Below are 57,003 nucleotides of genomic sequence, written 5' to 3' on the forward strand. Positions count from 1 at the left end.
GAAATGCAGGTGTATGGGACTAGATCTGTGAAAGATCAACAGTTTTACAAAGAACAACTTTAGCATTTGTGAACAACAGTCTACTATATGCTAACATCTGCAGTTCTCTTCAGCAATTGTGTGGACACTGAGATATTACCAATGTCAGTGGGAGTTTGTGCAGGTGTTAGCTGCTATGCTCACTGATAGGAGCAGTGGCTTTGAGGTCTGTGTGCAGCGGGTGGCTTTGAGACTTCTACTGATGTTCTCCAGTTCTTTATGTCACTAAGAGAGTCTACTAAGTGTAATGTAATGTAACATAAATGAAATAAAATAAATGGTATACCCATTAAATAATTCAGAAAACAACATTTTAAATGCGAAATCACATTTTAAATATTGTATCAATCATGCAGTTGTTACAAATGCTATTTCATACATCGGCAGAAATGTTCTGGAAGGGCTTAAAAGACACAACAGTGAATGAGGATTGCCATGACACCTTCCATTGGTCCTCATCTGCTCTTTTCCTTTACTTTCATGTTTCCTTATGACATGTTCATAGGTATCAAACAGTTTGTTTCAGTTAATCTATTGTTGGGCCTATGTCTCTGACTGTTTTTTTATTTCTATTTTTCTGCTTTATAATGACTTTCATTGACACAACTCTGGTCCTCATGTTGACAAAAGACAATAATAGACTACAATAGCTGTCAAAAGCCTAGAACCAGGACTACATACTGAGAGATTAACACCTGGGTTGAGGCCTCCCATCAGGGTATACATGGTGACATGACCACACTCACTACAACCAAGGTATGCACCATGCGGCTACTGAGGAAACTCCAGGAGAACATTGAGTGAGCTCGGATAAAGATCAAGCCAAGTAAATCCAGGACCATCTCCATCATAAAGGGGAGGCCGTCTGACCATCTATACCATACAGATGGAGAGCCCATTGTAATGGTGCCTGAGAAGCTGGTCAAAAGCCTTGGATGTTGGTATGATGCTACTCTCAAGAACACAGAACAACTAGACCAGCTGAGGTGGGATACCATCGCCGGTCTTGAGAGCATTGACAAGACCATGCTCCCTGGCTAATTGAAGCTCTAGTGCCTGTAGTTTGGTCTCCTACCCCGTCTGATGTGGCCGCTATTCATCTATGATTTCATCTTCAACTTTCATCCAAAGTTGAAGAGCTGGAGATGATGATCAGCTCTTTCACAAGAAAAAAGGCTAGGTCTCCCAGGTGCCTCAGCAGCATAGGGCTCTACGGAAAAGGGATCCTAGAACTTTTTGTCTCTTCCTGTCTCTATACAAGTGTGCCAAAGTACGGCTGGAGATGATTCTCACAGAGTCCCTTGATCTAGGCCTAGCCCAGACAGTCCCCACCCTGTCAACCGGAAGTAAATGGACCCCATCCAAGGGAACACAAGGAAACACAAGGACCATGTCGGCCCAATCCAGCAAGGGAAAGGAGGCCTTGGCCTTGGAGAAAGCAGGCCATCATGGCACAAGGCATCCTAGCGCCAAAGGCTTGTGGTGGAAGAGGTGCAACAGCAAGGACAGGTGGCAAGGTGTGCAAAGGGAATCATTCAAGTAAAACAGGGACACTGGATGAGATGGTAGCTAGTGGAGAGGTGGAAGATCTAAATGATAAATGGTTGGAATTGATATAGCACCTTTATCCAAAGCGCTATACAATTGATGCTTCTCATTCACCCATTCATACACACATTCACACACCAACAGCGATTGGCTGCCATGCAAGGCACCAACCAGCTCGTCAGGAGCATTTGGGGATTAGGCATCTTGTTTTGGGACACTTCGACACACAGAGTGGAATCGAACCTGCAACCCTCCAACAGCCAGATGACTGCTCTTACTGCCTGAGCTAATGTCACTCCTAGATTTCTGGGATAGAGCCAGCTTCATGATACGGGCCTTGACCAATGGTATGGTGATGACCCCACATCCAACACATCCTGGATGGCTGCAAGACAAGCCCCACACAAGGCAGATATGCATGGAGGCACAACAAAGTCGTGAGGTGTCTTGCAGCGATTCCAGAAAGCAGGTGGACAGCCATCAATCCCCTGCCTCCTCTGTCATCCTGTCCTCTTATAAGGGCATTTATCCAGGAAGGAGAGCGGGATTCCATGACCAAAGCTTTGACCCAGAGGCTGGTCAGTTAGGCGCTGCACGAGACTGGAAGATGCAGGCTGACTTAGATCAAAGGCTCTGCTTTCCAGTTGAGATTACCACAACTAACCTCTGACCAGGTCCTCCTCACTGCGCATCGTGTGCATAATCCAGCTCACCGTTCCCTCGGAGGATGTTGTAAATGAAGCCTATGAGAGCAAGATACTCTGGTACTCAGAGTCCTTTAAATCAGAACTGAAAGCTTTCTTATACCTGCACTAAGGACGTGACTGAATACATCCGTCTCTTCAGAAACAGCTGAGAAGCCAACTATCCAATTACTTTTGGTCCTCTAATATTTTTACATTACATTCTAACATAACTTCATATGGATGTTACACCATCAAATTAAGTGTTCCAGTCTTTACTTTAACCTCATATTCATTGTTTCATTTCAAATCCAATGTGCTAGAGTACAGAGCCAAAAGAATAGAAGTTGTACCACTGTCCAAATACTTACAGACTATATGTTAGGCACCAACCTGTACTTGTAATTGTGCTTTTGTCATTTGTTAACTTGATTCTTCTATAGGTTCATTTGTTTAGACTGTAGAAAAGGTTGTTGTGACTACAACAAGTTTTGATTAATCTATAGACTATTTGCATTTACAATTCAATTCAAATGCATGTATGCTTTTAACAAAGCCGACTGTCACACTGGTTAATTGAGACTAAAATTTGCCTTTCCCGTTCCCCAGTTATATTCTCTGTAGATCCTGTTTTGAAGTGTTTACAAAAATGAATTTGGAAGTGCATGATCCAAAATGAAAATGTTAGCAATTTTGCCATATTTTCAGACATATGAAAATAACCTGGTTGATTAAAGATAATCCATAAAGAGGAAGGGACACAAGAATAATGCAAAACTTTATTTAAACCCTTGCTTGTGAGATACTTTGTCTAACCACTAGATGGATCCAGAGAACGTGCTAAATATTCAGAGGAGGGACTCAGTCCTGGAGTACCCGTGTGTATGCTGGTTTTTGTTCCAAACCCAATTGCCATTGAATCATTTTAACACGCTGTTAATCTTTCTTTTTAGGTGCTTTTCATCTCAAACCACATTATGCCTGAAAAATTTTTGCAATGGTATGAAGAATAAAATGACCATGTTCATATTGTGCTTATTGCATCTTGCAAACAATTATATAAGAAGAGGTAACAAATAAATGAGTTTAACTAATAGGCTCATAACTGGGTAGTTGAACTTAATTTCATATACAGTGGTGTGAAACAGTGTTTGCCCCCTTCCTGATTTCTTATTTTTTTGCATGTTTGTCACACTTATATGTTTCAGATCATCAAACAAATTTAAATATAAGTCAAAGACAACACAAGTAAACACAAAATGCAGTTTTTAAATGAAGGTTTTTATTATTAAGGGAGAAAAAAATTCCAAACCTACATGGCCCTGTGTGAAAAAGTGATTGCCCCCCCTGTTAAAACATAAGTTAACTGTGGTTTATCAAACCTGAGTTCAATTTCTCTAGCCACACCCAGGCCTGATTACTGCCACACTTGTTCTCAATCAAGAAATTACTGAAATAGGACCTGCCTGACAAAGTGAAGTAGACCAAATGATCCTCAAAAGCTAGACATCATGCCAAGATCTAAAGAAATTCAGGAACAAATGAGAAAGAAAGTAATTGAGATCGATCAGTCTGGAAAAGGTTATAAAGCCATTTCTAAAGGTTTGGGACTCCAGCGAACCACAGTGAGAGCCATTATCCACAAATGGCGAAAACATGGAACAGTGGTGAACCTTCCCAGGAGTAGCCGGCCGACCAAAATTACCCCAAGAGCGCAGCGACGACTCATCCAAGAGGTCACAAAAGACCCCACAACAACATCCAAAGAACTGCAGGCCTCACTTGCCTCAGTTAAGGTCAGTGTTCATGACTCCACCATAAGAAAGAGACCTGGGCAAAAATGGCCTGCATGGCAGAGTTACATTACATTACATTATTGGCATTTGGCAGACGCTCTTATCCAGAGCGACGTACAACAAAGTGCATACCCATAACCAGGGATAAGTGCGCTGAAAGACCCTAGAGGGAAGTACAATTTCAACTGCTACCTGTACAACAAAGATAAGGACGAGAGCCAATATTATTCTTTTTTTTGGAACAAAGAAACAAACAAACAGAGCAAAAGTGACCAAAGTTAATTATCCAAACACTGCTTACCAAGACGAAAACCACTGCTGAGCAAAAAGAACATTACGGCTTGTCTCAATTTTGCCAGAAAACATCTTGATGTTCCCCAAGACTTTTGGGAAAATACTCTGTGGTCTGACAAGACAAAAGTTGAACTTTTTGGAAGGTGTGTGTCCCATTACATCTGGCGTAAAAGTAACACCGCATTTCAGAAAAAGAACATCATACCAACAGTGAAATATGGTGGTGGTAGTGTGATGGTCTGGGGCTGTTTTGCTGCTTCAGGACCTGGAAGACCTGCTGTGATAAATGGAACCATGAATTCTGCTGTCTACCAAAAAATCCTGAAGGAGAATGTCCGGCCATCTGTTCGTGACCTCAAGCTGAAACGAACTTGGGTTCTGCAGCAGGATAATGATCCAAAACACACCAGCAAGTCCACCTCTGAATGGCTGAAGAAAAACAAAATGAAGACTTTGGAGTGGCCTAGTCAGTCCTGACCTGAATCCTATTGAGATGCTGTGGCATGACCTTAAAAAGGCGGTTCATGCTCAAAAACCCTCCAATGTGGCTGAATTACAACAATTCTGCAAAGATGAGTGGGCCAAAATTCCTCCACAGCGCTGTAAGAGACTCATTGCAAGTTATTGCAAACGCTTGATTGCAGTTGTTGCTGCTAAGGGTGGCCCAACCAGTTATTAGGTTTAGGGGGCAATCACTTTTTCACACAGGGCCATGTAGGTTTGGATTTTTTTTCTCCCTTAATAATAACCTTCATTTAAAAACTGCATTTTGTGTTTACTTGTGTTGTCTTTGACTAATATTTAAATTTGTTTGATCTGAAACATTTAAGTGTGACAGACATGCAAAAAAATAAGAAATCAGGAAGGGGGCAAACACTTTTTCACACCACTACTGCCTGTGAGTTATTGCTTAAATATACCCTAAGGCAGTGGAGTACTGTGATGGCAATAGTAACCTACAGGGAAAAATGATGTCACACCAGGAAGTGTAATAGTTTTGCTCATTGCTCATGTTCATGTCTGTCCTTGGTGACGTGCCTTTTCACATGCACAATGAAGAAAGTGCATGGTATTTATATGGCTTGGTGGATTAACCAATGAAGAACACTGCAGTTGCCAAACAAGGTGCAATGATTTTACTTCAGAGCATTTTTTCGTAAACATCCCATACATCCCTATATCTTTGTCTGTGTGCCAAGGGAATAACAACAACAAAAAATCTAGCATAGATCTATGAGTGGAAATATTTAAATTTGCTCTCAAGCATGAATGGAGTCCAAAGTGAATAATATACTTTTTGAGTGAAAATATAGGTATCTCTAGGGGGCGACTTCATATAAAATGGTGAAACTGATGGCTGAAAAGCTGGCCCCTTGGTTCATTCCCCACACAAACCCATCACCCCCTGTGCTGGTGTGCACTCTGCTTGCCAAGCTGTTGCTGTGGAGACTAACTAGGCTGTGCCACAGTAGGGCACCTCCGCTCTCCTAGGGGGCTCACTGCATGTGAATTTCACCACCTTTTAAAATCCTTTCAAATTCAAAACTCCTATCACCGAGTCACATGATACTCTTTTCGAGACTGTAAACACTGCTTTCTGACAGGATGTTTGCAGAGCTCAATTCATGCTTAAAGTGTCAGTGCCGGAAAAATAAATCAGTGCAAAAATCAGTTTTTATTTTATGTTAACTTTATTACATTTATGTTTAAACACAAACGGTACATTATCTTGATCCATGGTAATGGTAGTCTCCATTACTATACACTTCTGTGAAGTTCAGTTAAGGGTAGCAGAGAGCTTGTTTTTGTTTTTACAATAATGTCCCTGAACTTGTTTTTCAAGGTGTATTACCCTTGTGCCCCTTAAGTCATTAGATGTTTAACAAGGGGAATAGTTTTACTGATTTGATGATAACAAACAGATTTTTTTTCATCTGGATATTTTTTTACTTTAAAACTTTCTATTTATATGCCAATGTATAAAGGTAGAACTACTCAGTAATATGTGATAAAAACAATCTTATGAAAAATTAAAACACAAATCATTTATTTTTGCATAATGTGACCTTAAAAAAGGTTGTTCATATGAACCAATGGGCTGATGCCCATAAGCTCATTGGCTGGTCTAAAGAAGATCAAAGTGGAAAATAATAATAAATAAGAGGTACAAAGAGTGTGGAGGTCTTTGTAGTGTTCTTTCAGAGCTGTCTAATACACCCAAGCACAACCATCCAGGTTCAGCATTCTGGGGTAAAATCGGATTTGGTGTGCATTATAACCTTGCTCAAAATTTACCTCAACATGTGAAATATAAATATAATATAAATAAAAAATAAACACGTTCGCTGTTAAATGTAAGCAGGGGTTGTGTCTATTTTAATTCTCCGAAATAGATTCAGATTTAAAATAGAATATTTTACACCTGAATCCAGTAACAGAGGCATTGTCCCAGGTCCTTATCCCATCCTGGTGAGGATTGGTGCCTGCAGGCTTCTGTCTATTCGGCTTCCCTGTGTCTGGCATGCCCGCGATGCCCACAGCACTCCAGCAGTCAGTTTGCCATGCTCAATGGGCCTTTGTCAATTCTACTGCCTCTGTCTGCCAGTCAACCCTGACTGCCCATTCAGAAGAGGACCACATGACCCACCCACTTGCTCTATTCACTCAGTGTCCCCCAGCGGTTGGCACCTCATTAAAATGCATTCACTACATGAGGTTTGAGTAATCACATTCATTTATTTTAAAAAAATAAGCAAGTACTAAGCACCTCACATACAGTAGGGACATGACAGGTTCAGTTGTTCAATTCAAGTTTTGTTTCAATGAAGTATGCAACATGTTTATCAGACATAAGTAATGGCTTTAGCCTTTGAGCCTGATAAATCTGCTACACTAACAGATGGCCCCTTGTTAGGGAGAAAGAAATCCAATAAATTTCAGTTTCAGATTCATACAATACAAGGTATTATACCAAGGAATTATACCAGGGTATTACACAGGGTAGCAACAGGGGATTAGTCACCCACTGCACCTTGTGACAAAACAAAATTAAGAAACCTTCACCTCCCTGTGTTATCAAGAGCCCTTGCTATGTTTCACACACGGAGCACTCCACAAAAGAGAAAGCTGCTCCCTTTTCATCTCTCAAAATGTTGAAATTCAAAAGACAACTTCTGTGAAGAGAATAGTGACACATGACACATTTTATACAAAGGAAAGCAATAAGGATCCATGCCTGTCACAGTTGAGACTGAAGAGGTGGGTGCGGTTGTAAATATGTTTCAATCGTTTGAAAATATTACAGCAAACGTAGGATTCATTCATTCATTCATTCATTTTGCTGGAGAGTGCAGATCAATTCCATGAGATCCATTCTAAAATCCGGCTTGGCATTTTATAGCTCGGGCAAGGTCAAAGAAAGGGTTAATCTTGTGCTTGGATTTAACTGGGATTTGGAGTAAGCAAGGTCTTTGAAATCAAACTGAAGAGAGCCCATGCATCGCTTTACAGAATGGATGTCTTCCAGGGAGAAATACACCACTGTCAGTTTGATCATGTCTGGACAAAGACCAGGCACATGTGGGGCTCTCCGGGTACCCGAGTCCCCGCCCCTGCTGCCCAAGTTCCAAATTTGCCCCTGTGATTTGATTAAAAAAAACATGATATATATATATATATATATATATATATATATATATATATATCATATATTATAATAATAATTATTATTATTGTTGCTCTCATTAATCGTCATTTGATTTATCATATATTTATAGGAACAGATACAAAATGCCAGTTTTGTGAAAGCATTTTAGCACGAGGGAACATTGATGAGGACAAGAGAAGCTCCTTGGCACGTTCAAAAGCAGGGAAGTATTTTATATTGTGTCATTAATTGACTGGCAGTACAATGTTACAATGTTATCTTCAATCATAATGATAATAAGAAAATATTATTGAAAAAAAAAAAAAACATTTCCCAGACAACAAGCGACTCTGGGCTGGAACCAGCACAGGGTTAAGAAAGCAGCCTTCTGAGTACCTTTGCGTCATCATATCACTGCAAAATCAGTGCACAATCCACACGGAAAAGTCTATTTACATTTCAACCAGCCAAACAGCTAACTTCAGTATATTTGCCACCATAATAATGCCCTCTAAAATGAGTATCACAGTTCTCCAAAACCCCATACTGGTCGGGCTCTATTCCAAACAACACTGCCACCACCACCACTACTACTACTGCTATTACTAGCATAATAATAATAATAATAATAATAATAATAATAATAATAATAATAATAATAATAATAATAATAGGTTTTAAGTACTACAGACTGCGCCGTCCTAAATAAATAAATAAATAAATACATAAATAAAAAGCACATGCAATACATTCTGAGGAAGTGTGTTGGGCTACATTAATCGTATTCCTCAGTACCCGTTCATTCCAAGCATAAACGTAGCTCTGCACCCCTCCCTCCCTCATATCGCTCCCGCCCATCCCCATCACTCCCAGTACACCGGACTGTGCCTCTCTGTCTGTGTCGAAACGGATAGGGGAAGGCATCGACTCAAAACTGAAGCCTGCCGTTATTTAGCAAATAATTCGACCACCCACCCTTTGATACAGACCGAAACCCCCAGATGGGAAACTGATGTTGATCGCCCTCGATTATTTTACTCCGTAATTATGTCCAAAATTTTGCTAGCTAGCGAGACTAGCTAGAGATGTTCACGTAATTTGATTCAGAACAACCAACCCTTCTTTCAGTTCAGGATTTAATCTAAGTTTGCCGGCGCGACCGAGATACTCACGCAGTGCTCTCTGTATGGACTGTAGGTAGCGTTCTGACGTTCTTATTCTGTTTTATTATTTTAATTAAACATTGCTGCACAAACACGGCAGACGCATAACCTTGACGGTATTCGGAGAAATAACGTGGAAGCCAAGATACACAGTGGTAAGTTTGATTATGTTAGCTATCGCTGAGCAACCTTTATTGAATAACGACGTTGCAGCCTAGCTAGATTTTTCGGTATTTGGCATTCTGTCACAGTGTCTGTTAGCTGGTCAACGTTAGCTACATTTAATATTTAATCGTATTAGTTGGTTGGCTAATTGAGTGTGATTCGTTGTGTATGATTAAACAGTTAATACTTGGACTGTATGTATATTTGTGGCGAGCTAATATAGCTAGCTAGCTATATTTTAACTAGCCTCACCTTAGATAACAGCTTGCCCGCGCGTTTGTCCGTCCACAGGGTTTAGCTATAGGCTATTCACGCTCGCGCTAGCTAACTTAATGTTAGCGAATTTTAACCAAGCAAGCACTGCAACTAACGTTTGCGAGTGCTAATTATCATCAAACCGCACGATAATCGTAATTGGCTGTATAGTTGCATACCTAGAGTAGATGTTGCACCGTGACAGTTCCTTCTCAATTTAATACAATATTTATACCTACGGTAACGGTAGCTGGCGTCACATACACTAGCTAGGTAAGTTAGTGATGTCCCGATGTCAAATTAGGTAGCTAGTGAGCTATTTAGTTGTGTTAGCTGGCTAACGTTAATGGCAATTGGATTTCAACTAGTCTATCCCCTATTATTAATCGCTGGTATTTGGCTGTGACCTTTTACACCACAACGGCACGGTGTTCAGCGTAGGTGAACATGAACTACTTGTAAAATCAATATGCCCAGAGGTAACGTAGGTCGCTTGAAAACTTTGGGGTATGTTGGCAGATATGGGCTACACCAGATAATATCCAATTCAGACTAATTTATATTAACGTTAATTAGCTGTAGCAAGTGGTTGCTGCAATTTCTTCACTTCATGTGTCTTTCTCTATAATGTTAAGCATTTGTTGTCTAGTAACGTTGTATTATGCAGGGCGTGAAATCAGCAGTAGATTTCCCTCTTTCTTTGGAGGGTCATACATTCTCAGAAGAATCGCTCCCTGGGAACTTAAACGTGTTTTAGCCTGCCAATATTCCTACAGCCTAAACATAAGCGGTTATTGACATGTAGTAAGTTGCAGCAGACAACAAAGAACTCTATCATATTGGCTAGCTCTGAATGACACGAATCTGTGATTCAAAGATATTTGCCGTTTATTTCTGTCTGGTGCCGAATCCGGCGCCGCAGTGACCTCCTGTATGATGGATACAGGACCTCTGGATTCCTCTTATTGAACAGGAGTGTGAAAATGTAGCCAAGACTTCTAAATGGAATTTGAGCTGCCGACCTTGACCCCAGCCCTGGTCAACATTTCTTAACGGCTTACTGGTTCTTGCCCTGTTAGCAATACAATGGATTCAAATCAAGTAGTTGGGATAATCCAAATTATGTAATTCATTGGTTTGTACAAAAACAGTGTTCATGATTATCTGCTTGGGGCCGAGATGATTTCCAGGGATAATCACATCACAGTGAAAGCTTAAAACACAACCTACACCAGTAGGTTGCATAACATTTGTGTAAATTGGCTCATATGCTGTTTAAGCAGTCAGGTGTAAATGGCTTGTTGTCAGAGATGATTGAGGACAAGAGTGAAAAGTGCCTTTGGTAGCACTTTAAATCAAAACATGGTGAAACGTGTATTACACTGACCTTCCTCACAGTAATATATTGTACCTCTGAACATATGGAAAACTTGTAGGTTTCCATCTGAATTCTGCCATAAGCAATGATTAATGTTTGAAGATGTTGGCAAACGGGGAGACAATGTTCAGCTTGCTTCAGTTGATTCATGGTGTGAGGTAACACGCAAGATGATCAGTCCTCCTGGTAAATTTCCATCTCAAACGAAAGCCCTGAATTCCAGCTGCATCAATAAGTGAATTCGCATTTTATTAAAAAAAAATTCTGAGCTCCTATTATGTAAGATGTAGTCCCATAACATAATAATACATTGTTTCAGGAGTTAAGTAGAGTCTGGTAAAATGGTGTAAATTAGGAGAGACATTGCAGGCTAAGTATGATTTGGGTATGGGCTAATCCTCCTGCAGAATATGTCAGTCAGTGTGTGCTGTTCAGAGTTCTCATTGTCTAGAGATGTCACCACAAGCAGTTGGTGGAAAAAAAACAACAACAACAACAAAAAAACTGCTGGTATGCTGATGCGGTCTTAGTAGTGGTAAGTTAGGAAAGTAAAAGTGCAGGCCAGTTTTGGTATTGAGTCTTGACAACTGCAAACAACAATTGACACACATCCACGTTGCTCAACAGGATGTGGCCAGAGTTAGTGGTTTGACTGAGAGTTTGGCCACAGTGGCACTTTGTCATTGGCCAGTTGTGACAGTGACTGCACTGCCTTGTGACACGTCCTGTATTTCCCCTCCGGTGTCAATTCTGATAGGAATGGAATGTTGTAGTTGGCTTCTTGTTCTTGCGTATTTGTTTTGTTACTTTGTGGTCTGGTGAAGTATCACATATCACAGTTCCATCTGCTTATAGGGGGCTTAAGTCAGGGCAATGGATGGAATATAAAATATCTTCTTTACTACTAAGGGGAGGCAACGAGCTAGACTAGTTGGCAAGTTTTGTTTATGCATGAACTACATGAATCTGAATGTGTGCACATGGATGTGTGTGTGTTTGAGAAGGAGAGGGAGAGCATACACATGTCCATATGTGCTTGCTTATATGAATGTGTTTATATATCATTTGGCTGTTTCTTTGTTTTTCACACCTAATTTGGCACATGCACTGCAATCACAACAGGCCATGCAAACAACAGGTAATGCCTCTAGGGCTGCAATTAACAACTATTTTGATATCTATTGTTATCTATATTAAATCTATTGATTATTGAAATGAATCAGAGCCAGTCAGTACAAAAAACACATGCAATGATGTCACCAACTAATCAACAATTACATTTGTTGGTAACTAATTTGGTCATCGATTGTAGTCGACTACATCGATTATTCATTGCACCCCTAAATGCCTCCCAATCAGTGGCTCACACACACAATCACTCTTAGATCACCGACTAAAAGCATGACTCTTATTCTTGCAGTGTCAAAAGCTCAATGTGATGGATGTTGAGCTGCAAGGCTAGATGCTATAAAAAACCCCCAAGGAGGCTAAAAAAGGCCAGCAGTTTTACTGTGAATTCAATCAGAGGTGTTTCAACACCTAAAGTTCCTGCAGGATGTAGTCGACTCGGCCCCTCATTGTTGCTTCAGCCTGCATTCTTGCGATATGAATCATTTCTACCACCACGATGCTGCCAAGATGGGTGGACTTGGCTTTGTGTGACTGTTTGCAGATGTAGGCCCAGGCTACCTCTGGAAGGTGTACAGCGTTTATAATCTGCAAGGTAAAGTTGCTTTATGACTTGTTCTAATGCTCTTTGATGTGTTTACATAATGGATTGCCTATACATAGATGAAAATAGTATTTTTGTATGTTGAACAGTATCTACTAATGCCCTGCAGGTTGTCTCAGATAAGGTTGTTTGCAAAGTTGTTTGTCGAGTTAACAGTCATAGTGTTAAACAGTTGGCAAACAGTTTTAAGATTTTCCTCCTTGTTTATAAAGCACTGAATGGCCTGGCCCTACAGTATATTTCTGACCTGCTTGCAAAGTATGAGCCAGCCAGGTCCTTGAGGTCATTTGGCACCAGTCTTGGTATTTCCTATGGTAAAATCTAGATCTGGTGAATTTTTGGAAACATGCCTTTTTTCCGACTTACCCAGACTTAGACGAGATGTTCGATTTCATTTTCATTTTTGTGCATTCACTGCCTCAATTTCCATGTTAGCATAACGTGTTAGCTTAGCATAAAGACTTGAACCCTGTCGGAGTCCGTAGCCTACCTAAGAAATACACCTTACTGCAACTTTGAAGCAGTCTTATACATTACCCGAAGTGTTGGTGTTTTCCTTGAATTCAATAATTAACATATTTAATAATAAATACTATTGTTTATGTATGCAGTTATAACAGTACAATTAAATCATTGCAGACATTTACTCAAAGGCAGCAAACTGATTGGTGTCGGTGTTAACTCCATCTGTTTTTAATTAGTCGTTGCTTTTTCTGTCATTAATATTCGCCATAGGCTGAGGTCTTGCCGCCCATTCCTATTGCACATATGGGGTTCATTGGATTCAGGTTAGAGAGCTTATGTCCAAGCACTCTGTCATCTGAGTGTGCCCATACCAGGAGCAATAGCTTCATTTGTTTTTATTTTATTATTTTAATCAGGGGAAATTATGACACACATGCTTTCAGCACTCGATTCAGTTGCTAATAAAACCATATTATTTCATCCAGGACGTCTGGATGGCAAACCTAAGGTGCACAGTTGAAGTGTTTTGTTATATCATCTTAAGTGAATACATCTTTAGTTTCTGTCCCATTGGAGTCAATGGAGGCAGTCCTCACTGGTGTCTGCTTGTTAATACTGTAAACTGTGCTACTGTGTGCCCCCATAATGGAGTTAAGTGGCACAATGAATGTAAAAGTAGGGCTGTGTAAAAATAGGGCTGTATTTAGGGCAGTTAAGAGGTTAAATAGTGAACCTTCCTGAATATGTATGTTGGGGAGGGGACGGACTGGGTGACAGCTGCCCATGTCAGTCGCCTGCTTGTTTGTACCAGCTTGTGTTTCTTGGATCAGTGGAGGAGGAGGAGGCCAGTGGAGAATTTTAACGCTGAGGGTGATGGTAGTTCGGGGGGGGGCTAGAGGGGTGCTAGAAGGGTGCTAGGAAAGGTCAAAGGGCACTGGTGAGTGCCCTGGAATGATCTGTGACGTTCCACTGTTTGCCATAGGGCGGTGAATGCGGGCAGACCGCACACAAGACCCCTCTCTTGCTGCAACCGATCATGCACGCTCTTACCATCGGCCTCTGTCTGATCCTACAGCTCCAGATTAGGCCAGAAAAGTGGATTAATTAGCTGCAGGAGCAACACTATTGCCCTGGATTAGAGGGATGTTAATCCTGTTGCTCTCCCACTGAGATAAATATGTTTCCAGGTGGCTTTCGCTCACCTCTATAATGTCCAGCATTCGCCTTGAAAATCTTAATTGTTTTCCACCTTACACTCAGACTCTTCGTGCCCTTTGACCAGCTTTCAATATGTATTGCTTTCAATGTTTTTGTTGGTTGCATATTGAAACTACTGTTGGTGCCTAAATGTGGCCCAATTGTATCTCCTGATGCCATTGGGTTTTTATTTAAAATCTCTTTTTAAAACTCCTTATTGGTTGTACAAGCATGCTCCAATAGGCTGGACCACAGCCAAAACAATAAAAGTCAGTATAAGCACATTAATTAGATTAATGTTGATTAATGTAGATGAATGTTGTGCAGTAATTAGTTACTGTACAACAGGCAACATGTTTCTGGCAGTTCAGGAGAACACAAGATTTTCAAAGGCATAGGCGACACATGTATGTATCATATATCCTCGGCTCATTGAAACGCACTTCCCTATGATTATTGAATCGTAATTTCCTGGCAACACCAGTTCACCAAATAGCTTGAGGTTTCTGCTGTTCTGTGACTTGCTTGTCCAGAGAAATTGCCCAGTTTGTAATGTGTGATAATTTGATACTTGTGTGAATATGCTCTTAATAAGTAGCTGACAGGTCTGTTCTGTTGTAAGAGGCTGGCCCTGAAGCAGGCTGGCTGTAATGCACACTGCAGCATGGCCTTGCGCTTTGGCATGTGGAGTGTGCTGCTCGCAGCGCTGGCTGCTCCGCCAGTGGAAATTTCCACTCTAGAACTTGGCCTTTGTTCTGGTTTGTGCGCGCGGGGGTTTGCCGCAAGTCTCTGTAAATTGGCTTTGGCTGGCGGTGCAAAAGACCGCAACCGTCAGCGATTCGAGAAGGAGGGCAGAAAGATGTAGCACAAAGGGGCATGTTTGAACTCTCGCTCAACAATTAAAATCCCTTTCATATTTTTAGCACCATGTCCGACTGCGCTGATTTGACGTGTGCGAGCAGTGAATGTAGGAAAGGGGGAGGGGCGGGGCATTCTGTTGTTTTTGACTCAAATTACAAGGGGAGTTTTGACTGTTTTTACTGTTTAAGGTTTATTTCTCATACTTCTCATATTTCTCTATGATAATCATGTGCACTTACAGGTATAGTAGACCTAACCTAAACAATAAAGACATTTTTTAATGTGGTGTCAAAGTGTTTTATAAACGGTGAGACACAGATCAGTTGAGTTAGTTCTCCCCTTGCAGTGATCAGTGGTGAGCTTTTGTTTCCTAAGTTGCTTTCCATGGAAACCCCAACAGGTTTCTGGGTTTTATTACGGAAGTCCCGATGAAAAGTCCAGTCTTAGGATTTGTAGTCGTTATGATGCATGTTTGAGTCAACATTTCCTAATATGGCTGTTGCAATTGAATGCGGGGGGTGTTTGTTGTTGGGCTCTTTGTGTGATTCACCATCAGCTGTGATTTAACAATAATTTATGTAGACAAATCATGCAGAGAGTGACAAGGTCAAAGCCAAAGAAGATTGCTCAGGAGGATTGCTTGCCTGGTGCAGGCGCCAGAATCACATTTGCACGTGGGGACGAACGTGATGTCGTTTTAAAGGGGCAGAGGGAGGGCGCAGATCAGGACCCTCTCCCAGGCCCGTGTGGGCCCATGTGAGTGGCTGCAGTAATGGTCACTGGAGCCCTACCACCATGCGATGGAAGATTACTGGAATGATGCAGAGCCCCCTTCCTCTGCCAGACTGTTACAGTTTTTTCTGCTGTGTGGGTGTAACCGTCTATGGGCTGTGCAAATAGATACATGTGTTTTTGAAATGGAGACAGGTGCATTTGAATACCCCCTCCAGCACATTAGTTAAGTCTTATTTGTGTTCAATCCTGTGTTTACATGAAGTTTCTCACATTGACCAGTGGCCATCTATTAGGTAAGAGAATGGCTTGCCTAGTAGGCCACCTGGCCAACTGGACCCAAGCAACGAGTCCCTTGCCGGAGATGACGGACCAGCGGCCGTTGTTGACCTCCTCGGTGCAAACAAGGAGCAAGATGGAGATGGCTAAATTTCATGCCGCATGTTGACATAATCCAGGGCTGCAGGCCAACCCTGTTCCTGGACATCTACCGTCCTGTAGGTTTTCACTCCAATCCTAACAAAGCACACCAATAGATCTTGTTGAGCTGCTAATTGGTAGAATCAGGTGTGGCAAAAGTACAATTGGAATGAAACCTACAGGACGGTGGATATCCAAGAACATGGTTGGGCAGCTCTGGTTTAGCCCCTGACACAGAAGTACTGGAGAGCACGGAGACGAACCACCTCTGTTGTCTGAGGTTCGGTTTTCTGTGGAAATGATGTGGATTTGTCCTTAACCTCCACCCCCCTGCCCACAGAACACCACACTTGTCCTCCTCCACACACCCGGGCCAGAGTAAACCCCGAGAAACAAAGCACGTTTCGCAGCTTTTGTTTCCTTCTAGTTCCTCTTCCCCGTTTTGGTACCTCACAGAATTTGCTGGCTTTCTTCACAGGAGCACCACTAGGTGACAGGTCGAGCGACTGCGGCGATTGTTTCCGCGTTTAACGGTCTGCTCTCGAGGAGCGTTCAGCTCCTGTATCGCGTGGCTGGAAGCCATTTCCTGTGCAGCGAGTTATCGGTCGGCCCTCACACGGGAGACTGCACGCTGTGGCTACAGTGTAAGGAAATGACCGCAGTCCCACAGGCTAACACTACAGAAAAGAAATGAACCCCACATTTATCAACTAGTAAAGGTAGACCTTCTTGCAATTCCGTACAACAACAGTGCTGCTGAGCCTTTCATTTGACTGTTAAATTTCCAGGAACGAATGGCAAATGATAAAACCCAAGAGATATGCGCTGGAAAGAACCTATGCCTTCAGGCTTTATGCCACTGATGGTGTTTTTGCACTGTGTGCAATGTTGTGTTATGTCACTGTCCTTGGCTGGGATCATGTCACACAAAGTTCTTGGCTTGTTTTGTTATTGAAATGGTGTGTGCGTGTGTGTGCATGCATGTGTGGAAGCTGTATTCAAAGTGCTAATTGAGCGTGCGGGTTTGAATGAGCCAGACGGCATGAAGAGAAAACAAGCGTTTGAGATTAATTTTGTGGAGGGGACATCCGCTTCCCCTCCGACGCTGTTTGCACAAGCCTTGGAGTGGCCACCCTTCTGTGTCTGCTGTGCTCGAGTGTGCATGTGTGTATGCACGGTTCTGCCCCACTGCTTCATCAGAGCTGGCTGTATAAACACCAAGGCCACCCTGCTTGTGCGGAGGACACTACAGACAGATTTCCTCAGTTCCAGCTGCTCCAGAAATCCCCCACCCCCACCCCCCCGATCAGCCAGTGTCTGAGGAACATCACTCACAACATCAGCTCTGAAATAAACTGAAACTGAAACTGCCGGCTCAAATTCTCAGTGAATCCTCTGCCAGCTTGCAAATTATTCTACTTACTCTTCTTCTTATTCTACATTGTCCGTGTCCTCTGGTGGGTAAGCTGAAATTGATAATGGTCCCCATCTGCAAGTTCCAAAATGCTGTCTGCCTCCCGCAGGGCCTGTTCCTCTGCATACTTTGTGCTGCCGGGTCTTAGCCATAGTGCCATTAGATCAAGCTCAGGCCTGTTGGTGCCAGTCTTTTATCTTTTTCCTGCCCTCTGCTCCACGCCAATGGAAACATGCCAGACCAGAGCATGAAGAGGCCTTGACTTCCCATGCTTCTTCCCATGGTGGACTTCCTTGCCCGTTTACTTCAGCTCGAACACTGCAGCATTGCAGAGGACACGGCCACAGCCGTTAGCACAATGGCGTCTGTGTGGATGGTCATTCTCAGCGCTGAGGCTGGGGGGGATCTGTGATTGGGCTTTTCATTGGTAGGTTTAGCTGGGGTCTTGGGCACAAATTCCAGACTGATTTCTCCAGTACTTCCTACTCTGTTGGTTTACATTCATTATTAGGCCTTAATGGGAGAGCTGTGATTTTTAGGAAAATTCAATCTGCAAGTGACTGCTCTTAATGGCGTCATTGTTGTTTGTCCTTAACCTTGAGATTCTGTGCTTTCTCTTGATGTATGTAACCAATGAATGGAACTCTCTGTCTTTCATCAACCTTGAAGATCAAAATTCTTCATTTTCTGGCTGTTTTAGGCTTTCACCTTAATTTTGAAGAATATCTTGCCTTTCATGATCTGCATGTCTTAATGGCAAATTCACAGTAAAAATATTGTTTTTGATCTTTTAAATACAAGATGTCAAAGTGAAAGTAACACTGGAGTTGTTTGGAAGCTAGCCAGCTGGTCCCTGTTCACCAGTCACAAACAACCACATCAGCAGCGTTTGTGGCTACAGGTTAATGTATTTGCTTTCATGGTCTGTATGTCTTACTGTCAGGAGTAAATGTTTAAAATATAATTTTAAAGGGTTTATACATAAGATGATAAGTTATAGCCCCAGAGTTTTGTTAGTCTCCCAGCCTCACCTAACCCTTAACTGGTTATTTTGGGGTCAATATGATTGATTTTCATAGAGCAGGTCACATGATGCATGATCCCTCATGAAATACAGGCAAGGACTTCCAACACCTAATAATGTCAGTTTTACACAGTGTTGAGGCCTCAAGTCTAGTCAAGCAAGACCAATGTTTGTTGTGTTAAAGCAGTGGTTCCTAACCCTTTTCCTGGAAATCTACCATCCTGTAGGCTTTCATTTCAATTCTAATCTCACATCTGATTCTACTCTGCAGCTGAGCGAGATCCCTATTTGTTGAATGAGGTGTGCTTTTGTAAGGGTGGCAGTGTAAACCTACAGGATGGAAGATCTCCAGGAACAGGTTTGGGGCCCACTGTGTTACAGGATACTGTTGAGGACACTACCTTGTGGAACTGGTCTGGCACCACTACACTGGTGTCCTCTGTGATTACTGAGGCCATCGACCCCGTGGAGGGGAGCTGTCACTCCTGAAGAGCAGACGGGCTGCCTGACGCCAGCGACGACGTCAGCCCGTCTGAGACCTTTCAACCCTGTCAGGCTTATTGTGGCCGGTTTCTTCAGTTTTGTGGGTTTTTGGTTTCTCCAGAGTCTGTGTCCTTTCAGCGGGTGCTAAAGAAGCGAACGCTCTTCATTCAGCCATCAAATGAATGGATGCGCCGAATAGAAGGGTGCCTGAGAATGTTTGATGTCAGGAACAGGCCATTCAGCCCGTTTAAGCCAAGGAAAAGCAGACATCCTCCGGGCTCTCGGCGTCACTTTCATCCTGTCAAACAGTGCGTTTTTCATTCACAAAGCCCTGAAAGATGTCCACCAGCCTGTGGGTGAGCTGCCAGCGCACGCAAACGCCCGTGGCGCCACGATGGAAGGCTTTTCATCGCGCAGCTGTAAACTTAGCAGTGTCCGGTGCACAATATCCCAGCGAGAGGTAGCCTTCCCTAAGAACCTTCCAGACCAAAGAGCAGGAAACCGCAGCCAGAACCCGAAAGCCCCTCGCTCCTGCTGAATCGCGTCCTGCCACGGCGCTGAATGGACTGCCCTCCTGCCATTGGAGAGCGAGAAAAGCTCGACCTGTCCGTCCATTTGTTTTCTCCCCTCCCCCCGCGGATCTACCCCATCAAAGGCGCCCTGTGGGTTTTTCTCAGAGCGCTGAAAGCGGAGGGGGAGGGCGGGTTTGGCTCTGCTTGGTGGAGACCCTTCCCCTCGTGGTTGTTTACCGTCGCGGGATACAGTTACTGTGACGACCTGGTGTTTCACAGCTGCTCCTGCTCAGCGAATCCTGATACAGAGCATGGGGCGACTCGAGAGGGCACTGCTGCTGCAAAACACAACGACAGGCCGTACCCAGATAGCACCAAACCCCTTTTCACCCCCAACCCGATCTCTCCTCTCCATTGCAGTATCCATTGCGTAATTTGATTTAAAACATTCAATTTCAAAACCGCAATCCAAAGGGTCATTGGATTTAAATGGTATTTACATACATTAAGCAGCAGTTTACATTGTGTTTGGTTAATGGAGTTAATCAAAGCACTTCTCTGATTATGGAAAAGTAAGCCCGTGTTTCTGTCACTCGCCACCTGGTTTTTGTGCCATTTAGGATATGCTATTTCAATAAGTAGCAGCTCTGCCCTCATTTTATCCGGACTGGAGTGAACCAGTTAAGTTTATTGCTGAGACCTCAAAGCTGGCTGGCAGTTTGTGCCTTTTCAAAAGTGCTGAGTAATCTCTACTGCACAGAAGCGTGATACTGGGAACTATAAAAGTGCGACACCGAGAGAAAGTTAATGACATCCCAAGGCATTACAATGCACTGATGTTACGGAACATAGTCCTGGTGTATCACACCTACATGAATTGGAGCAGAGAAAGGCATGATGGGATACTGCAGTGTGCATTAGCTTGTGATATCATTTTACAGATTATAGACCAGGGTCTGTTCACTGCAACTTGGAATTCTTTTTACAAAAAGCCATTTCACTTTTTATATCACACCTTACTTTCAGCACTGTACATTTCTGCAATTTCTCATGGAAATACGCTTTTTCTTGACTTTATTTGTGGAGTGAACAAAAGACCCACATCCTGTCCATCAAGTCTAATGACAGTTCTGTTTTTGGATCTTCTGTTCACATGTTGAAAGTTTGGTGTTAGATTCAGTTTGATTAACATCTCTGGTCTGGGTTTTTATTTTGAGCTGGTGTGCCTTTAAAAGGGCACTGTTGAAAACTGTCCTGCCCTGCTAAGAGGCACTCATCTGTTTTTGACATGTGGTTCCTTTAAAATAAAGAAAATATTTTTGTCCCACACACCTCTCCTGTGTGTTCTGTGTGCACAGAAAGCACTGCTTAATTATGCTGCCAGCCTTGCAGCTTTGCCGTTTGAGCTGACCACAGACCTGAACCTTTCCCAAGCTCGATGGAAAGGCTATTTCCCTGCAATGCAAATTCAATTTCATTTAAAGGGCACCTATACATGTAGGAGAATCAGGAACTGCAAAATGCAGTGACTTGCAAACACTGTTTGGAACCGCAATGTAGTGGCTCCTGTAAGTTGATTTGGGTATGTTTTGTTTTACCATGTTTCTTTGGTTTAACGTAATTGAAACCTTCCTTTAAATTGTCAATAAAAAGTCAAGTAATTTCCAATTAGGAAAGCAGATTGTGGAAAAGTAAGTCTTGAGGTGACTGCACGATAAGGATGGCTTTCACTATTGATTTCCCTGCAAAGTCAGCATAGCTCACTAGAAGACCCCACCAGTAATTTGATTGTGTGCAGAAAACGGATTCAGCTCTCTCTCTCCCTCTCCCTCTCCCTCTCCCTCTCTCTCTCTCTCTCTCTCTCTCTCTCTCTCTCTCTCTCATGAATTCAATGATTCACTCTGATTCAGTCTGAGGTCATGGGCTTTGGTCTGCAAATTCTAAGAAAATATATTCTTCGGAAGAATGTATGAAATTAGAGTTTCTCGGTGGGGAAAGCTATTTAAAGTTTGGACATCCTAAACTTTTGTAACCTGAGTCTTTAAAACTGGTTGGCACTGCCCATTGGATGCTGGCTGAAGGGGTGGAGCTGCAGGCCTGGAGGGCAAAGGTTATTGGCAGCACAACAAGATGACCCGAGACTTGCCCCTGCCAATGTGGCGGACAGCTAGCCGAGCTCTAACCCCTGTCAAGTACCGCCCCCCTGACCTTTGCCCCATGCCACGTGTTCTTCCCCGGAGGTGCGTGGGAGGCAGGGGGCTGCACGTCCAGCCGGGGCTGTGGGAGTCACCGGACACCCGGAAACTGACAGCCGGAGATGCCTGGGAGTGAATAGAGGGGAGAGGCTGGCGCACAGCCACAGTTCTCTGGCTGCTCTGTGTCCAGTAGTCACTATGGAAACCCTCCTAAATGAGCTTTAGCATTAGCGTGAACATTAGCATAAGCGTGGGCGGATGAGACGAGAAGGCCACAGGACGCAGTGCTCTCAGTGGCCGGCTAGGCAGGGCTTTAATGTGAACGGCGCTGCTGTGTGGAATCTGAATGCGGGTTTGGTGTTTCTGTCCTGTGATGAGCTGAAAATGAATGGGTACATCATTTTGAATTCAGCAGTCTCGGTGTAGTAGTAGTAATAGTGATTCATTACTTAATATGTTACTTTATTTTAACGAAATGCAAAGACTTCACTGTGGCATTTAATTTTTTGTTTGTAAATCTCAAATTTGCTCTTTTGTAGTGACACAGTAATGCAGAAAACAAAATAATGAACATACTAAAATCTATTGTCACTTTTGCCCAGTACTGTATGTCAAACAGCTGGCAAGTGGAAAGATTTTACAGAATAACAGTACTTATTTTAATCAATTGGCTAACTCCTGCTAATCTCTCACGCCCCCCTCTCCTTCCCTCCCTCTTTTTCTCCCTCCCTCCTTCCCTCCCTTTCTCTGTCCCTCGCTCTCTCCTTCCCTTCCACAGCATATCCATGAGCTCAGACTTCCAGCACTACAGTTTCAGAATGCCGAATATAGGGTTTCAGAACCTGCCCCTCAATATCTACATCGTGGTGTTTGGAACGGCCATATTCGTCTTCATCTTGAGCCTGCTCTTCTGCTGCTACCTCATTAGGTAAGACCTCCAAAGTCAATCCGAAATGTACACTTTCAAACCAAGACGCATGTTAGGCATTTATTTTACATGTTTTTTATGCCACATGGCCTTTTCTGATATTTTTTACATTTTATTTTATTTCCAATGCCTCCCGCTTCTTAATATGTATACTTAGCCGGTTAGTGTAAATATGTAACATTTGTGAGTCTAAGCACTCCTCCATGATTGACTTCAGAAACTCACTTCAGATGGATGGTTGCCATTTCATTAAATAGGACCGTGTGCCAGTTTGAGGAGCAGATGCACTTTCACTCATCTTAAATGACCACTGTTGGTAAAAATTCAGTCTGTTTATAAAACAGTGTTTCTTTGGAGGGAAATTGGACACTGCCTGTCCACTGTTGGGGTTCAAAGATCAGCACAGTGACTGCTGAAGTAGATGCAGACGTTGCTATTCCCAGAGATGTGGAAGTTGAGTTTCCATGGTTTTGCTGCTGAAATAATATGTGCGTATTCCAAATGTCTTTTTGTCTGGGTGCTTCTGATCACAGTAGACTGATCACCAGTCAATGCCATATGCTTAGATGGTGTGGTTATCCAGGTGGTATAATGTAAAAAATTCCTGCCTCCATGGCATGGCAGAGACGTATTAAAGCTGTGGCTGAGGATGCAGGGATTGGATCATTTTGATTATTGCAATGGATTTGCAAGGAAATATTTTATATGATGACGTTATTTCAGTTTGTGTTAATATGTCCAATTATTGTTGGTCCCCTGAAATTGGGGGGACTATGTATAATGTATATCACCAAATATGGATATAAAACCCTCAAATTAAAGCTGATGGTCTGCGCTTTAACCACATAGTGATTGTTCTATAAAGAATGTATGTAGTAAAACTGACTGGGGAACTTTAGTGGTTTGGTGGAGTCTAGTGCAGTCTAGCGCAGTAAGCCTTAGTTTGGTGCAGTCTGGCACTGTTCAGTACAGTCTGCCAGTCTGGTAAATTTGAGTGCAGTCCACAGTCTTGAAAGGAAGCAGTCCAGCCTTCCTAGAAATACTCATCGGATGAACTGCATTCTGGGAGCTTTCCAGGATGAACAATTAATCTCGCCCCCGTGCAGTCCCACAAATTAAAGTGCAGCCAAAACAATGATGGATCTTCCCTTCACAGCAATTGCTTGTGCTGAAAGGTTTTAGCTGGACAAATCTGACCCAAACCCGACCATCCATCCATCCATCCTATGTGACAGCTGTGTTTTTACTAGAAACAGTATGGACCGGTTTCACAGATAAAGATTTCGCTTAGTCGTCCCGGACTACTGTAAATTCAGTTTTGTATGGTGAATCTCCATTCAAAATAGAATTTCGTCGGATAAGGCTTAATCTGTGTCTGGGAAACTATACGTTTTATATGAACTTGAATAAAAAATAACGTTCAGCAAAGTCGACCAGAGTATGGCGCCGCCACACACTGGCGGTGTAGCATTCCTTGCGATTAGGTAGCAGCACATTAAAATATCTTCTGCTGACCACTGAAAGCTTATGCAATGTGTGTATGTGTCTTTCTATTGCCATTTTAACAGATGCTATCATGAGGTATCGCCATGGTGCTCTTCACTGGCTTTGAAGGTTGCTTGATTTGTTGTGTAGTTCATTAAGCTGATAGTACAGTAATGCTCGTTTTGCAGTTGGGTATTTCAGCTTTGCTGTGCGGTAATGCAACCATTCCATCTGCCACATTATTGTAGAAGGTTTGCAGATGTAGGCCTATATTGTACCAGGTTTATCTGCTTCTTAATGAAAAGGCTTAGCCATCTGAAGTGAGTTTTATTTTTAATGCAATGCATACAGGCCTTTGGTTCTGGGTTAACCACATCAACCGGTTATTTTATTATGTTTTCCTATTCTCACTATTTCAATAAAATAAATTTTATACATGGAAAAAAAGAAAAAAAGATCATTATAGAAAATCTGATTGAATCCTCAGCAACTTAACGCTTTTTACATATGTGGCAATTTTTATGCCTTTTATTTTGCGCTACTGCCGTTTGTTTTTTATTGTGGTGCTGCTGTGTGTTGAACATTAACAAAGGTTTTCCACAGAGGGTTAAAAGGTTTCACAGCACAGTTTGGAGAAGGTAATACCGTTACTGACTTGATAATCTGAGAAATCCACCTTTCAAAAGCATCTTTGCCACACATAAGTTGACAGAAACAGCTGGAAATGAGTAATAAACCAGGTTGTATTTTTATGTTTCGAAATAGTCCTTTTCCCCCTCAGTCAAATTGCTTTACTTGTAACAAGAATCTGACTGTTAGCAACTGCACAACCTTGTTATAGCATAACGCTTGTTAAGGATAAGACTGTGTGGGCAGCTGTGTGTAGTAGCCATTCACGTCCAGATAAAGCACATAGAAGGGGAATGCACTGGCACAATGGCTTTGTGATGACTCTTATGTAAGAGCTTCCACCAGTAACGCTATTGGTCAGCGTCTGTGAGAGAGCATGCAGAGCTTAAACACTGGCAAACCACCATCATGTCCTACTCCCCCCTCTATCTGTCAACAAACTGCATTCTCCTTGTTTTAGAGGCACCTGGGGCTGTTCTCAAGTAAATATAATATGTCATTTAAAAGTAGTCGTGTTAAAATGATTGATGTTAGTCAGCAGATCAATAATGAGCCAGCTTTGCTGCAAAGCAAGTTCAATAATGAAAACATTTTTTTAAATGATTTGAACCCGTTTTTATTCCAAATAATGTGCGTGTGTGACTGACATTTATTTTTAAATAAACACTTCTCCTTCCATATAAAATAGCAAGTTGTTTGAAGTAAATTTGAAGTGATACAGAACCAATTATAAGGAAACGGTTAGCAGATTTGGAAAGTGAAACTTTCCCAAGCAAACAGGCCCAAAGCAGTCTAATAGATAGTAACGGCTCTGTATGACATTAAAAGGGTTCATTCATTGTGGATATGTGAGGAAAATGGCTAATTCTATTCAGAACAAACAAGTGGTTTGTTACATTACACAAGCAACTTCAACCAGACACCATCTGTGTGTACAGTATTTAGGGATTTCACTGAATTGTGGGCGAGGTCAATAGGCTTTTGAAAATCAAACAGAGGTAGATTGCTGATGAAGGGATTTTTGGTTTTTAAGACAACAACCCTAGGTGCTTTTAAAAGTCAGGGCACTATCGTGCGATGCAAGGAATTTTGAGTGTTCTGTTGGCACATTGGCAGCCTCCCTTGATCCAGACTACCTTTTCCTGTGGACAGACAGTCCTTTCCAGTTCCCTGCTCTGCCTAGTGTTGCCAGCCCTGGCACCGGCTCGCTATAGAAATAACGTGCAATTGTAGCATCTCTTACCAAAGACAGTGAGAACCAGCTGCTGTCAATCAAACCCAAGCTACCCAGCGGGGGAGTTGGTAAGTCCATTTCAGATTTATTCAATATCCGACCTGTTTTGGGTTTGCCGCCCAGTCCCACAAATTGTGTGAAAGAAGCGCAGTGTCTTACTATACAAAGGTGGTCAGATTACCAAGTCACTGATGTACAAAAGATCATATTGAGCTGAACTCTGAGAAGCTTTTAAAGATGCAGTCTCTCTCCTGCTACATTGGCCAACTAATGCATTGTTAACCAGCCAGTTCTGCCTCACTAAGTCACAGCCAATGCAGTTTCTTCATTCCCAAAGTCTTGTTCTTCTGCCACATGCAGGCTTCATTTTACCTGGGTCATTTTAGTCATCCAGTAGTCTCTCCATGTGAGGAGTAAGCTTTAGTCTTCTTGGCAATATTACATGGAACGCAGAACCTAATTCTTCAACAAATTCCTCACCAAATGGGACAACCTTGTTATGTGAGCCTCGTCTCTCTTTTATGTGCTGCTGTTAACTTCTGAAATTAAGATAGGCTTTTTGAAAGCAGTTAGCTTGGATTGGCCATGCGTTAGTGCGTTGAAGGGGCGTTGAGGAGTGCGTACAGGGCGAGGGAGTCGCGCTCTGGAGCAGACCCGTGAACAGCCTCCCTGTTTACCTCCAGTAAAGTTTGACGGGAGGAGCTGAAGTGTGGCCCAGCTAGGCGGCTCGCCGCGGCTCCCTCCGCTGTGTTTGCCCTCGGACCCAACACACACTCGCAAAGTACTCCCAGGGCTCGCCCGCACATTCCGAGAGAGGACGCCATTTGTCACAGTCACGATAGAAAGTCCTTGTCCCATTCCAAAAATGTTTTTTCTTTTATTACGCATTTCTTAAAACAAAGGAATGTAAAATGTAAAAATGACCCAGAATTAAACGGGGAGGCTCTCCGCTCCTGACTGTGTGACAGATTGAGCAGAGCTGATTGGCTCATTGCCCCCGACACTGGAATGGCCACCATTTCCCCAACATGCCCTGACAAGGGAGTTTCTGCACCTTTACATGCTGGTCTCTTTCAGAATGTCAGTGTCTCTCCTAGACTGTGCTGCCTGTTTTACAGATCCCACCCTCTCTGCTCCGAGAGGTTAAGATTACTTGTTATGGAGGTAAATCTCAAGCCATGTTTCTCTCTCTATCTCTATCTCTATCTCTATCTCTATCTCTATCTCTATCTCTATCTCTCTCTCTCTCTCTCTCACATTTTGTTTTGTTTGTTGCGTCTTTGCATTGATTTCTGCAAAAGGAACTTGGTCCAAGATATAACAAACCACACTACTGGTGTCATATGTCGGCCATGTTTATCTTTCTCTCATAATAATACCCGCAGATATGCGATATGCATTTGTATTCTATTGTTTGTTTGTTTTGATTTTATTCTTTTTTAGCGGTTTTCTGTTTATCTATTTGAGGTACATGTCTGTCTGGGCCTGATGAACAAAGTTAATGTCTCTTGGCTTAATGTAACATAGCTAACCAGCTAGCTATAACATTTTAACAAAAACATAAGGGTTTATAATGAAGTATTGCAGCCTGCTTAACACTTTCAGCAAAATGCAATGTTAAGCAGGCTGCTTAATACTGCAGCCTGATTCTTGTTGTGCGCATGTCAATTCACAACTCTACATAGCTGATTAACTAGGGATTTGTAATAGCTTTCCACAGTTCCACAGCTTTCCACATGCAAACATGCTCTTCCTCCCTCACACCTACATTGAGACAGTACCCTAGGGGTACTGTCACGAGAATAACAAACTTCCTGTTACCTGGTGATGGTTGGCTGCCTTTAACTGGGATGACCGTTAATCTGTAAAGGGTTTTGTGTGAAGTTTGCCGTGCCCCCCTCCATTTTCCAGGGGAGTGAACCTTTCTCAGCCTGCGATTGGCTGAATCAAGGCTACAGTAGATTGGGCCCATCAGCAGAAATGGTGGCCACAGGCTGCTGCGGCTGTGGTTGCATGCGCAAGGGGAACGGCTGCTAATGAACAGTTATCAAGTGCCATTGCTTACATAGCAAAATGTCTTGTAGTACTGAAGGGGGGGCGGCGGTTATCCTTCAACAATTGCAATTCTGCATCCATTTTTAGCAATGGCATAGGGAATCACTAGACAAGGGCTGCCCAGTCCTGTAGATCTACCATCCTGTAGGTTTTCACTCCAACCCTTACATCTTATATCTTGTTGAGCTGAGTTAGAACAGAATTGGGCAGTCCTGTGCTAGACGCTCTGAATTAAAACGATTTGAAACAAAATGAGTTGAATATACAAAGATTCAATGTCCAGACAGTCTTCGGTCTCAGTCTGTTCAGTTTACCGTATGTCTTCTGTAAGACCATAAGGGTAGATGTTCATAAACGGTGTGCTCAAGTTGAAGGCAGCCAACTCATGGGGTCCCCTGTTGGGCCAGTGAGGTTATTAGTCTTTTATATATTTATATATTTATATATATATATATATATATATATATATATATATATATATATATTTATGATATTATTATATACATAATTAGGATGATGCATATATACAGCATATAGGGTATATACAAAAAAACAAACAAAAAATTGATAGATTCCACATTTCCAACTGGTTTCTGTTTCATCACCCAGGATATCACCCAGTTGAACGGTGCCTCTATCACAGTTTATTGAAAGTAGTTTGTAAGCTAAGACTTAACAAAATAGTCTCTGCAAATAGTCTGTCACAGATTACCTTTAATTGCAAATTGTACTCCAACTGGCTTTTCTTGATATTTAGTAATGTCTGCTTTGTTGGTATTTAATTAATTAGAAATTATTGTTTACAATATATATATATATATATATATATATTTTTTTTTTAATGTATTTAAAACTACAGTCAATTTCTTGTTTCAGGTTTTACATTTTTTGGAAGTGTGTTTTGGTTTGTTGTGTACTAAAAAAACGAGTCTCCTCTTGGTTGCCCTTCAGGTTACGGCATCAGGCCCACAAGGAGCTCTACGCCTACAAGCAGGTACGTTTATTTTAGTATACACATTTATTGTTTATTTCTGAGTCGCGAGAGCACGTTCCCTGTCCCGTATTCAGCTTCGACTGCCTACACCACGCCCAGTTGGCTTTCCTAAAACCGCTCTGTTCCTTGACTTGAGCCCTTGTTTTGCTCCAGGGTTACGTAACCTGCGGTTAGTTTCTTAATTCAGTCCTTTAATGAGGAGGCCTTGGTAGGCTTATCACCTCTGAAATAGCCTGGGGAGCATCTGCTGTTTCCCCCCTCTCCCCCCAGGAGCTAATTAGAGAGCCAGCAAAGGGACGTTTCCAGATGCTGTGAGTGGCTGTATGGTGGCTTAAACCCTGAACGGTCCTCTTGTAATGCCTCCTGCTGGCCCCAAAGCACTGAAGCATTCACTTCAACAGGCTTCTCCGTTTCTCCGTCTGGTGTCTGTCTGTCTCCCAGACATATTCCCAGCATGTGGGTCAGCCCCAGGCGCAGACACAGTTCAGTGGCAAATTGATTTTTAGGAATATCTTTTTGTGAAGCTTTAAAAATGTTTTTTACCTTTTGAATTGTTTATAATTATTCCACATACTACTACCTTAGCTCTGGCCTCTCCAAGTATGAGGTGAATTTTGTAAACATAGATTTCTGTTATGTCTAATCATGCCTTATTGTCTTTGTTTTTGTTTTTTTAGGTTATACAGAAGGAAAAGGTCAAAGAACTAAATCTGCATGAGGTGAGCAAACCTTCATGTCTTGAGTTTAACAGCTTTTTCTTCTATCTGAAAATCACCTTGCGTAACGCAGTATTAGTGCGACACACTGCAGTGGTGTTTTTCCTTTGTCAGTAAGGTTTATTCGTATAGCACCTTTGTATTGACTGTTTGTCCAACCTGGGTTCCTCGAGCCTTCTGCCCACGTTCCCATTGATGGCAAAAGAGTCCCTGCAAACCTTGAAAATGGCGGGGGCGGGGCAGGGTTTGAGAGGGTGTTGCATAATCCCACTCGGGGGGGTCAAGCCTGCAGCCCAGCCCTCAGAGCATGTGTAGTGCTCTAGTTCCCCTTTATAGTTAACATTCAGTCCGTCCCTGTGAGGTGGCTACCCGCTTTAACTTTGGCGTTTGGTGGGGGTGCGCCTCTCATGACAACACGTACGTGCCAGGAAAAGGGGCGTGGGGGCGCCTGGTTCCTGATTACAGGGCCGGTTGGCATTTTGTAATCAGGGAAAGGGATTGTTTCAGCGAGGAGGGAAAACAGAGCCGCAACCAGCGGAGTGCAGAGCCGACCCCGAACACAACTGCTGTATTGTTAGCCAGAGGAATGTCAACCTCTGGAGCCGTCCATCTTTAACCCTTTGTAGAGGTTTTTACAATGTTTGTTTCCCCCCCAAGTCGTCGTTCTAGATCTCCATTGCTTTCAACCATGATTGATTATCAGCATTAGAGTGTTCAGTCAAGAACATTTTAATTGCATCTGTTATCTTGCACCTGAAAGGCGTGGAAGTGAACTTGCCCCTTTAAACGAACCAGACATTTCACATTTAATCAGACGCCCTGGTGCCATTTTACAAACCTCAGACTGACAGTTCTCTCTTACTGGGATCTTCCCCTCTCTGCCCTAATGGGAAGCCATGGTCATGCAGATGAGAGATGAGCAACTCTGTGGAAGTTCTGTAGTTGAGTAACCACAGAAAGGGGTCTGTTTGTCCGGTCTGGATTACAAGAAGCCGCTTCCTGTTTGACAGCGCAGATGAAGATCAAGTCCCTGTGCGTTTTATCTTTCCGCCACGCGTCAACTGGACCTGACCTACTTCAGGGGGCATCAGAAACTGGGCGCATTTTTACGTGTCCCCTCTAATGAAGCGCTCGCAGGGAGTGCCAGGACGCTGGACGTGACCATCAGAACGTCCAGCTGTACAGGCACGTGGCGCCTGGGGAACTGCAACTGTCCACTCTGAGTAAACAAGCACTGTGCACTGTACAGCACAGAGTTAATGCCTACTGTCAATGTTCCTTTAATGATTCAGCCCTCAAAGTCAAATAAGCCCCTTTTAAGGCAAATACGGCCATTTTGAACATCTTTTTTTATTCGTCTTTATTCTGTTTGTCTTTGTAAATTAATGAGGAATGGTGACCTGAACGAGAGAGGTGTGTGTGTGTGTGTGTGGTATGTGTGTGTGTGAGAGAAATCGCGAGAGTTGCAGCAGTGAGCACACATAGCCTTGAGCTCTAGCTGACCGAAGCGCACACACATACACGCGTGCACACACACACACACACACACACACTCACACTCACACTCACTCACATACTCACACTCACACTCACTCACATACTCACTCACATACTCACACTCACACACACACACACACACACAGTGACTTTATCGCATGGCCCGCTGGGCCCCCTCATCCCAGTGCTGTAAAGCGTGGGCCACAGGACGCACTGCCCTTCATGCCTCAGCCTGCTCGTAGCGCCGCCGGTCCAAGGCTGTTAATGGAGAGTCCTTTATTTCATAAAGCTCTGGGCTGCAGGCATAGGCACACATTTCTCCTATCTGGTAGCCTCACCCTTCTGAATTCAGCAGTTTTATTGTTTATTGTTAGATCTTTCCCCTACAACAGAGGACTCATTGAAATGAAACTCTGGAGTGATTGGTAGGTGCAGGAAATTCCATAGACCTGGGGACCCCGTTTCATCTCTCAGTTTCACAGAAGCTTCTCATCCTGGGTACTGTGGTTATAGTCAGGCTTCGAACCCATGCCCTTCTGAGGGTTCCGAACCACTTCCCCTCTCATTCTTTTCAGAAAGTAAAGGATAACTCCTCCTGTTCAGCGCACTCTGCAGCCATCATACACATACTGTAGCTGTCTTGTATTTGTACTGTCACAGTGACCCAGGACAAATTATGGTAGATCCTAAAAGATGTGTTTTGCTAAATTGTTCATTTACTGTAAGATGACATGAAATGAAACTGAAACTTGAAACTGAAACAAAAATTTGTACTGTCATAGTGATCCAGGATAGGCGGAGTAGCCTTGTGACTAAAAACAACAGTGCCCTATGGGCGGATGTGTGTCGCCTGGCGCAGTGACACTAGCATGAACAAGGGACAGGGTCAGTCATATGAGTGTGGCCGGAGGGGCTGCAGTGAGGCTGTTGAGGAAAGCTTTCACTCTCCAGGTTTGCTGAGGGCAGGCCCAGCGTAACGAGCAGGGCCCGGTGCAGTGCAGTACTCCATTGTGGCTCGAGCACTGCGCTGAGAAGACAATGGTGCAGAGGGGCCTCTCTCTCTGGGCCAGGAGCTGGAGCCCCGCCGCCCGGCCCCGTCCCCGTCCCGTGACTTTCGGGGTCAGCACTTTGCCGCTTTGTCCTTTGCTTGGCTTTTTGTGTCAGGAAAACGCTGGCCTGGATAACTGTGACCCGTTTCCCTCCTAACTGTTCCACTTTTCCACAGCCGGTGGCCAGCTGTGCAATGATGATGTCACAGCCGGCTGAAACGGGTCACCTGGCTTCTAATTTATATATGGGAAATTGTATAAATAGCATTTTAGCATAAGGATTGTGCGCTGTATGTTAATTTCCAGGGAATAATAGAGCTGATGATACATGTTATCATCTGGGAAAGATGACTCGAAATGAGACCTGCGGTCACTCAACCAAATTCACTTGAACAATCAAGAGACTGTTGAGCTGTGTGCACAAATGTTGTGTGTGTGTGTTGGTGGTTATGTGGTTTAGGTCAGTTTACCTGAGAGTGTACTAATGCAGTGAGGGCTGTGGGCATTCTGAGGACAGGCCCTCAAACTCCCTCTGGATTTCTTTGTTTGATGTTCTTATGTGCTGAAAACAAAGTGAGGCCTTTAAAGAAAAGAACACAGTCCCTACAGTCAAATATGGTGGAGGTTCCAGGATGTTTTGCTGCCTCTGGCACTGGACTCCTTGACTGTGTGCATGGCATCATGAAATCTGAAGACTACCAAAGAATTTTGGAGCGCAATGTAGGGCCCAGTGTCAGAAAGCTGGGTCTCCGTCACAGGTCATGGGTCTTCCAGCAGGACAATGACCCAAAGCACACTTCAAAGCACTCAGAAATGGTTTGAGGGAAAGCACTGGAGAGTGGCCAGCAATGAGTCCAGATCTGAATCCCATAGAACATCTGTGGAGAGATCTCAAAAAAGCAGTTTGGAGAAGGCACCCTTCAAATCTGAGTGACCTGGAGCAGTTGGAAAATGAAGAGTGGTCCAAAATTCCAGTAGAGAGGTGTAGGAAACTCATTGATGGTTACAGGAAGCGATTGTTTTCAGTTATTTTTTCTAAAGGCTGTGCTACCAAATATTAAGTTGAGGGTGCCATTACTTTTGTCCGGCCCTTTTTTGATTTAGGTGTAAAATTATATCTGATTTGGATTTTTGTCTATTCTTTTTTGTGTTTTTTCATTGCAAGCCAAACAAATAAAGATATTAAAACCAAAACATTTGTAATTGCAACAATTTTCTGGGAGAAACTGAGCATTATCTGACAGAATTGCAATACTGCCAATTGCCAATAATTGCCAATACTTTTGTCCATGACTGTAGTTTACCTGTGGGGGAAATTTAGCCTGTCATTGAGTTTACCTGTACCTATAGGACAGGGTCAGTCACATAGTTTACCTGTGGGGGAATTTTAGCCTGTCATTGAGTTGACCTGTATGACAATGTCCGCCTACCAGAGTTGACCTACCAATGGAAAATTACAGGCTGCCTATTTAGATTACAGTCTGAGTGACGGAGAATCTCATATACACTGGCCTCATTCTGGTCTGTCCTGCTTCACACCACCCCTTTAGACCTGGTGTTCACACTGTGGTGGAGTTAGAGCTGACCAGCCAGGTGCTGATTTCAGAGCCTCTTGCTTTATCATCACTATGGCTGAAAGACTGGCTCCCAGCAGACACCCTGCTGTGGAGACATGCGTGCCCTAACGCATCCAGTGCCACTCCCTAACCCCCGAACTGGCAACCGGTTGCCAACGAGCTGCACTTGCCAACACAGTTTAGAGGCAACAAAAACGGGTGGGTAGCGGCTGAGGCATGCCAGTACACGTCCCGCTGGCACTGCGCCCAGGTACAGACTAACGGTCTGACAATGGGTTTATCATTTTATGGGCTGCCGTGCTGATAGCAGTAGTTGGTGTAGTATTAAGTGCACGCATATCTCTGAATGGGAGGGGAGAACCGATCAGTGGACAGCACCGATAACGGTTCAGATCAGTGCCGCACCAAGAGAAACGGCAACGCCAACATTACAAACATGTAACGGTCACATAGAGAGTACCAGCGTGGGGAGGTACTTCAGTTAGTTAAGTTATACTCATTCAGTCATTTAGGGCCTTCAGTCAGCAGTTGGCAGAAGGGACCGGAATTGTATGGTATAAAGAGATGGGCTGGAGGGAACAAATCATCTAAACCTGGTCAGCCAACACCCCCTGCTCTTTAGCACAACACAAAGCTGCAAGAGCAGCTTTCACTCTGGCACGATTCAAGGACCGCCGCCCATATTCAATGAAACCACATTCAACATGGAAAGTTTTTTGGCTTTCAGAGTGAGCACAGTGTCCAGCTGACAGCGTAGACCAGGACCCTCCCGCCTTTACTCTGGTCTGTATCAGCCAGCCAGGACAAAACTCTCACCGATTCAAGAGCGCAAAGCTGTCGAGCATGTTGCACTGGGCGGTGACGGGGTCATTTGAATCCAGGACAGGGGGGCAGGGGGGAGTCTCTTAGAGGGGGGTTGGGTTGGAGGGGGGTCTGCCTCTGTTATGTAATTCACATTTAGATGACTCCTAACACCCCGCACTCCAGAATGTTCTTGGTGTTACATCACCGTTTAATAACACACAAACGGTGGACTACTTTAGTTCCTCTGTGTTCTGTTACACATGTTAATCTCTCTCCCTGCCTCTCTTTCAACTGTTGCTACACACTGTGCAGGCATGTGTCATGAAAAGGTCCCTTTTCTTGACGTTTTTTTTTTTTTTTTTACTTCAACATAGATCCGAGAAAAACATTTGTGTTTGCATTACCTCAGGGAGGAATGTGGTTGTATCGCTTGCTCTGAATTGGAGCTGTGAAGCTGACACTCTCAAACCACTGTGGAATGCTGGGTAACGGGAAGGGTTTACAGAACACAGCTGTCCCTTCCACATTAAGAGAAAAAGAGAAGTTGGTAACGGATAATGAGAAGGTTTACTGTGCAGTGCGTCTTAGTGTGTGGGAGCCCTGTTTTTTTTGAGAACCTGGTGTTTCAGGGAGGGCTTTGAGGGGCGTCCCTGCGGGCTATGCTAGCTTCTCTCACTCTCAAGTTCCAGTGTGGGCCTACAGTTCCAGCATTTAACACACTACTTGCAGCCAATCAGAAGTCCTGATGCAGGACTCGTGGGAAATGTAAGCAATCAGAAGTACATTCCTGATACACAGACTGGTGGAGCACAGCCACTTGAATCTCATAAGTGGAGGTGTTATTTCTCCTGTTCTGTTTCGCACTAAGGAGAGAATTGATTTCTCTCTCTCTGTGCACGACACTTGGACATTCCGTTCTCATAAATTATTTTTGGAATTATAGCATCTGCGAGAAATAATTACGCTGTGGAATAATTTGTCTGCGCTGTGGAATATCTTTGTGCTGTGTGTATGTCCGTCCATGCAGGCAGAGTAAATGAGGCGTGTCGTTGTCTCTGCAGATATGTGCGGTGTGCCTGGAGGAGTTCAAACAGAAAGATGAGCTGGGGATATGTCCATGCAAACATGCCTTTCACAGGAAGTAAGTATCGCGCCAAGCCACAGTGCATGTATGCGTTTCGTAGTTTCAGGGGAATGTGCAACACACTAATTACATATTATCAATTGCATTAATGTTCTGTGCCAAATGTAGCTGTACAGCGGATTATCATCCGTTGGCGCTTGTTTACAGTGAAAGCCAGCTACCACCACTAATGATAACTTCAGCGATAACAACATGCCTTAATTGTTCTCCAACGCCCACACCTAAGAATGTTTTTGTTGTATGCCAGTCAGTGCACACTTCCTGCAGTGCTTGGTTAGGCTCATTGTCATTGGAGATGCACTCAGAATTCAATCTGCGCTTCAGCCAAATGATGTGTCTTCATCTTTCTGGCCCGTTTTTATTGATATTATTATCATGTAGACACTTCAATTCATTTGAATTGGAACAATTTTATAATGTTATTGCTCTTGTTATGGTTATTGTTCCCAGGGGAAGCAGACATAGTTGTGATATGTCGGAGGGCTATGTTTTTTGCCACTCAAAACCATTACCATCTCATCTGTAGTCCATTTAAGTGTGACATATCACACATGTTGTTTTGCTAATGGATGATAGTGCTTTGGAAATGGCTTCCATTAAGACAGTAATTGCTGTACTTTGTGTGCATTAACACATGATAATCTGTACTAGTAACCAGTCAAGTGCTGCCAACTTGTTTTGGTTTTAAGAGACTGAGCTGGTGGTGGACAAGGGATTTAAAAACATACTGTACTGTATTAGTGAGCTGCGGGATTCTGCGCCGGTCATACAACATCTGCAGGGGGAAGTTCTATACGGAGTGAGAGAAATTTCTAGAACTGCCTCTTTGGGCAGCACCTGTTTGAGAGAGCTTTTATCACAGCAGGGAGTGACATTTAAAAGCAACTGGGGTCATTTTGTGTGATTGTTCTTTGATGTAGGCCCAGAATTGAACACAGGCCTGCATTTCCCGGTGTTTGCAGTAGATTGATTGATGTTTAGAGTTGATAAAAATCACCTGGTCATGTGTGTGGTGCCAGCGTCTGTCAAAATAAGAAGCACAGTGGTTGAGCGACAAGCATAAGTTAGGAGAAGGAGATGAAGCGAGCGCATCACGGTGACATCACTGCGTTTTCCCAGCTTCCCCGCAGGCCCTCTCAGCCAGATATAGCCCCAGCTCGTGAATTATTTAACAGCACATGACACACAGTCCACAGGCCTGAACTCTGAACACCTGCACAGCGCTCGGCCACAAACCCGGAAGTGCGTTCAGGATCACACGGGTCCCCAGTCAGATTCCTCACACTCGGGTTAATTGTGCTGTGACATGTCGCTAACTCTGCTCTGTCACTGCGCTGTCCGCACCTAGCAGGGAATCTATTTCAACTCCTGTAGTTCAAGGCCCATCACTCCCCCGCCCCCACCTTCCTACACACACAGCCTGGTATAGTTTTATGGCACACAGCAGGGATGTGATAATGCATATCACTCAATAACAGTGTTTTATACTGGTCAACATCCTCAGTGTGCTGTTCAGATAACCTCCGTCTCTCCCTCCCTCCCTCTCTATCTCTCCTCGGACAGGTGCCTCATTAAGTGGCTGGAGGTGCGGAAGGTGTGTCCGCTCTGTAACATGCCCGTCCTGCAGTTGGCCCAGCAGCAGGGCGGCTCGGAGGCTCAGGAGCCCACACAGCAGCCCCTGCCCGGGGTGGAGAACCTGGTGTAGCGCCCCCCGCAGGGCACTGCCTTACCTCGCCCCTGTACAGGTACACATGTAAATGGCAAGGACAAGGAGGACTGACGTCACTATGCAGAGACCAACGACACGTTCATCTGCAACTTCACTTTTCTCTGCCTCGGTAAGGAGTTTGTTTTATTTTGTGGACACTGAAGAAGAAACCGTTATCTCGTCGGCCAAACTGGGGTCAAACCTGACTTTCACAACCAAAGCACTTTTTTTTCTAGGGTTACCAGCACAAGAGAAAAAAACTGAACTGACTAAAAAGCAAACAAACAACAAAACATTTGAACACAAATGGCTGCATTTTCTTTTTTATGTAACAAAAAAAAAATTTTTTAACCAGCACTTTACAAGGACTCTTAAACCTAACTGCTTGTGAAGGTAGTAGCAAGGTCATATTTTGTATTTTATCATTAACTTTATTTGAGTTTCTTGTGTATAGCACCACGTTGCTTTCATTTTAACAGCAGAAGATGTTTAAAGCGGTGTAAAAGGGACAGCAGCGTTTCCCGGATGGAACACAAAGCGGTGACATGTTTATCTGAGGAGTGGAGATGGAGAGCCCCTGGTTTTGTGGCTTGGTATTTTTGCAGACTGAGCAGGAGCTGGTTTGGGTGAAAAGAGAAGGTTCTGGATGCTCTGCAGCCTGTATCCCACTAATGTGAATGTGAGTGATGTGGAGAGGTGATGTGGAAGTCCCTGCAGACCCCTCAGACTCTTCACTCGTGCCCTGATTCTCTCTCTCGCTCTGAGCCTCACTTTCATGCTCACTGGGAACTTCTCAGTTTTTCCCAGTGACATGTTGTGTCACGCTAATAGCTGCATCTGGAAGTGTCTGTGCTGTAACTGGGAAAAGTGTGATCATCTGAAGTAAAAATGCAACAATGCCGTGGGAGAGCCAACGTGCCACAGTGCAGTTTTCACATCCTGGGATTTCCTCATCAGCAGACTCGTATCGCTCTTAGTCATCTCTCCCCCGGGCTACCCTTCGCGTTATGTAATCGCATAGGCTAAATATACATTACGGCACCAAAACCAAATTGATGCCTGGTCTCCTGTGCCTCACGTGCCTGAGGTCTGCTCTGATCTGTGTCATGGTTTATGTGCGGATCAGCACGAGTGCATAAACTACCTCCACTTATGCAGACCACCTCCTCCGTCTGAACGTCACGCAGGAAGTCGAGGAACCTGACACTGATGGAGCTGCAGCCAATAAGGAGCTCTCCGTCTGTTACATAACTCTGTGAAACCCCTTGGGCGTTGTTCGTATCGCTTTGTGGGGGAAAGGTTGTTGACTAAATGCTTGATGAAGAACCCTTGGCGAACCATATTTTGCATTTGCAAACACAAGAAAAAACTTTTCATAGATTTGAGACTTTCACCTAAAGGTGTGGGAAGAGACTCGCATTGAAATAGTTTTCCCCGTTGTAAAATATAAAAGACTAAACCCATAGTAATATATGTAATATGTAATAATATATCTCTAATCCAAACAATTGTGGCCATTGGCTCTGACACCGACTCATTGACATTGCTGTGTAAGATACCAGCCTAAAAGTGCACGTCTAACTCCCAAATCATTGTTGCATTTTATGATCGAAATGTATCTACAGTACTTACTTGCTGAGGTCATGCCATAAAAGCTCTGTTTGAAGGAAATTCTTCAGATTTTTCTGGCAAACTCCCTGCTTGAGGAGTCCGCCTATCTTGTCTCTTACGCCAGCTCCAGTTGTGACACTATGCAAAGCAACAAATGTGTATCTGTTTGTTTCCACTTATGTAGTATCACATATCTTGTCAGAAACTGGTGTGATCTTACAGCATGATTATGACCTGAAAAAGGTCAGTCCTACTTTGAAAGACTTGGGGTTTTGAGTTTTTTTTGGCACTACAATGGCACTGTAGGAATGCTCTGCACAAAATAACAGACAAAAGAGGCTGTGTGCGGTTTACCAGTTTGGATTTGTTCACATTTATAAAATTCAAAAGTTAAGCTCTGGCCTTGACCTGACATTCCAGTACAGCATATCCGCACATCATTACCGTGATGCAAAGACTCCCGCTAGACCCTATTCACCCTCCAGTAACACACAGGTTTTAATGGTTTTGGGCCCATTGGCCACAGCGCCCAGCGCGCAAACGTATAGCTTGCGTGAGAGGGAAATACGGCCGCGGTCAGCAGCTTTCAGAATGGACCCTTTTTAAAACCTTATTCTGGCTCTTTCGTTTGGCCTGGGAGCGGTGGGTTTTCTAACCCCCAGCCCTTTGTCCCCCCCACTCCCCAATGTAGCACCGCTCAAAAAGAGCTGCGTGATGGGCTTGAAACCTGCAAAGGTGCACGTGCGTGCATGAGGCAGAGGTGGAGAGGGATTATTGTGTGATAGAGTTAGGCTGGTGTAATTCCTATGGCACTGGAGCAGTCTACTCTGTTAGCAGCAGGGTGCAGGCAGGGCAAACGGAGGGAGCCTCAGCCATTTTATGTCACTGATCGAAAACAGACAGTGAAGAATGGCGTTCACATAAACGCCTCACTGAGGTAATGGGGGAGCACAGCTCCTAGCCAGCATTGTACGAGAGCTCCTGTTCAAGTTCTGGAGAAGACTGGAAGCCATCACATCACCAGTATGTGAAGTAAAGGACGCACCAGTGTGACTTGTTGGTGCCAATTCAGACCGGTAACATGGATCAGCTTTTCCACTGTAGGTCTGCATTGGCTTTGGCCTCACCTAGGAAATCCACCTTTAAATGTTGTTGTTCTTTGAAAGGTAAACAGGCCAAGAGCTCATTCCAAAGGGCCCCACAGCTCGCCCCAACGAACGTTGTATGAAAGAGCTTGTGTGTCCGTCCCTGCAGAACGACCCTTCACCTTAATGCAAGCACAGTTCTGTCATCCTGAACTTTGACACAGCGGTCCTTAACAGCCACGGATGTTTTTCTTACAATACACTTTTACCTTTGAGAATGTATGGAGTTTTTTTTTTTTTTGGGGAGATGCAGAAGTGGAATGATTTTGTTAATGTGAAACTGTGATGTGTGACCGCTCCTGCCACCGTCACAGTAAACTTGTATGGATGTATTTCTCAGTATTATTAGGCTACATGGGGTGGCACTTAATGCTGGGGGCAGGGAAATCCCTGTTTGTAACCCTTCCACAAATGAGCACCCACTGTCCTGTATCACCCTTTCGGAGCAGAAGGCACAATCTCTTTGAGAACCTTTATGTTTTATTGTAGTTCTAGTATCCCGTGAGTAGTCTGCCTTTTGTTCTGTCCTGAGAAGTCTCCGTTACCAATTTGTGTCACTCAAAGTATATCCCTTGTGTTCAAGTGTGCCCCACCACCGTGTGAAATTCCCATATGTGCACTGCACACTACATGAGCCAATTTTACCAAACACCTGGGAATGCTGTTTTAATGATTGAGATGGGATCTTTACCTAGAAAGAGAACAACATTTTGTATTTTATTTATTTCTAAAAATAATATTATAATAATTAAAATTATTTAATAATAAATGGTGAGTTTATTATCCCCCCCCCCCCCCCAACCCTTTCTTAATAGGCTGACACAGCTCTCACAGGGTGAAACCACGGTACTGGGGGAACTGCTGTTACCTGGCCGGTGGCCCATTAGTACCGGGTCAGAGCTCATGTTTTAATCCCAACCAAGACAACGCTGTGACATAAGAGTCCATTTGGGTTATGTAATACTGTACCAGACCTTTCGTAGCCGAGGGCTCTATTGTTTAAGCATCAAGATTCTGGGCTCAGTTTTTCAGGCCTTAGATATGGTGTCCTCTATTTACCACACCTTCAGCATGTTGTTACTGTTTGTCATGTTTTCACTACACACACTGTCCTGAGCAGAGAGCTCCCTTCCCTCCCCAACAACCCTGTGCTAACACTGATAATATATGTCGAGCTCACAGACATGTTTGTAAACTAAGAATTCTGCAGCAGAATATTTTTGGAGACTTGCTGTACAGTATTTGTAAGCTCTATTTTTGTATATTTAATTGCTATTTTGAAAAATGAGAATTTTTTTTTTTTTTGCTAATTTCTTCTTTTATTCATTTCAATAAACTGTTGCATGTGATTGACTTGAAATGTAAATAAAAATACCAAGTTTTGGAATTAAGAGCTATCTCAGTTTCCTCCTTTGCATGGATGGGGAGTGCATGTGTTGCAGATACGTAATGTTTTCATATTTAAAGTATTAAACAAATGTTTAGATCACCTATAGTAGTTCCTATAGTATTTCACAATAAGCAAGTTACTTGAACCACTGAGTTTGGAAGAGCAATATTTATTCAAAGATACAAATGCACAATGCATATTTTGAACAGGTGGACAGGCTGTGTTACAGGACCTACCTGTTTTGAGTCTTTTGTCTAAACTGAAGCAGTATACATTTAAACACATTCAAACAATTCCTGCCTACGAATTTAATAAAAAGTAAATCAGGCAAAATTAAAAATGAACTCAATTTAGGCTACTTGGCTACGCAATAAGGTTTCCATGTATTTACAGCACAGCGCACGTTCAATGAATGAATGAATGAAAGCGGCTGCCTTCACTCGCAATAAACAGACGGGAGGAAATCCCGACACTCTTTCAACTACATAAAACTTAACCGTGAACCATCAAATACCCCCCAGATTTCAGTGCCCATCAGTCCCAACATTTAGCAATTGAATCAAACAGTCCAAAAGTAAATTAAATCCCAAACCAAAGCGAAAATCTTTTGATTGCCTACCGGTATGCTGCTCCAAACGAAACGCATGTCTCACAATAAAACGCACTCTCGGAAAAAAAAGATCCTTGCTGTTATCTACGCTAATTTGTTATTGCTCATGAAGGCGTGTCTGGCAAGTTGGTATTTTATGAAGACGCATCTGTTTTGGCTTTCATTAATGGTTTAGCTACTCAAGTTGCGTTTCTGAACGGTTACAGGAAGTGTTGAACAGTGTTGGCCCACTTTAAGTGTAGCCTTTTACTTTATTTCTAAGAATAAAATTCTACAACAGAAGCCTAATAAGAAATAAAGGCCTGCCTCGAATACAAGCCTGCCCCAAATAAAGGCCTGTGCTTTGTGCAGCCTAAGTAAATAAAAGACCCCGGCCACAATTGGAGGATTTACGGTAGAAGCGAGCGTTGGGAGCATCGTTGCTACCGATGACGAACTAGTATCGTTCATAACTAAATATGTATTCTTCGCTTAGATAATAAGCAATAATACACCGTTTCAGTGATCGCTTGTCCGGAGTGCAATTTGGGCAGCTACACGTTCCTTTTATCTCTTTGAGTATTGAATCATGCGTGTTTAACGAAACCTTTATTTGTCTCAAACTGTAAGTTGCAGTTCCATCGTTTGTGGTACACTATCATATCTCAGTCATGCAGCCAGCTAGTTCCATAGCCAAATAAGTTACTTGGTCATAATACAGTTGGTTAGCTAAAATGAAAACTTAAAAATGACGAAATGCGTAAATAGTGTTGTGCAGCACACTAAAGTCAACATTTCATAAAGTCATCTGTTCGGCGAACATTTTCTTACTAGAATACTTACTATTGTACCTTTAAAGAAAGAAGATAGTTTAAAAACAAAAGCCAGAGATGACGGTCACTTACTGTAAGAGTAGTTTTTAGCGTCTAGCTGGCTTTTAGCTTTGGCCTTGGGCCTTGCCGCCACACAGATCACATCAGAGGAGCAGATAAATCACTGAAATGGTTTCTTTTGTTTTGCATTTTCATGCGATATTAACCAAGGGCCCATGATCCCTTGTAATTCTCAGCTACAGTACAAGGTTTTCAAACAGAAGTAGCTGTGTTGGTAGTAGCTATCGTTTGTTTTCTACAATTTAAACCAGTGTTTCCACAGTATAACTTTGAGCTGTATATTTAAACAACTTCTTTTGTTCAAATTTTTGTCCATTCCAAAAAAAAGTGCTACTAGTAGCAAATAAAGAAGCACGTCTTTAGAGCCGGGCAGCTTGTGACGCCAGTATGTGATGTGAATGCACAGCAACGCATCCAGACCTGCTTGTAGCCTGTTCAGTTTAGTTCGTCCCTGGCGGACTGGAGTTTATCTGGTCACGGCATCAACTTGGCATATGCCTGATCTCACTCGAACCGTTTCATAGAACAGATGAGCGAGGGTCAAGGAATTTGAGGCGAAGCTGAAATAACAGCGATGCAGTAGCGAGCCACTCCCAGTAAGTCACAACATAGACATAGGTGCATAGCGGTGGCGGAGCGGCAGTCTCTGCCATCGATGCTGACTTACGGATAGTTAAGGTCTCTTGTAAAGGTCTTGACGAGTGGGCGAGGAGTTCTTGTCCTCTGCGTGACTGTGTGAGACTCGCACCATGGAACATCGCGTACAATGGTGAAATCACGACACAAGGCTCTATAAAGAAGCCCTTGGAGGGAAACTAGGGTGAAGTGAGAGACTTTACTGAGTAAAGCAATTTATATTTCTAGCTTTTGTAATACAATTGCGTTCATGGTCAGGCAGTTTGTTCTATTGAAGGTTGGCTAGTGCGCTGTACATTTAGTCTGTCTGGACTAATTTGTCGGGACTGTTTTTGTTCCTCTGTAAAACGAACATGTCATTTTCATGATAATGGCTCAACTTCGATCCTCCCAGTGATGCGAGAATGATACATGAATCTCGGGAAGCTTGAAACCTTTGCATTAATGATTGATTTGAACCAATTGCAAAACTTTTCTCTTCATAAAAACATTATGATTGCTTCTAAGCTGTATGTGAGTCACTCACAAACCGTGACTACCAGATTCCCTTGACAATGTTCTATAGTTCCCTAGGAAATGAGTTTGGCCTGCCAGTTCCCTCAACGTGATCAGCACAGTCAGGCATTGTTCACTGAGTAATTTATGTAACATTAATTTCTAATGTAATGACCAGATCAGTTAAAAATGCGTAGCAGTTGACTGCTTGTTTCTGTGGGCACATTAAATGTGCTGGTGGGATGGTATTTCACAAGCTCCTGGTATGGTTATTAGTGAAGAGACAGGGACAGGGGGAGGGGCAGGTTCCTTAGAACAAAACAACCACAAGCACACACGCACACATGCACGTGCATCCGCACACGCACAGGAATCAGAGACACATGAACATTGTTTTTGTTTTGTTTGTGGTTGAATATTCTGTACTAAGACTTGTGTCCTCCTGCTGGGTAATAATGGGTTAAGAAGTTGGTTATGTTTGCCCTCTCTTGGGTGGCCTGCAGAGTATGTAGTAGTTTTTCGGATTGTCCAGCCTCGGACATTGTTAGCTCACGCATCTTTTCCCCATCTCAACCATTGAACTTATAGCTCTTCCACATTTGCTGCTTGCCTCAAAGTAGTTTCCTAATCAGTTTTGTCTTTGCTCTGCTATTCAGTTCAGAGGGACTGTCCAGTCTAGGCAGTGTCTATCCTTCTTCCACTAGAAAATCAGTAACCATACTGCAACTGAAGTTCCAATTGTAAATTTAAATTAGAATCAGGTGGTATAGTCAAACCATACCAAAATGGTGCTTTCTAGCTGTGCACACCAGTGGTGGGTTGGGCATCAGAAGAAGCAACGTAATGTTTAAGATAACTATATTTTTTGATCATATGGGGCTGTTTGGCATTTATGTCTTCCTCTTCTCCCTCTTCTTCCTCTTCCTCCATCATCCTCCATCTTGTTCCCTCTTCTTTCTCCTTCTCCTCCTGATCCATGTTGTATTAATATCAGTGTATCTGTGCAAGCTTCACCAGAGGAGCAACATAGTCCTCCCTCCACCCACTCAGCCTGTGCCAGTGACAGACACCTGGAGGACAGACCTAACCACCCACCCAGCCAGGCCTTCAGTATGAGAAACAGCTGATGTCCTGCGAACCATAATGAATTGCGCCTGGTTCCTGCAGTCCCTGGTCACTCAGCTATTACACTCATCACCATCACAGATCTCATTGTTCTCAGTAACCCGTGGAACACCAAATTAGCGAAGCAGGGTGATGCACTTATAGTGTATTCCTGCCCTCACTCTCAGTAGGTGAATCATATTTTCTCAGGTATTTGCACAAACAGTTCTCACAACACCGTCTGTTTTTGCCTTTATCCAGAGTGACTTACACAGTATACTTCTTACATGTGCTATGCATTTATATTATTGAACATTATATAGCCACTGCTAATTCAAATAATAATAATAATGTATACATTATTAAAAATGAAATGTATAAGGGCTGTAATTCCTACACGGTTCACCCAATATATTATATACCCCCAAATTAAGGCTGTCAGTCTTTACTTGAACCTCATGTCCATTGTTTCATTTCAAATCCAATGTGCTGACACACAGAGCCAAAACAACAAAAATTGTGTCACTGTACAAATAGTTAAGGAATGCGCTGTAGCCCAAGGGTCCAATACAGTGTCTCACCTGGGAGTTTAACCTGCAAATGTATGAGTTATGACCATAATTTAGCATTATACTTCTATCCTGGAACACTGAGCACTGGCTGTCCGGGCCGGTGATTCATTTCGCCTCTGGACAGAAAGGTTGACAGGTGAGTGTGTCAGTATGCCGGAATGGTGGAGAGTTATGGAATGTGAAGGAGTGGGGGTGGGGTGGGAGTGCTTCCCAAGGCCCCAAACCTGTCCAGAATAGTGCCTACCTAGAAATCACTTGTATAGCCACAACAGAAATAGAAACGCCCTGACCTCATGGAACACCGTTCCTGGCAATATCCTGGGTGTTCCTATTCCTTGCCATGGGTTACATTTATATTTATATTTAGATGAGAACTAAATATGAGCATGGCAGAAGAGAAGAGTTATGGGAAATAATTTATTTTACATTGGAGGAAGAATGGCAATTGTCCAAGTATGCTGGTCACATGTAAAATGCCTTGCTGTTGTGCAACATCAGCTCTGAGGGTGGGGGGAGGGTCTCTGCAGGGTCTGTAGGATCGCCGCATTCAACAGTGCCCCAATCGCCTCGGAATCACGGCCGCAGGGTGGAGACCATGCAGCTTGGAGAAAGTGTGTCGTTCTCCAGTTCTAGCTCTACCCGGGGCCACCGGGGGATGGGGTCGTAAGTGATGTATCCTCAGTTAACATGAACCGTTGGAATAGATAGGGTACAATTGGCTACCAAATTGGGACAAAATGGGAAAAATCATAAACAAAAGACAAACAGTTCTTATGGAATAACGGTGGCTACCTGTGTCTCCTGTGTAGGAATGTGTACACTCTGGTTAGAGGGGAGAGAATTATCTATCTGTACTGTTTGTATTGCCACTTGAGTCTTTTATTACCCTTTCTAAAAAAAATCTTCACCATGGATACTTTTTACTGGTCAATACCACTGAAGGTTTTGCCCCTGAAGTAACTGTGCAAAGTCAATACAGGAAAATGCCCTGCGTGTGAACAGCTCCTGAAAGTCAACATTCACTCTTGTTTTGTAGCTATGGTGCTGAACTGGCTCTTATTTTCTGTCATTCCTTTTAAAGGCATTTAAGACACTCCCTGCTGGGTCACATTTAATGCATAACATTTCTTGATTATCTGTTCTTTAGTAATATGTGCCAGTCCACACTCTGTATATATACTCTCCATATATGTGCACTGTGGTATAATATGGCTATACTAGTCTGTGCTGGTGAGAGCAGGCTGTGGTATGGGTATACTAGTCTGTGCTGGTGAGAGCAGGCTGTGGTATGGGTATACTAGTCTGTGCTGGTGAGAGCAGACATAGTCAACATCACAACTCAATACAAATAATTTCTACCTCTCTTCAAATCAGTCAGCTATCCAGAGAAAGGTTGCAGGTGAATGTTAGCATGTGAGGTCAAAGGTTGTGTGAAGATTCCTGGGGATTTCTGTAGATAATTGCCTCTGTCACCCAGAGTATTTCTCATAAATGAAGTAGATATATTTGACATACTTCACATAAATAGAGTGATGTAAAGTTTATGTTCTGACCGTGGAGGCAGTATGTTTGTGTGTCCTGTCTTGGTGCACTCATAACCTTTCATTGCATTGTTTGTGATTTCTGAATAAATATGAAATAAACAGGTTATGGCAACTCCTGTGTGGACAGTGTCAACCACAATGTCATCTGTTAACTGCCAATGTTATTTCTTTCAATCCCTGATGGTTTTAATTAGGTAGCACTGCCACCGTGTGGTGAAAAGTAATAATACTGTATGGTTACGTGTTTCATGGTTTACATGATCAATCTGGTCCCAAAAACAATAAGTGGGAATATGTGCTTCTTTTTTGTCAGTGTTTTGAAAAGTACATATGGAAACACTTTTCCTATATTGTTGAGATAATCCATTGTAAATGGAAGTGTATGATGCATTTTGTTTTATCTCCTCTGTTTGGGCTGCTCACAGTAAATATGCTACAGGGTCGTTCATAGTATAAAATGCTCATCACACCACAAACATCCATTTCTACTGGCATTCTTTTATTGTTCCATCTGTGTGCAGCAGTAGGGTTGATGATTGGTATCTGTGCGTTATCTCTCTACTTTCTGGCGATGATGGGAATAGCAGCTTCCCCACATCCTTATCCTCAGTGGACAGCTTGTCAGATTTCTAGAGCGCTTTGAGACATTTTATCTCTTGCCTTTCCTGTGGGGCTCTAGTCACGCTTTAATGGCCGATACCTTCTGCATCATTCCTCGAGCTGCCTGCCACACCTCTCAGATGGCTTCCTGTGGCACCCAGGTATTGGCCTGTTCGTTGTCGTGGCAACGAGGAGAACCCATTCTTCAGCTTCGACACAAATGCAGTGGAGAGCAATTCCTATCTGCTCTCAGAATGCAGTGGGCTAGAACTGACTGATGTCATCTCACAGAATTTCTGTGGAAGTGACTTAAGGTCAATTTACGGTCATGAAGGAACTAGATGGTCTGACCTCAGCAGTGATTCTTATTTTAGTGAAACCCTGCTCTGCCCTTTCTCTTCATGTTAAAAAAGAGAACCCATTCTTCAACACAGGCACCACAATGTAGTGGCCAGCAACTGCTATCTATACTCAGGATGCATTGGGATAGAGCTGACTGATTCGTTTCACTGAATTTCTGTGGAACTGATTAGTCATTTCCCCTACATTTACCCTCCCTGTTAAAAAAAAAGAGGAAGAGTGATGCTGTCAAAAAAGACATTCAACCGGTCAGCTTGCTTCACAATCTTTATTTAACATGTACCCACAAAGAGTCAGTGATACACTTCTGTCAATAGCATTTTGCTTGCATTCTGCATGGCGTTTTACACCAGAAAAAGCAGCCCCATCTGTAGTGCTTCTACAGGGGCTATCTCACACTGACCTCGTCCAACTCTGGGTAATAACCCAGGAGTGTAATGACACACACAGAGTGGCTGATATCCTGTTCTCACGTTTCTCAAGTATGCGGGTAACTTCCTGTACCCACTGACTATGTACAGTATAGCAAGTAATTCTGCTTCATATAAAGGCAGGACGTTATTGAACAAGGAGGTTTATGAGTGATTTATTAAATAATCTATCTACTGAAACCTGAAACAGGGGGAATAAGCTTTAAGCCATTCCACAGCTGTTCACAACCCACAGCCTTGGTCCCAGAGCTCTAAGATTTGTACTGAATACTGGTCATGATACTCAAACCAAAACATACCAGTGCTTCACCTTTAAAACACGTACACCAGTCAACAATGACAGTGGGTACAATATTAGCTGCAGAAAGTTCTGCTTATGCTGGTTTTCCTGATATGTATTTATTTATTAATTGAACATATTCCCTCACAGGAACTCAATTGTTGCCTGTTTGGAGTTCTGGGCCAGGTTGCAATAACAGCCAGGTGGTTTGAACAGTACAGTGCTTGTGGCACAAGCTGAACTGAACTACTCTTTGTGCCACTTTGTGCCAATCTTGGCATCTGTTCTTTTTGTTCAGAGTCCGTCCAACCTGTCCAGCGAGAAACCAAACCGCCACAGCCTTGTATGCCAGAGCAAACATCTCCCTGCTCCTGTAATCCTTCTCCTTTCATTCTTACTGTTAAAACTCACATTATTGTCTCTAAGATAAGCAACTGCGTTCTTCCCTCCAACAGCACCCATAAGAATACCACCAAAGATGCATGCCGCCCTTTCTATTGTGATGTTCGCCATAACAGACAAAAGCAAGACCTTATAGTCACACACCATAACATCTTCTTCACACTTGACGCTACGTTATTGGTCCTTCTTTTTTTAATCTTCAAACTTATAGAGATCTGGGAGATTCACTTGCAAAAATAAAAGACAAAAAAACAAGTTTATTATACTCATTAAAATACATGCTATTTAACAGCTAACTGATTGTTCAAAAAATGTTTTGGTTGAAGCAAACTATTTCTCTTTGCGATACAAATTATCAACACATTCTCCCAACTTTGTGTGAGAGATGTGTAAAACTGAACAATAAAATGTCCCACTTCACACCATTTTCCATGAAAGTGATCCATTGATTTCCGTGGCCTCACATGCATACGTTAAGCAGTTCCACACACCACTGTAGTTGAAAGGAACAACAGTAATCAATTATGATAATGCACAATGGCCGTTCTTTGTGAAAAATTATACCATGGAAGTGTATCCAATGCAACACATTCGCATAATCTTTGAGTAATGCTATATCACTATGCACACAACTGCAGATTCAAAACATTTAACTGGCAACAATATATCCGATCCCTAATGGGGATCAGCTGAGTTATCTATATATAGGCACATGAACTACTGTAGAAACTAGACTGCAGCCTTCGGACTGTCACAGAATGCAGTCCGTACAGCTAAATTACACTTTGAGGAGAACAAGCACATATTGCACTGCATGAACGACATTAGAAAATGCACTGAATTTAGGAACCTTTAGAGCAGAGAGGTGGCACCACCTGTGTCCTTACACGACAATCCATTGCCTCGGGACAGACACAACACACCCCTCCGAAAACATACCCATCCCTTTATCCACAAAGCATCTCATTGTTCAAGTCTGAAAAAACAACACTTCTTTAAAAAGACTCTATGACAGTCAGTCACATCTCCAGTTTTTCACATGGATCCTGAAATGTTAGATACATACATTGCTTTGTGAGGAAAGCTCCCAATCTACATCCCAAAAGTAAAATTAGGCGGTTTGACTGAAAACATCAGGATAATGCAAATGCTAACAAGTGCGATGGAACCAATGTTTCCAGGTGTGAACTGCAGTGTTTTTCTGTTTGTGTATTTGCTATAACGTCACAATAATTTGCTTCCCCACCAAGCCTCTCTTGAAAGCACAGTGTACTTCAGACATTAATACTACAGGTCCGTCAGGCATGCCTCAGACAGGACACACACCGAAGTCCTGCGCATGCAGGAGATCTTGTAACATGCCGAAGCATCTGGAAAAAGTGCTCATTGTTTTTGAGTAACACTGGAAGATCACTGGTAATCTTTCTGTCCAAAACACTGTACAATGATCCTGCAATGGCTCAACACTGATTTCAATATAAATGGAGATTGAAAAAATTAATAATAATAATTATGTTGTTTGCACACCGGGGACCGGGGTTCGATTCTCGGTCCTGCCAAAAAAGCCAAGTTTGGCCGGCTCACGTGGGGCAGCAATAATTGGCTCGCTGCTCCAGAGGGAGGGACTTGGCAGGGTTATTAGATCGCCGCACAATAAGCACCTCGGGCGCCTCGGAATCACGGCAACGGGCACGAGACGAGACGGCTTGAAGAAGGCGTGTCGCTCTCATTTGGGCCGCCGAGGGACGGGGTACGGGAGGTACATCTAATACGACTACCTCCAATTGAATCAGACGAGGTACAATTGGCTACCAAATTGGGAGAAAAAGGGAAAAATCTGGAAAAAAATAAAAATAAATAAATAATAATAATTATGTTGGGAAATAATGGTAGAGTAGTTCTGGGTAATGTACAGGAAATACAATCATGTATACAGAACGTAGCACATAAATAATGGATAACTACTCTGAAGAGGTACTATATTAAGTCAGAAGACTTTCCACAATAAACCTCCAACAACGGGCCATAGTTCATTATACAAAATGAATCTGTGAATCCATGATGCCTCATCATAATGAAATAAGGTATCACACAAATTCTAACAATTTCTGAAACTGGGAATCAGGCTGAAGTTTAACTGGAAAAAAACTACCCAGCTTCTTCATAGTTTAATCCTGAATCAGATTATCACAATGACTGACTCTATCAAGGGGGTAATGAGAGTTCTAGCATGCAAGGACATGAAACCACTAAAATGTATTTGGTACCTTGGAATAATGGAGGTCCAGGTATAGCAAACGAGGTTAGGCCAACACACATAATATTCAGACATGGCCAAATCATTAACTTCAAACATTCATTTCAGAGCTTTGGAGTTTCTTGGTAGCATGACTCTTGCTTGGTAAAACAACTACCCCCACCTTATTTCAATGCTCTTGCTTCCTCCTGTTAAAGAGAACTATCTCTCCACTTTACAGTAAATGGAATATCAACAGACCCATCCTTTTCGGTATTTTAAATAAAAAAGGAAACATGAAGAACACAGGTTAGATCCGTAACATTATCACTAATGTTTGTTCCAATAAGGTCATATTGGTGTTCAGCTTCTAATGCACTTGAATGTAATTGAGCCAGGGTAAACATACATGTGATATCAGGTGTAGAATCTGAGTTGTCCCACAGGAAAAACTCACTACAGGAAAGAAAAAAATGTACATTTCCAATTGCAATGAACGCAAAGTTAGAGTATTTAGCTGTGGCTTTCAGTGCAGCCTCAGCAATGATACATGATACACACACCCAAATCAAGGCCACAACACCTAAACACATGTAAACTATTTTCCAACATCCGCCTCAGGCCATACCTGTTAAACGGGATTCTCCGACAACCACACATGCCTGAAGGCCTGTCACACACTGGACAGGAAATGAAATTTAGAAAAAAGAAAAGTGCTTCACATGACATTCTCTCACAGTTTAAGAATGCTACAAGAAAGGGCTTTCAACATGTAACATGGGCTTGGCACGACAAACGGAAACCATAGAAACGCAGGCACTGCATTGCCCAGACTGAAAAGAAAGCTTGATTTCCTTGTCATCTACTGCCACTGACAACCAGATCTCTACAAGCGCCCTAGCAAACAGACTCTAAAGTGCTTCATATATAACAGATACTGAGAAATACCGTACTTCTAAAGAAAGAACATCTAAGAGCATTGTACTGCACAAAACATATTCCTCTTTTTTCCACTAGTGCAACAGTCGACTAAAAAATAACAAAGGTCAAATGCAGTATACTGCAGCAAGCAATTCAGTCCTGAACACCAAATTTTCTATTGACTACAGAACAGCTAAAAAGGCAACATGATGATTAATGTTTGAACAGACATGCCAACAGTATAGACATCTCTTTTTATAGAAATAAATATTTGAAATAATCTTTATCTTCTTTCATTAAATAATATCCATCTGTATAGGACTTTGTTTCACATTTAATATAAAGTATCTATAATACACAAGTCTTGACCTTTGGAGTAACATACAAATACAATATAACATCTATGGACTGGGGTCCTTTTAGGATTCTTTTTTTTTTTCAAATGTAGTTTCTTCTCCTGAACCACCAAAACGCAGTAACACCAAACAGTGCCCTTCCTTAGAAATAAGCATTATGTACAGCTTTTACGGTCTTCACAAGACAGATTGTCAAAAACTCGGAAATCAAAGCATGACCCCACTGAATAATTACACTGGTTTTATCCGCTGTGACCTGGGGCAACTTCAGGAGCACGTCTGTGTCTGCTTCGCTGAGAGGCCGCTCGTACGGCTGCATAGCGATGACCTGGTGAGCTGTGAAACCGTCGCCTCGTCGTGTAAAAGAGGGAAAAAAGGCCTGCTAGCTTCATCTCCTTGTCTTCCTGAAAAACGTATGGGTTTCTCTTAAACGGCTATGCTGATTGGATGAGTGAGGGTTGATGCTGGCATGAACTTGTTTTTGTCCCCACAGTGGTGCCCAGGGCCTCAGCCACTACAGAACTGCCCATTCCTGCAGGCTCTCGCCCCCTCTGTTAACCACTCACCCCACAGGACCTGGAGAGGGAGGGAGCCCGGTCACTTTCAGACAGGACGACTACTTTTAAAAATTTGGTGATAACTGCTTGTCTGGACTAGGTCTAGTCTAAGTAGCCCTGTAGTAAAGGCCACTTTAACTGAAAGAGCTGCCTCTGTATTGGTTTTAAGTGGACTATAGACCAGATGCACATGCTGGAGCACACATCTCTCCTTGTCCTAGCTCCCCCTACTTCAGTGTGGCTAGCTCACGTCTTGGCTGAGACCATGTTGTCAAATTAAAAAAATACGGTTACATAAATCCTCAAGATGCATCTCACACATCAAATGTACATGTAGGTATGCAAGCACCATGGTTAGGAAAAACATTGTACACGGTATGTTACAATCTATACAGCATATGAATAATCACTCTAGATTGTAAATGGGACTGAGGTCCATAATATTGATCCATGCTGAAACTGTATCTCTGTCCGTGATAAGAATTTGGAGTCAGGAAGTGCAGCATTGCTTCTGCGGGTCAGAGGTCGCTGGCCTCTGTCCAGCTCAGCACTCAGGTCACGTACAACACACGTCCCAGGCCCACATGGAATCTGAGCTGACAAGTTCCTCTTGAAGAAAGCACCAGACTTAAACAGATAACAGATACAGTACTTAGAGCCAGCATGGTGGTGGAGACAACGCCTTATTGCATCGCTCGTTTCTGTGGTAGCGGGGGACCTAACCGCAATGGCTTTCGGGCGATGGGGCAGGGGCAAGCAGAGCCGCATTTCAGCTGCTCAAACAAACCTGCAGATCATGCATATTCCCTGCTTCAACCCTTTCCGCAACCTTCAGCATAAGCAGTGGAGCGAGCACCCACTCTGGTAACAGAGACTGGTAGTCAAATGTGCTTTAAAATGGGGCCTATAACCTATACACATTCAAAGGCTGGTGTCATTTGTGTGAGGTCACAAATGACTTTCTCGTGACTTAAGAACTTGCACGGTTCTTTGACCGCGAGGATGGAGAAGTGGGAGAAAAGAGGTGGAAGGAGGTGATAATTGTTTTCATCACTGCACAGGACAAAACACACAGCATAGACTGGACAGCAAAGACATTCAATCTGATTGTTGTCTTCCTGCGGTATTATGTATGTATACTCACATATTTCCATATGTTTTCCCTGCATCCAAACATTGTATTTCGACCTCCAACATATCTCACAGCCATCGACAGTGCCCTCGATCAAGCTATCATGTGTATGCTTTCTTCTATGGCCAAAAAGGGGAGTTAAACTGTGCCTCTTTAACACAGACCCAAATCATGAAAATGACAACTAATTACAGATCTTTGCGAGGCAGCTGTGATTTTGTCACCAGAGAAAGTGTTGACACATCCGCAAAAGACCAAATCAGATCAGACTGCCTTCGGCCCGGTTCACAGAAGGCTTCAGGTGACGTGAGCCTGTCTTCACCCCTAATCTGAACAGACTGAGGTCATGAGCAGGCTGATCTATTGAGTCATATAGGGATTGCAAATACAGATTATTAAAGCATGTCCAGTGTAGAATTTTAACCTTAAACAAGCACACTGAATTATATAAATGTGATAACCGAGGCCGACCACAAAATGCACCATGGATCATCTCTACATATAAATATATTAGAATCCCCTTTGCATTGGTACGTCTTATAGAATTGTGTGGATCTTTTTGAGGGAAACGTTACACCTGTAATGTTCTGGTTTCAGACAGCACTTTCACTACAGCACTGAAACATATGAGTTGTACCCGATTGAAAGGTAGTGTAATGGCACATACGCAATTATAAAAAGTAAAATTACAAATAAATGGCACATTATCATGGTAAGGCATTAATAACAATCCATTTGCAACCCCTTTTTGAGAGCAACAGATCTTGAGATGCGAACATATGGAGAGCAGGTCTCAGGATACAGACAGTACTAATCAATGGGGGATGCAGAATGAAGTAAGGAGAAGATGAGGTGTGCGTTGGAGAGCAGCTGATGATCCTGTAGGGCGGCTGGAACTGACAAGGAAGGAGGAGGCACTGAGTTGCATCCACAATGCTTGCCATTGGCTCCAGGACCCTGACACATGATGTAGTCCACTGAAGACAACAAACTGTGTATTTGAGAAGAGTTCTGCAGTCCCTCTCCAAGAAAAGAAAATGGAAATACCCAGAATTGATGACTGACACTTTAAACATTATAAGTTTGTAGCTGGTGTTTTCTTTGCAGCGATGTGTGTGTGTGTGTTTGTGTGAACATGTGTGCATGTGTGTGTAGGTACGTGTGTGAGTATGCGTGGGTTTAACACATAACAATATGTCATAATGACCAGGCTGAACAGCCTAACCTAAACCACATGTTGACATGAGGGGTCATCATTAGCCAAATTACCTACATGATCTTCCCCTGGACTAAAATACAAAATAGAGCATTGCTCTAATAGTTTCATGTCCTGACTTGCAATGCAATATTGCACACTTCCTGTTATTGTCAAGAAAGGTTGTTATTTACAAAGTTGCAAACCACCTAACTTGTATATGTAAGGTATAATATGTATGGCAAAATAATGTGCTGACTTCTTTTTCAACCAAGGCCTTCAACTTAAGCTGTGCAAAACACGCATACTCACACACATATACACACATATACTGTAGGGCCATGCTAATGCCAGACACACACAGTGCATTCATATGGAGAGCCACACAAACACTGTATTTTTTGTTTTCCGGAGCTCTTTTTGCAGTCACAGGAGTTGAGCACTTCCTGTAGGGTAGTTTTAGAACAGGTCAATCCTATGAGACCTTGAATATTCTTTTCAAATGCCTCCCAACTCCTAACATCTTCAACGTGTGCGTTTCCAAAAAAATGTGCTCTGTGGTTTCGCGCCCTTAAAAATCTATTTAAACATAGTCTGCAAATCCAACCATGTAGAAAAGTGGCTTCACTTTGAATTCTTCCCCCCAGTATCTGACCAGCTGTGTGCTATGGAGAAAGAAGTCTGTGTTCTGTCCAAGTGACTTTAGTAAGACGCGGCCAGTGACAGGGTGT

General features: G+C 43.0%; 1 protein-coding gene across 2 annotated transcripts; it reads left to right on the forward strand.

The window, feature by feature from the left end:
• Positions 1-8,891: 8,891 nt before the first annotated feature.
• rnf24 (ring finger protein 24) lies at positions 8,892-41,970 on the forward strand. Of its 2 annotated transcripts, none has more exons than XM_061244825.1 (6): positions 8,892-9,324; positions 22,781-22,930; positions 29,286-29,328; positions 30,006-30,047; positions 36,033-36,112; positions 37,679-41,970. In XM_061244825.1, exons 2-6 carry the CDS (start codon positions 22,788-22,790, stop codon positions 37,818-37,820), a joined length of 450 nt encoding a protein of 149 aa, XP_061100809.1. In that variant the 5' UTR covers positions 8,892-9,324; positions 22,781-22,787; the 3' UTR covers positions 37,821-41,970. The 2 variants fall into 2 exon arrangements, with proteins under 2 accessions (XP_061100809.1, XP_061100810.1); XM_061244826.1 differs by lacking the exon at positions 8,892-9,324 and adding an exon at positions 12,658-12,690.
• Positions 41,971-57,003: the final 15,033 nt, after the last annotated feature.

The sequence above is a fragment of the Conger conger genome, chromosome 6 (assembly GCF_963514075.1).
Source record: "Conger conger chromosome 6, fConCon1.1, whole genome shotgun sequence".
Taxonomy (NCBI): Eukaryota; Metazoa; Chordata; class Actinopteri; order Anguilliformes; family Congridae; genus Conger; species Conger conger.

What these genes read in the sequence shown, in the direction of transcription:
- rnf24 (XM_061244825.1), top strand. Translation starts at nt 22,788, where the DNA reads ATGAGCTCAGACTTCCAGCACTACAGTTTCAGAATGCCGAATATAGGG. An exon ending in TTCTGCTGCTACCTCATTAG is followed by an intron (nt 22,931 to 29,285) that starts GTAAGACCTCCA and finishes GTTGCCCTTCAG; the next exon opens with GTTACGGCATCAGGCCCACA. An exon ending in AAACATGCCTTTCACAGGAA is followed by an intron (nt 36,113 to 37,678) that starts GTAAGTATCGCG and finishes CTCCTCGGACAG; the next exon opens with GTGCCTCATTAAGTGGCTGG.